Source organism: Melopsittacus undulatus, chromosome 10 (assembly GCF_012275295.1).
Source record: "Melopsittacus undulatus isolate bMelUnd1 chromosome 10, bMelUnd1.mat.Z, whole genome shotgun sequence".
In the NCBI taxonomy this organism is placed as follows: Eukaryota; Metazoa; Chordata; class Aves; order Psittaciformes; family Psittaculidae; genus Melopsittacus; species Melopsittacus undulatus.
This window is the reverse complement of record NC_047536.1, coordinates 32,357,083-32,424,588: the sequence shown is the minus strand read 5'-3', so window position 1 is coordinate 32,424,588 and position 67,506 is coordinate 32,357,083. Positions and strand designations below refer to the sequence as shown.

The window sequence follows — 67,506 nt, the reverse complement described above, 5'->3', positions numbered from 1 at the left end:
AAATGATGTTTGAAAGAAGCCTCTAAAACAAAGGTAGACTTGGTCACTGAAATACAAACTGGGTTTGTTGCAGATGCAAAAGGTTTGATTTCAAAATCCTATAGGCTTGTGCTTACATGTCTTACTAAATCAGCCTCCTCCAGAAGGATGCTCACTTCTCTAGACAAGTCTGGCTGCCTCACTGGTGCATCATTGGTGACCAGCTTTAAGATCCCTGTACCTTTTGCTTGCCTTAATCCAGATCAAGGCCAGAGAAAGGAGAAGGGTAAGTCTCAAGTTATGAGTCAGGGAGCACCATTGGCTACATGAGGTGGTTTTTTGGGATGGTCATAAAAAATGTCATTTCATGCTTGCAGTGACGGTAAAGAGAAATTGATCTTAACCCAAATTCCAGCCTGAAGGAAGACAAGCAAATGATTTATTGCAGGAATGTGAAGCTATAAGAATGCATACCATGTGTGGGAGCCGTACTCAAAATGCTGTAGGTAGCAGTAGCTGCTTTTCAAGTGGACGGAAGAACTAGGGCATTGAAAATGCCAGGTGTCACACTGTTTGTTATAGCTCTCCATAGCACTGCTAAGGTCATTCCCACTCAATGGAGTTTGTTCCTGTGTGGATATGGTTTAAATTCAGAGCACAGTGCTTCACCTGCTCCTGCAGTCTGTACTAAGACACCATGGATAACAGCACTGTCAGGAACACTCAGATCTGCCAAGTGTTTTGCCAAGGTGGTTGCTGACAACTGGCAAGAAGTTGCTTTTAAATGGTTGAATGTTGGCATGTTTTGCTAATATATATCTTGGAATGGAGGTTTAAAATAGCTCATAAACTACCTGCTCATGATGAATGAAGGGAAAAATGAATCAGAGTTGACTGTGCCAGAAACACTGGGGTTTGACTCTCTGATCTACAAGAAGATTTCATTACAGTCATTGAGTCAATCTCTGTGCCTGAAATCTGTACCATAAAACAAAAGCAGCCTTGCAGCAATGAAGGTACGGAGCTTGCTGGGTTGTTAGCAGTGGGCTAACACTGTTAAATCTTAATAACGACAGCTATTACATCTCAATGATGTTCATGAGATGCTGAGGTGCTGGCGAGTCCCCCAGTGACTGTACAGCATGCAGGATGCAGAATTGGCTGAGTGTTTGCTCTCCAGATGAACCGGGGGGGGGGGGTGTTATTCTATAGTAAATGTGATTTCAGAGGAGTATAGCGTTGTGCAAACCACACTCCTGTTATTCAGAGTATCCACTACCAGCTTGGCTGGGAAAGCAGCTTTTCCTTCATGTATTTCTGGGAAAAACAGAGTTTTACAACCTCCCTTGTAGCTCTGGTGCTGGGAATCTTCCCTTGCATGTTTGGTTTTGGCAGGGAGATGAACCCCAGGCCTGGGTGACCTGTGCTGATACCTGTTCAGCACTGATTAAAATGCTATGTGAATGTTTTCATTGGAGATTGCATCGTTCTAGACCAGCGATGAGATATAGATCAATCAGAGCTGGATAATTATAATGTGTTATAGTAGTGCCTGAGGCTGCAAGCTGTATTGCAGAAGTCTTGAACGTACCTATAGAGCAGCTTCCAATGTCAGGAGAATGAAGAAGCAGAAGAAAGGAACAAAGAAATCTCAGGCTAACTAGTTCAGGTCTTAATGCGACTGAAAACTAACGTGATGGCAAAACATGGTGTGTCTGTCCTTTAATCCTCATGCTGCATTTCATCAAGATGAAATGATCCATCCAAGATACCAATGTTACCTGCAGGAGAAGAGTTCTTTATTCCCTCTGTACCTTTACAGATCTTGAAGCAGATCTTCCATGTGTTCATCATCATTCCTTTATGTAACTTGAGTTCACAACAAAGCCGGACAACTCAGCAGTGTGCAGGGGAACAGCAGCAGTGTGAAAGCACAGAGTGGACTGCTCCAGCTTTACAAGGTAGTTTTACATTTTTGTGTTAAAAAGGTGAAGGATTTTGCTTCCCATTTCTTCAGGATTTCATAGAGAAGCAGCCAAGTGTAATGAAAGATAATGTCACTGGTGGTGCAAACCAGCCAAGCCAGCCAAGAGGAAGAAGTCATCACTGGAAAGACCAACAACTTACAGGCAGTGTATGCACACATGAGTGTGTGGCTGCATATTCACTCCTGTGGTGATATTCTGGCCATCTCTGGGATGGTTATTTAAGTTTTCTCTGACTCTTCCCACTTATTTTGCTTTCAGTGAGTCTTTCTTTAGGAACAAAACAATTGTGTTTTCTTTCTCTTTGGTAGCTATGGTCCCTGGTCGGGTCAGTTGAACTGTCTTAGATGTAGATGAGCTCTTAGGCAGAAGCTCTTCCCTGTGAGGGTGCTGAGGCGCTGGCACAGGGTGCCCAGAGAAGCTGTGGCTGCCCCATCCCTGGCAGTGCTCAAGGCCAGGTTGGACACAGGGGCTTGGAGCAGCTGCTCCAGTGGAAGGGGTCCCTGCCCATGGCAGGGGTTGGAGCTGGATGAGCTTTAAGGTCCCTTCAACCCAAACCAGGTTGTGATATTTACGATCCTTTCCTCCAGCATTTGGCTGCATGAGCCCAGTGCTGGGCTGGCAGAGGCAGATCTGGATCCTCTGTGCTCACCCTCCCTGGATTTACTCCTGGGAAACAACCCCATCACTTCAGTTTGGACACCCCAGAGCACATGGGGCTGTGCCTGTGCTCGTGTACTTCTGAGGGGGTTTTGCACTTGAGTGCTCAAAGTCACTTCCCGTTCTGCTTCATACTTCATAGCCCACAGGAGACTTGTAATAATAACCAGGATGCACCGCCTTATTGCTTAAATACCCTCATGGATACACTCCAGCTTGATCTACAGTTCAAACAAATCCAATAAGGCAGAGGAGGGTTTAAAGACATTTTAAATAAATTACCTTCTGGATGGATGTTTATTACGTTTCATGAAGCCATTTACTAAAACGTAACATTTGTTTCAAAAGGTGCCTGAAATTTTCCTCTTGTGGACTAAGAAATTACTTTTATAATTGAAAGGAGAAATACGGACATTCCTCATTGCTTGGGGCACAGTCCTTGTCCATTTTTAACAGGAAAGGCAGAAATGAATTGACTGTCTGCAGCATTTTGTTTTCCCTCACATCAGTGCGGTGTGATGGGATGCTCTATCGCGTGACATTGAGTGGGAGGGTTGCATGGGAGGAATGAGGATCTTTGGTTCCCGAGAGTTTTGCTTTGTCAAGAAGTCAGCCCTAAGCTAGAGAAGTCATAAGCAAAGGGAACATATTTCACTCTATGTGGTCTGGATTTCTGCTTAAGACATGGAGGATCCACTGGGAGCATCATGCCCTGCACAAAGGTCTCCTGCAGCTGGAAAACAAGGAGATTGCCACATGTTGTGGGTTTTCACTGCTGAAGGCACGAAAGCAGCAGTGTAGACAGCAGACTAAAGATACAGCTTTGAACAGAGCAGGGCTGGAGACCAAATAAAATGATCCATAAAATAAATGATTCGATACTTTAATGATTGATGGTTAAGGACAACAGAAGCTCCTGCTCTTCTCATCTAGAAGCAGCACCAAAACGCTTTTGGAGAGGCAGTGATTTTAGTTGTGTTTCAGAAGATTTTCCAGGCATGAATGATTCCAAATATTCAATGTTTATTTTGTTGCTCTTTCCAAGCAAACTTCCCTCTGGTAGAAATCAATGCAATAGAGTTGAATGCTGAAAAACTTTGAGTGTTTTGTGGATTTTCCTGGTGCTCAGCTGAGCTATTTCACTGCAGGATGTTAACTGGGAGCTGCAGGGGGAATGGAGGGGACTGATTTTTGCTCATAAAGTTTAAGGACACTTTAATGTAGTGGGTGATACCCAAGTATCCTGTTCCCACAAAATCATATCTCTCTTACAAAAACAGATGCCAGGGAGGAAATACATCATGGAAAAGAGAGGAAGGGAAATGTTACTTCTAGGGCACAGTAAAACTGCTTTGGTTTCCAGCAACAAATTCTTTGGGATGAGAGCTGTCTCCTTTGCTCTATACCTACAACTCCTAGTGCATTGAAGCCTGCCTGCAGACTGTAGGAGAGAAGGACTCAGGGGCCCTCCTGCAGAGGAGATGCAAAGGTCAGTACAAGTTTGATGGGATTTCACCAGTTTAGACCACAACCAGACAGCCCGCACTGGTAAGCAGGCTGTATGCTAAAGGCACAGCTGCCATTTCAAGCACATCCAGCCCAAGCCTTAAATTTGGATGTTTATTTCTTAGGATCAATAAATGACAAAATAAAATAAGATACCATACAGTACAAAGGCTATATCAAGAAGTAACCATTTCATTACAGTTTGATCAGTAAATACAGTATCAATAACAGCATGTTACATTGAAAGAGTGGTTCCCATTGCTACACAAAAGGATTTTACACCCTCTTCCTTCCCTTTGTCACAGAAAATACTACAAAGGAGACGCTGACTCACTTGCAACATTCATCTTTTTTTCCCCATTGCACAACAGGCCACAGAAAATAAAGCACATCAACGTTTTGTATGTTAGAAAATAAAAGGTGCACTTCAAAAAGTATTCGCCATTTAAATACAATATGTGCAGGACTATCAGGTGGCACGGCTGGGGAAGGACTCTGGATCACAAAGCCAGGACACAGCATCATGAGATTTTCGATTAGCAATTCCTGTTGTACTAACCAGATCCAGACTGAGAACAGGAGAACTGGTTGGGCTGTAATGTTAAGAACCAGCCCGAGCTCAAGCAGATACACCTTTGTTTAAACAGCTACCAAACAACATAGCCAGGAAGGTATCAGACTGACACTCAAGGTGTTGTACAGGTAAGCTCTAGCGCTCTCATGCCATGTGGATGTCTGTCCAGGGGCATCATAGGGATGGCAGCCACATGATGATGAGTTCAAACCTGCAACGCAAGCTGCAACAGCACACCTTGGGGTTTATTTCACTAAATGTTTGATGCTATAAGTGCAAAGGTCCTGCTATTACCATGTTTAAAGCCTGTGTCCTGCTAACCCTCCTTTGGCTTTTCCATTTCGTTTTCTCCTTTACAGGCGCAGTCATTGGAGCGAGGTCTCATGCACTTTACAAGATAGACAAGCTCAGCAGAGCATTCAAACACTGATGTGTGCTGGGCCTTCGGTGAGAAAGTCCTGTCTGGGGGAGGTTTCCAAATCACATCATGACTTTGTAAACCTGATTTCACACCCTGCCAAATGGATGGCCCTAGCAAGAATACTGTGAAGAGAAACAAAGCCTCAATATAGCATTTGAAAGAGGTCGTTCAGTAGACTCTCTTCAGATGGGGATTTCTCAGGATCCATCTGGCAACACTTCACATCTGTGGGTTCAACAGATACTTCATAAAGTGGGAACAAACATTTCAAAACACTCACAGGAAATTTGCATAGATTAACATCGTGCTGCTCCAACATTCACCTCTGCCCCAGACAAGACAGGAATGCAAAGGATGGGAGTATGCATTTTGTCTAATGGCAAAAGCCACTTATACTCACTTAGGTTTAAAACTAAACCTTGTTGGGTTCGCAGTTCAACTGCTGTTAAAAGACATGGAAAGAGCTATTTTTCTAGCATATACTGGGCAGTTTGTGCTATTTCCTTCTCTATGGTATCAGGCTTTCCTTTACAAAACCATGGTGTCCTGCAGTGAGTCATCCTCACTTCTTTGAGCTCAAGGGAGCTAAATATCTCTATTGAACACAGCAAAACTAGGTGATGAAAGAAGAGAGGATGAAATCAGCTGTCACTTACACTTCTCAGCTCAAGGTAGTCAGATTTGGCCAGTGAAAGAGGTAGCTTTGAGCCTCAATCTCAGATTAAGGCCATAGATGTCGGTCTGCTCCCATGTTAGATTGCAGGAACGGAGCTGTAGAAGCCCACAAACTGCTTAGATAAATCCCCCCAAATAGTCATCTCTTCAGGACTTGAGTGGCCCATAAACACTGTGGAAAGAGTTTATGATAAGTTCGTTTTTACTCCAACTTGTTCCCATTTTCATGTCAAACCAGAAATAAACCCATCAGTTTCTCTGAGCTGTGATCAAACATTCTGTACTCTGCCTGTGTATCCCAGTAATGAAAACCTGATACAAGCATCTTATGTGAAACAACAAGTTCTTGAACAGTGTTTTCTAAGAGAACCCAACACATTTCAGCAGGTTGGTTGGTGTTGAAGGAGTATATTAATAATGTCTAACCTTTCAAAAGCAACTGAGACACGCAGGATGTTAAATCCCAAGAGAAGTCAAAGCAACAGTTACAGCTTCTGTGGGAGGTTTCCAAAACCACCTCCCAGCTGCTGGCTCATTTTAGAGGTGAAGTTAAAATACGTGGGTCCTCTCCAGAAACACTGGAAGTGCCAATGTTAAGTGTGTGACATTAAGACTCCTCTTCCTTTGCTCATTGTACAAGGCAGGATGCATCAGTATTCTAGAGCTTTCTCCAGCCTGCCTAAGCTATTTCTAACAGTCAGACAGATGACATTTACTGATATCTCAGGTTTCCTTCCAAAAAGACCAGTCTCCTTTTTTGCTTTTTTCTTTCTTTATTCTTTTGTGTATGCCATTACCTGTTTTTCTTGCCAAAGAGGAGTCAATTGTGCACAAGCAACTAAAGTGCTTTGTCAGCTGTATTCTCTGCCCCCTGTTTGGTACAACCAGGGCAAGAAATGAGAAGGCATGACAGAGGAGAGCTTGCAGTTTGGTTGAATCAGAAGAAACTGAAACTAAAGCCTCACTGACTTCTATTTTGAGCCCTTTCTTTTGGAGTGATTCTGTACTAAGGGTTAAAATAACCTCTAGTCCTTGGTGTGGTTGGGGGTCACGGCTGATGGTAGCCAGGTCTATGATGCTAAGCCTTGACAATTGCCAGGTTATATATCCCTCAGAAGCATATGACTTTCTCTAACGACACACAGCAAATGCCCCACAGTTGTTTTCTCTATGTCCTAAGCTCAATAGGACTTAAATCAGTAGTCCAGGGAGTTGGGCTCCATGATCCTTATAAGTCCTTTTCAACCTGAGATATTCCATGATAGCACATCTATAGCAGGAGAATTCATAGGTACCCAGTGGATCAGCAAGTGGTCTCCATCACTGTGTGAGTTCATTGGGCCTAGATCCACATCTCCATCACTGAGACTTCTGCTAAGTCCTAAGGGTGCTTGTTAGCTGAAGAGTGACATGGGACCAGAAAGCAGAATTGAGCCAAGTGACTCTTCTCATTTGTCATCATAAGGAGGCAAGCACTGCTCTCCTAATAAAGTGTGGTGTGAAAGGGGACACAAAGTCACCACCAATGAAATCACAGCCGAGGTTGCAGAGGATGATGGATTGGTTCCAGGTTCATGCAGGTCACCATCTGGTGATGTGACAGCAGGGAAAGCCCTTTAGCTTGTCCCAGAAGCCTGTGATTTCCTTTGCCAAAGACTCTGGGGCAGTTGGTTCATCACACAGTGGGCTGTTAAAAGTGGAACCATATGGGGGAAAAGCTCATGCTACCTATCCTGACCAACTGAGAAATGTCAAGGAGAATTTCCAGGTCCTGTTTCTGTTCCCTTTGCCTGTTAAAAAAGAAAGTTATTTTAGAGCTAAGACTCCCCAGTTTAGACCTTCTTGAGTCCTCCATTTGCAATATCTGAAGATTCTTTTGTGCAGATCAGGGTGACAACAGGTCTGGTAGCAAAAAGAAATAATAGGCAGGACAAGAGGCCCTGCTGCTTACAGCTGATGTGACCTCTGAGCCATCAGCTTATTGAACATGGTAAGGAAACAAGTAAAATTGGAATAAGAATGGGAAAAATCTGAAGGTCCACAGAGCTTGACACTGTTTTATCTCTTAATGCAGGCCAGCTAACTGTTCTCCCAGGTTTAAAATAGGATTTGGCTATATGGAAAAAGGAAGATTTTCCATTTCTGTTCATGTTCAGTGCTCCAGCTGGGCACAGTTTCTGCATTCTTGACTTTGCCAGAGACTTTCTTATTTACTGATGTTGCAGTACCAATACCAGCGAGAGAAGGGATTCACTGTGCCAGGCACTATAGATGCCCTAAAGTGAAAGGTGACCCTCATTCCCCTAGGCCACAGCCACCCCAACCTAGGTAAGGCATCATATGTTGTTATTTCATTCCAAGGAGCCAGATTGGCTCTTTTGAGCACCTAGGTCATATTACTCACAAAGTAGATATATTCCTAAAGTAACCACCTGGCTCCCTGAGTTTTCACTCCTTGGCCATTGAACATCCCATAGAACATCATGTCCATTCTCCAAAAAACATCCCTTTCTGTCCAAAACTGCTTTCTCCTCATCAGACTCTCTGCTCGGTGCCACCAAGAGACGGGATCTCAAACCCTTGGATGTGAACATGGCATCTCTGCATTGAGACAAGGATGAATGCAGTATGATTTTTGCCTAAGTATAACATATTTTGGCTTCCCAGTTAACACTGCATCTTGATTTATGCCAGACTGAAGTTACAAAACGTGTAGACATTACTCACAAGAGGCAAGGCCAATGCTTTAAAATAACCTCAAAGTTACTGGCAGAACGAAGCCTATTTTTCCAACAAAAATGACTTTGCTAAACACATTTGTGTTACGTGAATTTGGAGACCATGCATGAAAGTCACAGAGGCCTCTCTCAAGTTTTGACTCCACGATGAAATGCGTTTCCCTTCATCCTTTGGCTTCAGTATGTAGTTTCCCTTGTGACCTGGCTGGAAAACGTGTGGTTGCTGGAGATGCTGTTGGATTTCCTGGTGAAGGCCAGTCGTTTCTTCTTCTTCCTCCATGGCAGGCACAGCAGCGTGAGCGTAGACAGGAAGATCTGTCGGAAGTTTGCAGACACCAGGTTGTAGAGGATGGGGTTGATCGCAGAACTGATGTAGAAGAGGACGTTTGTCAGCATGTAGAAGTAGTGGTAGAAGTTGAAAAGGGAGCTGGAAGAACAGATGAAAGAGAAAAATCTAAGTCGAGTGTGAAGAACTCAAGTCAAAGTCACAAGGGTGAGAAAAGCACGAGCTGTTTTTTCAGCTAATCCTCCTTGGCTGGGGACATGAACTTACCAATGGTGCATGAGCCACTAGGAAAACGTCTATGTTTTCCACTTGGACTGGCCAAACGTAGGTCAAATGTCTCTAAGAGAGTCTTAACCCAATAACTAGCAGTTAGAAACTTATTTATGCGCTGGGTCCGGATGTGGCATTTACCTTGTGCATTCCTTTTGGAATCAAAGATAGATTCTGGACACTGAGAAGTCAGATGGAAATCTGTTTCTGTGTCATGCATATACATTGGCTTGACTTTTCTGGCTGCAGTTTTAGTGTACAGAGCCTACAGAAGAGCAAAGATCCAGTAACAGATGCAGCTGTATCCTCCCAGCAGTGAGAGCTCATTCAATGGGCCTCTGGGTTGAGATCTGCATGCAATCTGGGATAGCATTTTCTATTCCAGGGGCAAGCTGATGATAGCGTGAGTTTGAAACATACCCTGACCATTGCAATATAATGTTTTCTACTAGAATTGGTTGAAAATGCATTGCTATTTTTCTTTCCTTTTGGAAATACCTCTCCTTGGGCCAACTGAGATCAACAGCTCAGGGCTGAAACAGTTATTAATAACATGGGTCTCATTTGCAGGAAGATGCTGCCCAGGATCATTCACCTCAGTGGAAATTGCAGACCTCTTTGTTAGCTTGAGCGCTGCCTAACAAAAGATAAATAGATGTGTGCTGGAGTATATCACCAGTCCCTCCACACCCCTTCAGCACTGCCAAGTACTGCATGACCCATCCAGTTCTTCCAAGCAGTTTTTCTATGAAGATGGGAAGAATTAATATAGAAAATGTCTATCATCTTCATGGGCAGGATGCATTTATAAATGAACACATCAAGATGCTGCAAGCTCTTGATTAGGTCCGTACTGATACTTCACCATTCCTAATATGCCTGTAAATTCAGTGTTTTCCTAGGATCGCTCATGGCTTTTAAAAGGAGAAACAAGTAATATGGGAATGCAACCACAATGCATAAATCCACACTAACTGCAGACAGACTTCTCTACCCCTGTTGCTCAAAGCAAAGGCAGTCATCACATAATTGATTGCTGCTTTAAGTGCTTTTCCTATAGGAAAGCAACCAAGAAAAAGCAGTTTGTCCCAGTGTGTGCCTAGAGCTCTGTTTTCATGATTGAAGATAGGTTTGTGGTTTTTACTACGGATGGATGTACAATTCCATTCAATAGACTGCTGTATTGTAAATGACTCTTTTCTATGTTTGCAGTTAATGAAATTTTAATGTCTCAGAGTTCCTCTGCCTGTTGGTATTGTGGATTCTTTTCTTTTCCCATCCCCTATCTGTTCCCCGTTCACTGCAGGGAATAGTCCTGGTCCCAGGGGGAACAGGGATGCAACACCATGGGAGAACAGTGCGTCTCATGCTGTCTCAGGCTACCTGGGTATGTATCCCCAGACAGCATTAGCTCTTAATTGCATAGTTAAAGTGAATAATCAGTTCTGTGGTTGCTTTGCTGAGGAACCTGGCCTGACACAGCAGAAAGGCTGCACGGAGCTGCTTGTGTGCCCTTGCACACCTGTGAGCCGTGCACGTGCATTCAGCATAAGCATGCAGTTATCCCTATATTCTCTGAGAATCTGCACATTTTCTGATCAGTGCAACTGCTAGTAGTTAATTTCGATCCACTCCCTGCAAGACCCAGTGAATAATGTGCCCCACACTCAGTGGGTTGTGCAGGTTTTTCCCCACCTATGTAGTAATCTCTCCTGTCACTAAGGATATGTGGCATCATGGAGCTAAATCATGCGTTGACAGGAGCTGCTCCATTTCAGGACTGATGATCAATACCTCTGCCATAGAGACAGCAATCCACTTTGAATGTATAAAGCCCCCCTGTCTAAATGTCATTTCACTGAGGCCTGTCAGAGGTGGCTATCCATTGCTGTTGTTAACAGTGGCGAGGCTGTGATCGCAGCCACAGTAGAAGGAGGGGCTGACGATGCATTTTGGTTTGAACTAATGCTTCCATCACCCACATATGGGGATTTAGATGTTAAAACTCTTAATTTGTCTGGTAAAAATGGTAAGAAACCCAAAAGAATAAACCAAACCACAATTAGGTTGTTGAGGCTTTAACCCCTCATGTAGAGAATGCTTGCAAATCCCCATCTCCATCCCCAAGTCTGCTGGTACCGTGGCAGCCCCATCCCCAAACCACATCCCAGCATGGTGGGAGCTTGTCCCCTGTGTTGGTACTCACTCTGTCCAGTGACTGGAGGGGACATAGCAAAACATCAGACGCCGAATGTGATAAGGGAGCCAACAGACCACAAAGGCAATCACCACAGCACCTGCAAGGTATGAAAAAACCCATTACTTTGTCGTTAGCAGTTCTTTGTCGGGGTGAAAAAGAGACCTGTATGTGTGGTGCTTATTGCTGTAAACTGTTTTATCTAAACCCCCCCCACTGCAAAGAATTAATAACCCTGAGGGACAACCAGCCTGCAAATGTCTGTATAAACAAGCATAACAGAGATAGCAGAAAATAACAATAAGCACGGGGGAAATGACATTATGATAGAAGAAGTTACAGGTAAAGGATTGCTGATGCCTAGTTCAGACTTTGGATTATGAAACTGTATTTGCATCTGTCCTTGTGTTTCATGCCCTTGTGGTACTGGGTATTTTGCCCATACTACTTGAGAGATGTTAGTGTATGTTTTTCATCCAGGTAGACAGGGAGCCAGGGACACTGTAATCCCATTAGTTTGTTATGTGGAGCCACTGGTCCCAGCCCCTATGGTGCTAGGGATCATTAAACAGCCTCAGGAGCTGCTTTCTGGTGTCAGGGCTCATCCTTTTGTTCCACGTTTGTGCAATTCCTGAGACACTGATTACAAGATGTTTGGCTCTAGACGTTGCCATAATAAAAATGATAAATTAAAGGGTAACCAGAGAAAGATTATATGGTTTTTTTCCTTTCCGATTCTAGCCAAGGGACATCAAATGATGGAAAATAAAATGCAACAGCTCTGAAGGATAAAAGTGCTGTTGGATAGAGCACGTTTGTCAATCTAGATTAAAGACGAGACAGATCAGGCAATCAAGGGAAAGATTTGTTTCCTTTTGTAATATGCATTTCAACCTCTGCATGAGATGACAGGATTCTGGCAGAATCCTAGCAGGAAATAAAGAAATCTCAGTTAAAACATAACACAATAAAAGATAAGAAGAAAATCAAGGCTAAATGGAATAATTATGCTAATTCTTTATCCCAATTTTGCTGTACAGAGAGTAAGGGACACATCACTCTTGTCCTTTATGTGACCTGTAAGGGGCTAGGAAGCAGCAGAGCTCTCTTTCAGAGCTATGCACCACAAGTGCAATGCAGATTTGGCACGTGGAGGCAAAGGCTGCTTTTCCTTCTGCCTTGGGATTGAAAATACTTATGTGGATATGTCTCAGACCCAGACACTGTCATCCCACAGGGACTATGCCATAGCTCATAGAGGAGACATGCGGAAAGATGTGTTTCCCTTTAAAAACACAGTCCAGGAGGAGCAAGTCTGGCTGTGGTTGCATCTCCCCATCACCATAACTCAGACAAGAGGCATGGGGGGGCTTCAGCAGTGGAGTGGGGAAGGAAGGGTCTGTGCCCTGTTTCTGTGGGTGTCATCATTAACAGAGCCACTGCCTAATTTGTACAGAAATAAGTAATTCCTGGTGTCCAGCTCTGTACTTACAGCCTTATTTCAACTCTATGTGCTGTATCTCATAACTAACAAAGGAGATGGTTATATTCTTTTAGCATCAGCCTGCATGATACATGAGCATCTTCCAGGAATGCTGCAAAAGCCATTTATTCAATAAAGTTTCAGGCAACTGAAGGGACATGCTTTGGAAGGAAGGATAGAGGGTCTGGTTTTATTCTCTTTTCCAAGTGAATTCATTATTTCAATCTGAATATTTCTGGCTGCTATATGGTCACTGTGATCACAGATGCAATTCATCACCAGACAGCCTGCAGCTTTTCAGATGCTGTCAGGAGAATCACGCTGACCTGCATCTGCTCCTGCCCTGAGGAATGTTGATGGGACATTGATGGGGACAGCCCCTAGATGACACATTATGCGGGAGTAGTGGGGATGTCCACTGGGAAGCTCAGAGGGAGTGCTGGATGCCTGCCTTGCTCTTCCATGTTTCTGAGCACCTGCTTTTGAGCACCTCCAGGAATTAAGTTCTTTGTTGGATGCTCCTTTGCTTTGCCCAGGATGGAGCAGTCCATCCATGACCCCCCAGCAGAGCCCTGCCAGGGGCCATAGGATACTGTCCAGCTTCTTCCCCTCCAACAGGAACGGTCCAGCATCACATCTCCAGTCCATCTGCTTTCCCAGAACCTGTACAGGATTAGCTGGATTTTCAGGCTGTGAAAGCAGCTTCCCAAAGGGCTCCCAACACAGGTTCATTTGCGCACATCATAATTTTTGCAGAAACCTACATCCACTAGCACTTCCCAGCTGCTTCCCCTGCATGTAGCTCTTTAGGAACAGCAGGATTTGGATGCTTTCTACAGCCAATTTTAAGTCTCACACATCTGCCTGTTAAATTTACCAAAGCATTAAGTGAAAATGGTTTTCTCCTGGTAGAGGATCTCTGTTTCTGTGGCTCAGACAATGCTGTGCTAAATAATATGGAGGCAAGGATCTATAGCAGAAACAACACATATTGGGAGAAATATCCGCTTAACCTCAGCAAACAAATAGTCAATTAAGTAATCTGTGGTAATTCTGTAATATCACATGCAATCACTCTGCAATTAAAACTCTATTAAACACATTGCTAAGTGCATCAGAGACACTTAGGGTCTGATTTGGCAATCCCAGCTGGGTAGCACGCTGTGCGGTTCTGTGCCACCAGCCTCTGCTGCACGGATTAGGAGACCCTGACCTGTATTTGTCACCCTTAATCTGTATGTTTCAGTTTTATCATACAACAGATCAAGAAGATTTAAGGTGGCAATCCTGTCTTGGTTTTTTCCCCTCCCCAGGGATGGATATGAAACACGGGAATGTGTTAGCTTTAGTCTAATATGAGCTGCATCTTCATTCCCCTTCTAAATCAAACTCCCACTGTAACTGCATATTAAAACCTGAATTATTGCATCCTCTGGCCTTCTAGTTTGTCCTATAATGGCCTTATTCTCTGCCCATTTGAACCATATCCCAAGGAAGATGGGGAGAGGAGGAAGGAGGAGCAGTTGCGGATGAGCTCTTGTTTGTTTATTGCTCAGGAAGTCCTGCAGAAGGAAACATATATTTTGTGTGACATCCTTTTCATTGTGCAAAAGAAGATTTAAACTGTGCCAGTCTTGATTTTCAGACTAAACTGGATGTGGAAGCAATTCTGGAAGCTAAATTGTATTAGATTGCACCGAGTATTTCATTTTACCTTATGTGTATCCTGTAGCTGAGGCTGGGAGACAGCCCTTCTCCAGGGCCAGCATCTCAAAAAGCTCATGTTGGGTTAACATGAGCACAGAGCAATATATCATGTGTAAAAATACCATGCTAAGTGCTCGGAGGCTGGTTTGACTGAGCATAGGAGCCACGCTTGGGAGGGACTTTCAGCCGTGGTCTCTCTTCTGGGGCTGTCTGAGGCTTGGTGTGACTCAAAGCATCGGGACAGTGATGGGTAATGTGCCACTGATGCTGACTCATGCAGGACCCCAGGGATCTGCTGCAGTACAAAGCACTTGGCTGGTGTTTTCCTCCTCACTTTAGCTCTTCTATCCCCTCCAGGGTCATGCTGAGTCACAACTCCATGGTTTAGGGTGGCCCTTAGCAAAGACATCCCTCATCTCTCTCCTCCTTTCTGTCCAGGAGAGGAAGAAGAGAGATGCTGCTCCCTCTTTAAACCACTTCTGCTGCTGACGGAGCATTCAGAGAGGCTCAGATCTATGATAGTTTCATTGAAACTATTTTGGCCAATTTGCTTATTTTTCTGTGCATTTCGAGGGCAGCTATAACACATGCAGCTGGGGAAGAGCGTGTTGTAGTCTCTGAGCAGAAGCAGGAGCTGTTTGGGTACACACGGACCCATCTGAACAACGTCTCTCAGCCTTTTCTGCATTTCAGCTCATCCGCAGCTGTGTGTCTCCAATGCTGCCCAAGGAATGCACGCTCCAGCTGGTACTGCTAACATATATGACAGTGTTATGGGGTTCATATCAGGGATTTGCATTAATGTCAATTTTGGGAGAAACCGTTCTTGTGTATTCAAAGCTCCTGGGTTTAATATGCTTATTTAGTTGATGCTATTACAAGAGAATCTCTTCCAAAGTGGAGCAAGAGTCACTGTGCCATTTGATATGAGAGATGGCCAAAGCTGGGCCAAGTGTAGATGTAGTTGGCACTGCCAAGTTAAACCTTGAGGCGCTGTTTATGTTAACATGATGCACTACCTGACAGGTCATAGGCACTGTTTATTCCAGCAGGCCCCAAAGTAGGGATTATGGGAGCTGCAAGGGTGGGTATGAGCCTAGTAAAATTAAAACTGCTTATGCTGCTATTTGGGTCACAAGGCTGCAGAAAGGATTTCCATAAAAGTCGATAGTAACCAGATTGAGGAGCTATATGCACCAGTAGTACTCAGGAGAGCAAAGAAAGAGAAACTGGGAATAACAATGGGCCTGGGGAGCCCTTGGCTCCTTCAGACACCCCCGAGAACACAGAGCATTTGCTGGATATAATCCCTCTTTCCTCTTGCACGTATTACTGAGCAATGTAAACGTCAGATTTGACTCCTCATTTTCCATTCCCAGCAGCCAGAGATCTGCTTTTTATCTTTCTGTTTCATTTTCCTTCTTTCTATTCCTACTGCTGCAGGATTGTCTCTTTCTTGGATGAAGAGGTAGAAGATGCTAACTCTCCTGAAAGGAGCCATGTTCCCCTAAACACTTTGTTAATGGCAGTGAGACAGCACGGTGAATAGACAAACCTTCTAGCATGCAAAACCAGCATATTTTACTCAGACTATACTCTCCAGCCTTGATTTTCAATGGCTTTAGCTGACAGCTTTGAAAGTGGATGTGAATTCCTGCTGCTGCAGGTGATTACAGCATCCACTGGTTTCATCCCTAAGGAGCAAGGCAGAAAATGAAGGTTAAAGTCCCCCCCAAGAAGAGGGTCTGGCTAGCAGTGCATCACTGCTGACCCACTGCAGACTGGGGTCTCATCCTCTGTTTCCTTCTAAAGCAATTATTTATTTTGGAAATTAAACAAAAAGTTGCTTGATTCCATTTAAACTTTATTCCTGCCATTTCTCCAGGGGATATGCAGGTGTTTGGAGGAGAAGGAAGAAGAAAGAAAGAAAGAAAATTTCCTTTTTGAAGGATAGATAAGTGCTCCTGTATTCTCCTCACCACCTTCAAGGCTATTTCTACTTGGTAAGATCAGGTATAATCTGAACTAGCATCGTCTGCAGCTCCTTCTTCTCTTCTCTCCAGTTCTGGGTTTCAAGCATCCTTTGGTCCTCCAAGTTTTCCTCCAAGAAGGAAGTGTTCCAGAGGGACCGTGGAGCTCTATTCACTGCATGCTTCTGCAATGACTAAGGCCCTGGCCAGACTTTCTGTTTAAAAACACATCAGTTAGCTTTCTAAATGCTCACATTGACAGGGTTTTACACCTGGAAAATCCACTTGTAGGGCAGGACAAGCCTTAGAGTTGTCTTCAGAGATGCAGCCATAGGAGCCTGAATCCCAGCTGAATCCACTGAAGCCAGAACTGCAGTGCCAGGGAAAGGACATGGCTTAGGAGAGGAGAACAAAGTACCCCTATCCTGAGAGGTACAGCCATCACCCCTTCCTGCTCCTCAGAGGGTGTTTATAGAGCGCTCTGATACTGCTTTCTTGATGTCACTTGGCAGGCTCTAAAGTAAACCTACATGTACAAACATCTCAGGGAAATATATACAACTGTTCTATAGCTAATTTGTCCTCCCAGATTTCAATGTGACACTTGAGCTGTTAAACCCAACTTCCACTCACCCTTAATATCACAGCGCTTTTGCTGAACTCCACTTGGAGCTGCTCAAGCTTTTTATCAGGGATACAAACTGCCGTGAATTTAGTTCCTTTCTTCCAAAAGAAATGGTTCATGGACAAATCTGATTTCCTTAGTATACAGGAATTATGAACTATATCTGCCTAAGGAGCACATTTGCAGGCTGGTGCTCTTCTGTGTATTGTGACTGCCAAGTATTAGCTATTTGTTATTCCTGGTTGCGAGATGATTACACTAAATCTCATAGCAATATTCTCCTGAAACAGATAGCTCAGGCTGGGAGCATCAGAGAGGGGAAATGAATGAACTCTTCAGAACATTCCTGCAGAAAGGGAATTATTAATGCACAAGTTAATGAAATGCAGGCTGCATGGATGCTTCATTAATACTTGGCCTTTGTCTAGTGTTACTTGAAGAAATACAGACCCCCAGAAACCATCATTTACAAATTCTTGGATTTTCAGTGAAAGAATACAGTCTGACTTCAGCTCCTAAGAAGCACCTTAAGGAGACATCACCCAGCCAGCTGTGGGACACCAAAGGATATTCTTGTAATTGGTTAAATCTTTCTAAGTCCTTTATAATTGCTTTCACTAAGCAGCTTCTCTAATGGAGCAAACGGTACCTGGAACTGATTGCATTTTAATAGGCTTAGTCAATGCCCACCCAGGGACATGCAAACTCTCCTCTTGATGCCCATCAGTTTGTCTCAATGTTGTCAGAGCTGAGCTGTGCCATCCAGTAACTGCTTCCTTCCATCCACAGCCAGAACAGATCTGACAGGCGGTCAGGGAGGTATTGAGGGCTGCTCAGTGAAAAACGGGCTGCAGGCTGGTGTATTGATGGGACATTTAATCCTTGTCACAAAACGGTCCCCTTTTGAGAAGACATTTTGCCCAAACTGTGCTTTCAGCCTGAACCAAGCTCAAATATCACCTGATTTTTCAGTGCTGTTTGGAAATGTGAGACAGATAGGGAAGATTTATGTTGTCTTTCTATGTCTGGATACAGCATGTGATAGTGTGCACAGCATACATGAGGTTTTACCTACTGAAGGCTGCTTATTTGAAGGGTACGTGTGTGCACAGCTCTGTTTAAGATTTATTTAGGATGTTATCAACTCATCAGGCAATCAGAAAATACTCATCCTTCCATGAAGCAACACACATGGCCCAAGCAATCAGCTCTCATCACTGCAGTATAGCCAAGGAGTAATAACAGAGATTGGAGGTGGTTTGCAATTGGAAACATGGAATATTGGATGGATGAAGGAAGGAACAAAATCTCGTGGTGAGAGGTATGTAGCAGCAGCGCTGATGGAGACTTTCCCTGTTACCCTCACTAAAGAGCTGGGAAGCTGCCAGTACATTGAGCTGCCTGAATTTGGATCCTCACACCTGGTGAATGCTGACAGCAGAGAGGGAATTACAATCAGGAATCACATGGTTACTGAATTAACGGGTGGCTCCTTGGCAGCCGAGCTGATGCTTTCCTTGATCCCAATCTCCCTAATTATTTTGTACATGACCAAAGTCAGACAGAGCCAAGAAATACATAAACGCCACCAAATGATGTGCATATTTTGAATGAAGCTGTTGACCTGAACGTTTTAGCTCCTACTTCAATGTCAATAAAATACACCATCTCAGCATGGAGGGAAGAAGGAAGGTGTTGGCTGCTCTGATCTCATCCAACAGCTCTGCACACCATGAACTGCAGAAAAGGTCTTTTTTGGGCACTAGTTCTGAAACATTTCAACCTTTAAAAAGTGTATCAAGCTCTTTGTACTTCAAGCCAAAGTTCACTTTTGGAAATGGAAAATAACTTGATCCCTATGGAGCTCAGATTTTGTGCCAACAGTTCTATTAGTGTAGACAAGTGCCATTTTTCTTTCCCCATCCTCTTCTATATATGAGCCTACGTGGTTTTGGCTGCCATGGGCCCCAGGTTAAATCCTTTGTGTCCATGTGCATTTTGCTACTTTTCAGACAGCTCACAGGTCTGATTTATTGAAAGAAAAAAGAGCTATAAGGAATAGGTGACAAAAGGAAATGTGAGCCAAGCACATCCAGTAATCAAGTGCATCTGCAAAATGAGATGCAGCAGGATTTCACTCATGCTTGGTAGATAAAAAAAGCCTTTCTGCATCGTGTGGTGAATCACAGACAAAACTGATGATGAATTTCTTATTTTCTGGGTCTTCCTCAGTGCAGAGAAGGAGGAAGCAGCCACTCTTTCATTGCTTTCCCAGCAGGGAAGGGAGTTCAGCCCTGTTGCTGAAGTGACACTGCAGAGATGCTTTAACATCTGTGCATCACTGCCATAGGACCCCAGGGTGCCACATCTGACCCATTTCTGCACCATTTCAGGCTAGATACTGAAACCCCCACACTTTTGCTAACTTTTCTCAGCTTTTGCAGTACATAAAAAAGCAAAAGTTTGCCTGGGAAAGGAGAAGAAGTAAATTAAACTTCTTGGACCTGTTGGTGAGTGATGCTCTTCCACCACCACTGAGCAATGCCAGAGAATGGCAGGTGTAAATTCAGGTCTCGCACTTATTATTCATGAAAAGCTCTCTCTTCTTGATGTTTAAAGAGTATACAGTACTAAAAGGAGAGAGAAACGTGTGAGATGTTTGTAGCACAAGTGAGAAAAGGCAACTTCTCACTTAATGGCAGCAGGAGGAAGCATTAGGAAACAGAAAAAGTAAGCAGGGAACCAAGTGACTTGCACAGCCCCATCCTTGCAGGCTCAGCACTGAAGCAAGGCTCACACTTTCTCCCCCTATTGATAAAGGATGTGGAAGCAGTAAATATCCCAGTCCAACAAGATACTTATGGGGAATTCCATGTCCTCTGGTGTTTGTAGTTCTTTTTCTCAGTGGGCATTTCCCAGCATGGTATTAGGAGCTGTGATGCACATGAAGTAGGAATAATGAGCTGCATAGGACATATCCCGTGTGAATAACAGCTGGAAAAATCTTGTGGAGATTCTTGGTGCCTTCTTGAGGGATTTATTTCCTTGCTGGAAGAGTGGCCTTGGCCAAAGCTCTTCAGCTACCAAGAGCTTTGCCATTAAAAGCACCAGTCAGAAAGCTCCCTGCTAACTACTCCTCACCATCTTATGTGACTCTCACAGCTCAAAGTTTGTTAATAACAAACAATCACAGTTTGTCAGTTATTTTTGGGTACTACTTTTGAACAACTTTTGCTGTATTGTCTGTTTAAGCTACCAGACACTTTGGTCTTTTCCTCAGCTTATTTCATTAAGCCATCCACTATTTTGCAGTACAGCTCCGTTCCTCGGTGCAGGATCTTTTATTTAACCTTTGTCTGGACCAAAGCTCTGCAGTAAAAGAATAAAGAGGTAACAGGCAAGGCTCAAGTTGCTGTTGACTAAATCATTAAAATGCTGGGCTAGTTTTGCTTTTTCAGAGTCTCTGTGATCAGGTCTGTTCTTCAGCTCTACATATCAACAGACAAAGGCAAACAAAAAGGTTTCTTTGTGATTACCTTAAATGTGTCTATTTGGAAGGCTAAAAAAACCCTAGATTGAATCTCTTTCTGTTCACAGTTCTGTCTAGCTTCTCCATGAAGTTATGAATACCCATGACCTAAGCAGGTCACTAATGGCCACTTATGTTCCCAGTTATAAATGTTGTTTGAGACACCACATGTGCAAATATGAACCCGCTATTGTATGTGAAATAGAGGTAAAGCTATTTTCCACAACAAAGCTTGGGAATTTGGCTGAAAGATGTTTCAATAGTCAGCCCTCAAAAGGCTGCAAGATTTAGTTAAAATCATATAAGAAGCAGCTTTTTTCTTCATATAAATAAATAAGGGTTTTGATAAATCTTAAACACAGCCATACTGATTTGGCTTGGGGCAAAAAATGTCTTTGTGGGTATTGTGGCTGCAAATACTCTGCAAAACACTGGGTGCCCAATAGCTGGTGGGAGAAGGTAAAGTGCAGCTCTTCAAACAAAGTAAGTTTGGGTCTAAAACTACACCAGTCCCCTGGTCACACTCAAAGCCTAAACCCAGCCCCAGCTGGAAGAGGTTCAGGGTAGAGCTGGCCAGGAATAGAAGAAGGAACAGGAAAACTTGATGTTATCAGGTTGTTTCTGCTTCACAGAACATGAAATATGTTTAAATGTTGGGTTTTTTCCTGACCAACTAAGTAATACTTAAACCTCTTCCTTTTGCTCTATGATTTTTTTAATGTCCTTTAAAGGGAGGTTAGAACTCAGAAAAGTGACACTAGGAGAAAAAGAAAATAGTGGAAAATAGAGGATAAAATTCCCTAGAAAACTCTTGGTGACTTAGAAAGAAAAAGATGGAGAAGGAAAGAGAGCAAGGGGACAAATTATATTTCCAAAGTTTGGGGCTATGATACAAGAACGAGACAGTGTTGGAAAATGTCAAAGCATTTGGGGGCAATTTGGGTTTCCAAAACCAGCTAATTTTCATTTAAGATAGGTTTAGGATGAAAGTGCTTATCAATTTCAATCTATTACTCTTCAAATTGTATTAACTTTGACACTTGTAGCCAGTTCCATGCCAAAATATGCCAGTACTTACGTAGGACCCTCACGCCATGCTTCAAGGCTTGCACGCGGTTGGGCTCCATGGACATGCTGAGCATCGTCTGCTGCCCACCGATGGTGCAGACCTGGTTTTCCTGGGCAGCCTGCTTGAACATAACCATGAGCTGGTTGGCGATGATGGTGTTGAGCACAGAAATGACGACCATTGGGAACACAAAGGAGATGAAAGTGTTGACCTGTAGAGGAGAGATGTGGCACGCTTAAGGCATGAGCAGGATCAATGGAGCAGGAGATTGGGTTTTATTCCTCAAAGCAACAGAGAAACAGCCTGCAGTGGAAATCTTTTCTCTCTTCTTACTCTGCTGGGTTTGACTTTTGAAGGCTTATTGCACAGAGAGAAAACTCGAACGCCACTCATACATGTCCATAAACATGGCTTGAAACTCAAAAACCCCTAATTCATTCTCATTCATTTATATTGCTTCCCTCTTTCAGTGCAGTTCATTGCCAGAAATGTCTAAACTGAAACATGCCATTGATCTTTTCATCTTAGGAACAGCAAGATGCTTCTTAACATTCATTGTGCTTATGGTGACTCCTAAATAACAGCATGTTACTGTATTTTTTCTTTATTACCAGCACTCCTTGGGATCTTTTTTACTTCCTGTTTTTTTTCAATGGTCTCTCCTTCCCTTGTGTATTTAATGACAGCATTTTGTTATCTCATAACCAAATTACCCAATAAACCTTGTGCCTTACAGGATTAAAATTGACCAAAATAAACAAGTGGAAGTTGTAATGTTATTAGTACAAATTATTTGATTACTACAGTTTTGATAAAATTAAATGGAGGATCAAATTAAACACTGATTGAATCGAGTGCAAGTCGCTGTTCATTTCAAACAAGACTTTGTGAGTCAGGCCTTATGGGCTGTCTAGAAGCCCTGCTGGAGCTGAGCTTAACAAACGGCAGGCCAGGGAAACAGAGGCATGTGTGGGATTTGCCTGTATGTCTGTGGTGAGGCGGCCATGGTGGGATGGTGAGCTGCTGTGGTGGGATGGTGAGCTGTCTCTATACAGTTTTTGTGCTCAGAACTCCATGTGTTTAGCAAAAGTACCAGCTGGGTTTCGTCTCTCGCAACCCACATGGTGAGAAGAACATCATCTCTCGTTTATGCTGGTGATAATAATAGAGCTCCTTTTTGGACCGAGGAAGTTCCTAGATACACCTCACTATTACACACTGTTAATGGCTTCTTTTGTTATATATAGAGCTTTTTTCCTAAGCTTTTAAGATATCTCAGAGAGGAGTTATCTTTTGGAGTCACCTTGACAGGCTAAGAAAGACCATTAAGCAGTAAGGATCAGGTTCTCAGCTGGTACAAAATGACATGGTTTAACCAAGAAAGTAATTTGTGCTTGTAAAGGACCTATTTCATCTATTCAAGATGTAGTTGGGCTGAGCTGGCACACACTGGGGTGGGAATGATTTGCTCAGACTTACCAGGTCAGACTAAGAAAGGAACCCTGTAGGTCCCCATTCCTATTTCTATGGGTTTAGCACCTGAATTTCCTTCTTTCCTACTGCAGAATGATGTTTGCACATCAGTAAAAGGAAAGCTTCACTCTGCCACTTGTGCTTCAGAGTTTATTTGCTTTCATTCAAAACCTTTGCCTTAGCTATAAATTAGCCTTGCCTAATGTCATCACACAGAACTCAAAAAGTCTTTTCTGATCTTTCTTTAAAGCCTTGATTCATTCCATAATTCTATTGTGAAGTCTTTAAAGAACTTGGCCAATTGTCTAGAATAGCACTGACTTTCCTTTTTATAGATTGTTATGGTAAGAGTGAAAGCTCTGTGCTGTAATAATGATTTTTTTCCCCATGGCTTGATTTGTACCAAAACTTTCATATAGTTAAGGGAAAAATCAGTGTTTTCCCCAGAAGCAGAAGGTTTTAATCTGTGGAAGGAATTATCTGCAAACACAAACTCTTGAGGACCAGAAAGGCTGGAAAAGCTGATCCCCCTCCTGCAAACCCTCTGTACTCAGTGCTTCTTCTAGGAAGCTGCTTGCTGGGTTGTGTGAGTTTGGACCCCAGTACTGAAACTCGTTACATCAGTGGGACTAAAGCATCAGTGGGTAACTGTGGGAGCTTGTGGGTCCTTATATACCTTTACAGATCACATTGGCCCTGGGAAGAAGGATTTAGACAGTGTCCAGGTTCATTTTTGACCTGAAAGTCTCAGGTGTTATGTTGGCTCATCATTGAAAGGACAGTTTGTGCAGTGCTGGATCTAAACTCATTCTGTGCTCAAGGTTGCTTGGATGCACAAAAAGTTGCCTGATTCTATCATCTTTGCTATCACCAAGCATGGTTCAATCTCCTCTCCATTAAAATTCATGTGTTTGCATCAGTGTAAACCCATCAGATCCGAGGTTCCTGCTCAGCACCATGATGGGCAGGGGCATGCAGAATGAGCACAGTGAAGAAGCACAAAGCTGTGCATAGAAAGGCTTAGCATTGACTGCTCTCAAGTGTAAAAAACCCCAGCACCTCAAACCCTGTAACTCTGTGCTAAATCCTCCTAAGAAAAGAGTAAATCCAATAATGCAATGTCTGCACTGGCAGGAGAGAATGAAACACTAACCCACTTCCATGCTGCTGTCACTCCAGTAATCAGTTCAATCCTTAAAGTCTGGTAGCATCTGTAGGATAAGATTAGTCCTCAGGACCAAATAGTGTTCTGTCTCATACAAAACAACCACCTTCCCTTCCAGCACCACCTGAACAATAACACTCAGAGACCTGAATCACTCTCCTCTTAGAATCATAGAATAGTTAGGGTTGGAAAGGACCTCAAGATCATCCAGTTCCAACCCCCCTGCCATGGGCAGGGACACCTCACACTAAACCATATCACCCAAGGCTTCATCCAACCTGGCCTTGAACACTGCCAGGGATGGAGCATTCACAACCTCCTTGGGCAACCCATTCCAGTGCCTCACCACAGTAAAGAATTTCTTCCTTATATCCAGTCTAAACCTCTGCTGTTTAAGTTTCAACCCGTTACCCCTTGTCCTATCACTACAGTCGCTAATGAATAGTCCCTCACCAGCATCCCTGTATCCTTTGAAACAGAAACATGGGAGAGACATGGGGGGGTGAACCAGAAACATCAAGTGATACAAAAGCGGAAGCCAGTTCTTGGCTTTGTGACTCTTCCTATATCTATGGTACAGAAAACTGTTCCCCAGCTCTGCTGACCTTCACATTGATGTGATTTGCTTTTGCCAAGTTGTCCTTCAAATTATCTGGTTGCTGTGGTTTCCCTGGGTTACCACTAAAAGCAGACATCCACTTATAACAGTGATGGAGAAGACGAGCTTATAACTTCACTCAGGGATTCCCTAAGGAGGCTTCAATGAGTCCTCTAAACCAGAAGTTTGATGAAGGTTTATTCTTTTGTGCTCCAAGGCAGCTTCTGTAGGAATAGAAACTTAAGGACCACTACAAGGAGATGGTTTTTCCATCCCTCCTACAAGCCCAAGCTTTTGTTATATATGTATCTAAGGAAAGGAGTGGAAATACTACATCTGTTACAGGCATTTACAGCAAAACTCGATTCCCTCAGCTGATTGTTCCCTTGCTCCATCGGCACGTGGCCTTGAAAGGGTATGGAACAGTTAATGAGTTTTTGAGCAGGTTTTACAAGGTCTTGGAGCACTTGAGTGGTTGAAAGTAAAAGATTAGGCTAAAGGTTTTTCCCTGGAGTTACAGCAGCAAGTTAAACACATCCACTGCAAGTATTTATAATGACAAACAGCCGCGAATCAGAACTACTCATAATATTTTCTTTGCAAGGGTTTTGCTGAGGAAATGTTCCATTACTGAGACCGTAAAATATTCCTGAATATGTGTCTTGTGTGCTCCCTCAGGCTTTTTCTTTCCTAAATAAGTAAATAAAGTCCCACAAAGCCAATGAAGAGTGAAATGCTGGTCGCAGCAGCAGCGCGGCATGGAGCATCCCATGGAGCAGCAGCTGGGATCCCCTGCCAGCAGGATTGGATGTGGGGAGCAACTAATATTTAGGGATAATTTTGGCCCTGGGTTATGACAGTGGTTTTGTGGCAGAGAATAGAGATGTTCCTTTGTTGCCTGATTAATGAGGTGACAGAGGAGCCAAGTTCTTGCTGTCAGTGCCATGTCTCTGGAGACACAGCCCCTTTCAGCAGTGAACTGGGATGATCAGAGCAGTTTTTCCCCCTTCCTCTTCAGGGGTGCGAGAAGCACAATTAAAATGGAGAGAAATATGGATGATTGTGAGAGGGTAAAACCTCACCAGGATGATTAAGCTTCTCTCATACTTCATTTCCCTGCTGCACACCTGCTTTCTGGCTGGGAACTGCTATGAACTGGCTGTCAGCCTTTCTGCTTTCCACTGAGGAGGAATCTCAGTGCAGAGCCCTCCTCTGGTCCAGCCACCCCCTGAGCACAAGCCTTGGGAAATGGTTGAGAAACCCAAAAAGGACCTGAAAACTATCTCAGGAGGAAATTTGCCTTTGCTGGTTTCCTGGAAGTGATGCTGGATAGGACGGAGGATGCAGAGCATCGTTTGAGTTGCGGCTCTGAGCAAATCCCACATAGCTGGGTTTTAACAAGCTACCACGTTCTGGTTCACCTCATTTCCAATGGAAATGAAAAGTAAATTATCCTCCCCCTGATTGTGGAGGCAGTATTGTTAGCATATGCCAATCAGAAAAGCACATTCTGCTACATCAACATTCGGCTGCCAAAAACTCTTATTTGACTAAAAGTACTTTACAAAATTACCAGCTATTTCATTCATTGGCCGGAATTAGCAGGTTTTTAACCACCCAATGGATAATTCCAGACTTTAATAAGCACAGTACCACATTCCTGGATACATCAATCTATGCAAGACAAAGCAGGAAGGGGAAAGGCACGCAGTGTTGACATGCCAAAAGGAGCATTTGGTCATAGCACTGGTGTTTAATGTTCACAGGATGTATCTGATGAAAAATCCAAAGGGTTTTTTTTCCCCCTCAGTAAATGAATCACCATCTAATTAAACCTCGTCTCTGCATAGCTTGCCAGGTTTCCATGCCAAGTATCTCACAGTTATCAGGTAAATGCCATTCCTTAGATACAACAGGGCAGGGGAGATCTGCATTTGTAAGTGATGGAAGCAAATAACTGCCTCTGTAGCCAGTGCCTGTTAAGGGAAGAATGTGGAAGCTAAAAACTGTAGCCTAGGGAAGGAATTTGACTCTTTTGGAATATTTTTAGAGGAATTTTATTAATTTCAGAGAGTGTTAGCACTGGATTTTAGTTGAAAATCTTTCCAATGTTTCATTTCTCTGGTCATTCATTTAATAAATAGTGCAGATTCAAGGAGGGACCTTAAAAGAGTGTGGATGTGAGAGAATAAACTAAGGAATAAGAAAGTCCTTATCTTGGATAAGTGCAGCCTGCTATGGGAACACAAATCCTGGATAAACGGGAACAGTGCCCAGTGCTGAAACCTGTGTAAATCCGGAGCTCTAACAGTGCAATCGAGCAGGAGCTCCATCTTTACACACTGCCAGTTTTAAGTCAGGCATGTTTGCCTGTCACGTTTTATTTCTGGTGGCTGCTATCTCAAGCAACCCTGACAGTGTGATAGGATGTGACACAGCCGTCACCCTCGGATGGAGGCTGACAGTGATGTGGATGGGTTGTATTAGGTGCCCGTGCCCAGAAGGCCTTCATCAGTTGTGTGAAATAACCCTCCCCGTGCCTCAAAACCAGGAACAGAATCATATATCTGATATAGATCCAGGTGGTGGGACATTATATCTCATCTTTAGCTTAATGGGTAATTAAATGGTAATCAAAGATGCCTAACCCCAACAAATATTGTATTGGGTCTGTGTGACAGTGGGGGAGATACAGGGGTGGCTCCTGTGAGAAGCTGCTAGAAGCTGAGGCTCTGTGCAGTCAGCCCTCTTCTCAATGTATGGGCTGGTCCTGACTCTTCCCATCCCACACCAATCCACGTGTGAAATCCTGGAGAACAATGGAGTATCTGTAAAACACTTTGAAACACAAATTGGCCACCAGAGACACCCACTCCAGCAGTAGCAGAATGTGAACATGTGAATTGCTCTCATCCCAGAGAGCTCCCCTGTTCATCTCTGGGAGCTGTTAAGCAGAGAGGTTGAGAAGCACCTTTGTTCTGCCCCTTTTCAGAGGTGTTAAATACCAAACCCAGACATTTCAAGTAAAGGTTACCAGGATGTGAAACATTCCTCACAGGCACAGGTATCTGATGTCAAAACGTTTTGATCACCTACGAATTACAGAGGCAAACCCTGAAGCTAGGACACAGCTGCACAGGGACAGGGGGATGGATGGCAGGCACAAGCAGCTAAACCTCTGGGAGCTGGGGCAGTGATGTGGTGTGGGCATGATCTAAATACAGAGATGAGCAGGACATCAAACGTGTCATTCAAGGGACAAGAAAAGCCTCAGATGCAGGCGCATCCTGTTCAATCTGATGAAATAACACAGCAAGTTCTGCTGATCTCACAGCCAGAATCGACCTTAGGGCTTAAGCTGGGCAAACCTGTGCATTTCAGACCTCTGCAGGAGTTCCAGGTTTCCTGTTGTTTTGGATGGGGTCTGGGAGTAGGGGACTGCAGGTACTGTTGAGGAGAAATAGAGCAGACAGGTATGAAGATAAACTATCAGATGAAGATGACGGATGCTCCCAAGTGACAGAGAGAGGTCCTGTCCTCATGATACTCCTGCCCTGCAGCCATTAATATCAATGAGACTGGTAATTAATTGCATGGCAAGCATCTGTTGCTGACACATCCATTTGCTGGCCTTTTTCACTTAATGAAACCCCCTCAAAAGACAACTAAGGGGACAATGCAAAAGGCTTGTGCATGAGCTCTGGCTTCTTGCTTCTATTTAGATGTTTCAGGGTTTGTATTGGTAGATATGTCAGAAGAAAATACAGGTTACTGCAGGGCTTACAGTGACAGCACCGTTTGTGGTCTGTGCTGCACTTTGAGATCTACAAGGTACAAGTACCTGCAACCTACTGCAGAACAGGACTTGTTCAGTACAACATGGTGATGCGGGGGAAGCACGCATTCTAGTGGTCCTCCCTCTCTCTGTGCTGGCTGGAAGCCCCCGGTGCTGTCTCCAACTGGGTAACACCAGGCATGAACTCTTCCAAAGGGCTTAATTTAGCTCTAGCACTGAGATCAAGGGGATCTGCTTAAACTCTCTTTTCATTAGCATTTTGTGTTTGCTTCAGAGCAGTGATGTTTTCCTGGTAACAACCCTTTTCTCTTTAGATCCATGGCTGTCATGAGAGAACAACCAGTTAGTGTGGATTTGAGATATTAAGAATAACCAACATGTAACATTCTCAAGCCTGTGTGTGGTCCCAGACTGAGGAACTATAACGGGAATGCAGAGCAGCTAATGATCTCGAGAAGTTCAGTTAATCACATACTCTGCAGGAGTTAATCAGATTCAGAACAGATGGAAATAAACTGCATACTGACAAAAAAAATCCATCATATCTCTATGGCAAAAACATTCCACCAGCTTTCCCATTCATAAATCTCCCTCCATGCAGAAAGCTTTTGTTCATAAAAAACAACATCTGATGCAGAACAACTTAAATGGGTCCCTTGCTCATGATGGGTTGGCAAAGATGGATAATGGTGGCATTCCTGAGCTTGAATGGATACCCAAAGAGATCATTTAACCCCATTTCTATGCATAATTACAACCCTGTGGCCTAAAGTGTTTTCAGATTTATCATAAGTAACAGCAAAAAGGTATGAATCATTCATAAGTGCTTGATACAAAGCTTATTACTGCTAATAGCACACAAGGGTAATACCTGAGTAACTCCTTAGGGACCCCAGAGCTCTTCACTTCCTTGCTAAATGCCAGAGAACTTTCTTCATTGCAACTATTTATGAAAGAATATTTCCTCCTTTCCTGATCTTTGGACACCAGTCTCAGACCTGAATGGTTCTTCTTATTCAAGCTTCCAAAGGGAGATAAAAGTAGTGAAACTGAGGAAATACTGGAAATAATGGACCGGAGAATGGGCCAAAAGGAAGGTTTTGAGGTTTACCACTGTGTGCTGCTGAATGCCTTGTTGTACATGATGTACATGATCACTTGATAAAACTGAAGGATAAAAGAATGTTTTTTGAGAAAGATTAAGAATAAAGCAGTCATCCTCACTAGGATTATGCTTGATGAAGATGTAGGATTCGGGGGTCTTGTACATCTCACTTCAGTTAATCTAGAGCATCCTGCCACTGATTTAAGAGGGATATGAGGAAGCTAAAATGGAAAGGGTGTTGCCCAGGATGGTTGCTGCCTCTCTGTATCTGGTGAAAGGAGGAAGAAGTGACAGCACCAGCGATGATCTTCCATCCTATCAGCATCAAATCATAAGCTTCAAATCTTCCCCTCTTCCTCCTTCAGGAAACCTTCGTTCCTAGTTTCCTCTGATTTGGTACCTTGAGCTACAAGTTAAATGAATTAAATTTACCCAATTTTGCTTGCAAACAATAATAAAGTCAATTTGCTCACTGTCAGTTCACTGACCTCAGCTTTGCTCCTCAGCTCTAGTTATCCATAGCCCTATTTAGAGCAATATTTTTGGTTGAACAAAACCTCAGTGAATAATGGCCTCAATTTTCCCTTTGAACATGCAGGTCTATGTTACTATATCTCCCTCACCCTCCCCAGCAGCTATATTCTACTGAAGGGGAAATAATACTTCATCTTCAAATGACAGGTGGGAAATATGCTTTAAATTATTCACCAGTGCAGTTGGATTTCAGGTCTCACTGTGGGTATTTTGGTTCTTCCTTCTTTTCACCAAAGGGATATCCCCATCACCTATCACAATATATTTAGTTTTCTCCAGTTTTGTCTAGCTGCTTGTCAGCCCTCTAAATATTTAATGAAGATTCATACAGTGCCTGATGCTCCTGGCATCTCAGTAATCCTAATCCAGGTTTTGCAGTGATTTTGGTCCTGTCCTCTTGCCTTTTTCCCCCATTGGCCATCTCACAAACTATGGGGGCTCAATCCAAAGAAAGTGCTTCCATGGATGGTGTTTCCCCTGGCGCAGCTGCTGCTCTCTGTTGAGGGTAGGTAATGATGCCCTTGTCAAAACTAAGAAAATGGTACTCTTTCCTATGCTGTCAGCTGTGAATGCAAATGCACAGCACACCCAAGGCTCCTGCTGTGCACGTTTTGCAGCTTGAGATGGGCACAGGGGTGGCAGCCACCACAGCCTTAGAGAGAGCACAGAGCACACGTGTGTGTTAGGAGTGTATCCCCATGTAAATAAATCACAGCAGCTGATTTTGTGAGCTGATGCCTGGCTCCTTGCTTCTCTTGTCATTTCATACTTCTTTGGTTCATGCTTGGGATAGTTGTTGCAATGAAGGAGATTTTTACTTGGATATTGTTGCACAGATGATGTCAAATAAAGAATCAAACCATAGTGACAGTCAATTATCCCCCAACTTTTCTTATTCTGGTAATACTGAGTCATTTCATCCCTGCTAATTGAAATAGATGGCTTTTGCCTACATGGGTATGAAGTCATTTACAGGGAGCAAGCCAGCGTGGGGATTTCTAGTCAGTGTTTAGGAGATGTCGTGGTTTAAAACGAAGCAAAACCCATAAGCATGGGAGTATAATAAGCAAAGATTTCTAACTGTAAAGAGATGCAAACAGTTAAAGCAAGTGGTGCTTGCTTGCTTTCTTCCCACACTCTTGGTAGATGGATCTTGACAGAGAGGAATGCGAGTCTGATCTGTTCACGTGGTGCCTATCAAACTTCAGTTTTACACCCAGCATATGCAATGCTGCAGGCAAACAGAAGCTGGGTGCTGGGCTCCAAGCTGGGTCCAGGCGTGTGGGGTCCAAGTCCTATAGCAGGGCTGGAGCATGGGTGTGTAGAAAAGCAGTGACCCCCCTCTCCTGCTCTTTGTGGGGATGGATGACAGGAAAGCACACACTCATTGGAGCAAGAGTGCAGGGTAAGTAATAAACCAGCTCCATCCCCCAGGATGATACTGGAGATTTAAAGTAAAGACTTTGCTATAAACCAAGCCAGCCACTAAACCTTCAGCCTGATGCATGAGGCACACACACCACAGAGGAATTCAGAGCAGAATTAGTTTAAAAAAGGAAAAAAGCAACAAATAGAAAGAACAAATTATTCTTCTATTGAAACCCACATTGGATCTCATTCTGGTTTTGCACGTTCTGCAGGTGAGGTGGAGGCAGATAAGAGTAAGAGGTGATAGTAGTGCCTGAAAGACGAGTGGGATCATGGCAAAGAACGATTTATCTGTTGAATTATGTTTGAGGATGAAATCTTCTGAAGCTATGTGCAATATTTCACAGATGCTGAAAAGTCACATTATTATAGCTGGTAAAATAACAGCTTGTCTGCTTAAAATAATTAGTAGTTGACAATTAGGTTGAATTTTAAACCCATGAGGAGCTTTGGTTAGCGCTAATAAACGTTGATTAAGGTAGCAATTAAAGTCTAACAATCTCTCTGGGGGTCTGAACTTTAAAGCTGAAGTTTTGAACACTCCTCAATTTATAGGGATAATGCTCAGCTTCCTCCCCACCCAAGCTGCATTATTAAGCTGTGGCCATGCAGATCTGCCTTCATAGTTTCCAGTAGCCAGGGGCAGCAATCAGCACCAACCTTGGTCTAACATCTGATTGACATGAGAACCTTGGTACAGCAGGGACATTAAGCAATGTGAGGTTTTAGCTTAATGTTAATGCTGTAAGACCATCTTGAGATCCCTATTTCCAGACATCTCTATCTCTCCTTTGAGATGCTCTGTTTGGAAATGTAGCTGACCCCACGTAAATAAGCAAAGTCAAGTAGCCCTGACTGCGTTCATCTATCCCAAATCCCCCTCCTGCTGCTCTGAGGAACCCGACTATGCATCATTTAATCAGAGTGATTGGATGAGCCACCAAAAAGAAGTGTTGACCAGGTAGTGCCTTGAGGAAGACCAGAATTACCTCCCTCTGTTGTGCTTGAGCAATGCGACCAAGGCAAATCAACCACACTTTTGCTTACAGACTTGTTTTAGTGATTTATCATCATGGAACTACTCACAATGGTCTCAGGTTCTTTATGATCTTATCAAACATGAGAAATTTCAGTCACTTCCCTGCAGTTTTCTATTTTCAAAGGAGGAAAATGCATTTGTATTTCATGGAGCACCTCAGTGATGTTGGCCATATCAGTTTGTTTTTTCACTCTTGCTGTAGGCAACACATAAATCTAACACAAAACCAGATTTGTCTTTCTTCCTTTATCACACGCTTGCTGTGTGTCCTGCATTAATTACATTTCATTCCCAGTTCATAAGCTGAATGCCAGTGGGAAAAAAATAGGAATAAAGTAAAGTATGAATTGGGAGTGACTTGGTCCTCTTGTGCTCCCGGAATGAATGGGAGTGCATCAGCTCTGCCCTTGTCAGGCAGCTTTAATCACCAGATGTATCATTGTGTTGCTATATTACAGTCTGTTTTTCCAGGTCTGTTCCTGATGCCTTTCCTAGCCCAGCCTATGTGATCTGAGTGTGGCTGCTGTTTTCTGCACAGCACTGCATGTTCCTTAGTACATTCACTAAGTCCATCCATTGTGAAGGGTATTTACAGCATCAGGGAGATGGAGAGGTAAGGATGTGAAGAGATGGAGGAGGGAAGGGAACAAATCTGTCCAGAAGGTGAGAAAGAAAAGCCCATTCACTCTCAGTGGATGTGTGTATCACTTCTTTTTCCTTTCTATACAAATGACTCAGATAAACGTGGAAAGAGACAACAGTGAAAGCACCATAGCCAGAGATGCTCAGAGCTGGTTCTTTTTCCAAAGGAGGCTTGAGAACTAGGCACAATGATGCATTTACTTCTGAGTGAGCAATTCCATGCCTTAAGCTTTGAGATAGGTTGCTCACAGTGTAAGAAGGACACAAGGATTGGCGCATCTGGGAGCTGGAGCCACAGTGGGCCATCAGAGACCATCAGTGAGCACTGACTTGGCTGCCACACTGCTCATGGGGCTTACAGGGGAAACTGCAACTGCCGCAAGAGGTGGATATAGTCATCTTGGACATCTCCATCCACAGCCAATACTGCCTTCCACAAACAGGGGTACTAAAGCTGGCTATGGGTGCTGTGATGGGCATTCATGGTTGCTGTGGAGACATCAGCTTGGTCTTTAACCACTGTTGTATAGGAAACCATGAGCTCTCAAAGAGAAAGAGGAGTGATAATTCATGCAGACTTCCAGACTACTTAAAAAGACCTATTTAATATTTTTACAGTAATACTATGCACTCTGCTGCTCTTACTGCAGAATTACAGGTGTCAGCCTGAGGAGGTGTGTGCGTGGGGACATGATGTTGGAGAAAAGCCATTTTGCCAGTGAGATGAGACAAACAGAGGGGGTGCAGAGAGACCTGGCACCTCCAAGGAGCTCGGAGGATCCATTGGTTTCAGGCTGCTGACCTGTTGCTGCACAAAACCACGAAGGTAAGTCAACAGGTCAATATGCATATAATAGGGACCGTATGGTCCAATCACATATTGGCTTGAGTGATGAGCAGAGTGAGAAACCCTAAATCTAGCTTAGATAAAGGGAGAAGCAGATATGAGAGCAATACCTCCCTGGTGACCATGTCTCTGTTGGTTAATTAAAACCCACTACATTGAATAGGTCAAGTCCAAATGAGCTGCATGTCCAAAGCCTAACTGGTCAGCTGGAAGGTCACTGTAACCCCAAACCTGCATGGTCTTGCATAAAATGATTCCAAGGCAAAACCTATTGAAAGGTCATGGCTTTCTCGTGCAAACCACAACAAAGACAAGTACTGATTGCATTTCCATTCCTCAAAATGTATTTTCTTTGGGTTTTTTTAAGTGCAAAATGAACATGTGGAGCCTAATGCTATGGGATAAGGCTGTTAATGAGACTAGTAGGCCAAATGTCAGATTTGTTTCTGGTGTAGCTGCTGAGGAGTTCATTACTGAATACAGTATTTATGTAACCTACTTTGCTTTAAGGCATAATCCACCACCAAATGCCTGCTATAAGGAAGGTATTTTGTTTGAGGGGTGGCCTCTTTTCTGTAATATATTTCTTTGGACCTTACCCCAGTGCATCTGGCTGCAGCCAGCATTTGAAATTGGCTAAAAATCTGATGGATGAGGCAAGTCTGAGGTTAATTAATTCCTCAGATTCCGTATGGAGCCGTGGCTGCCTGCAAAGACAGAAATTGCTATTCCTTATATTAAGATTCTGATTGAAAGTTTAGAAAAATCTCTATTTCCCCTGGCAGTCCATACTCCTGTATGGAGGAATGGCTGGAAACATTGACCTGGAAGCTGGAGCAGGAATCAGATTCCAGCACCCTGCCTTCTGCAATGCAAGAATCAGGAGCTAAACCTCTGCAGGTAAGCAGGAACTCATGGTCCTGTTCAAGGATCTGAGTGTGGCTGCTGCTAACATCACCCTTTGCTCAGAGGGGCATTGCAGCTGACGTTGCTGGCGCTTGCTTACATTGCCCTTTGCTATGCATTAACTGAAAGGGTTTTCTAAGCACAAGAATTTCAGTACAAGAAATGCTGCTTTTCATCCCTAAAGCAAGCACTGCTTTTATCCCTAAGGCCGGCTTCTCAAACACAAGGCTCAGGCTCAGGTAGAAACCGCTCCTCTCCAACAGCTATGGAGGCAGCGTCCTTGCAGCAGAGGAGGTTGATTTACCAAGATGAAATAATCACAGTGTCATGAATGCAACCAGGGTTTCCCTGTTCATTAACGAACTGCTTAATTAAGGGGCTATTTTTTTATTAAAATTAATTCTTATCTCTGTAACATACATGACTTAAACAGGGGATGCACAGAAGTGTTTATCACTGATGCCCTAAGATGCTAATTTGCCAATGTTATGACTTGTAATCAAGATTAATTTTCTCTGACTTATCCTCCAAAGGAAAGACTTTACACCAGTTTTGACATTTAAATTACCTTAGATTTGCAAGTCCAATATTGTCATAAATATTCATAGCCAAGATTTGACTATTTAGTCTTTAATTTTTTTAATTTTTAATTCACCACTCAAAACTGGTTTCAGAACAAGCACAGAGAAATGAAGCACCTTTTATTTGGAGCAGGGAGAACATCTGGCTTTGCTACCCCAGCAGTGAACTGACACATTCTGTTTCTGTTTGATGCTGCTGCTGAACAAAATTGGATGGTAAAATCATCCTTTGAACCTTATGCCTATTTGCAAGGAGACACTTTTATGTAGAAGTTATTGGGCAGCTCTGCCATTGTTTTAACATGTGCCATATCCATTACTGCATGAAACAAGGAAAGGTCAGTATAAACCACAAAAGCAACTCCCCAGGTAGCTGCTGGCACAAACCTCTGCCGCATGCCATAGCCAGCATCTCTGTGTCTGGTCTCTCCTTTCAGGTAATCAGAGCATTTATTCTTTCACAGTTACACGAACAAAAGGTTATTGGCTTGTGCTGAATGCCATCCTGGTGAGCAGAAACAGGTTGGATTGGGTGAGCTGCCTGCTGCATTTGTGGAAAAGCACCTTTTTCATGCTTCCTGGTTTTAACCTTGTGAGCTCTTCCATATGCACAGACCCTTCCCTTCCCATTATTAGCCTAAGCACAGTGCCCATAAACATCCCAGTTAAAGCCGGTAGGCTGCAGGCTAAGGGAGCATCCCTGTACCCTCCAGCTGGAATGGCAAGGTGTGCTCCTGCAGCTCTTCTCAGCCACCCCATTCATTCAGCCTCTTTGGCACCATTTCAGTGACAAAAGAGAAAGCTGAGCTGCTTCACGTGGGGGCTGGCAGCTTCCCAAGGGTGATGTGCCAAATCCCATTCATCTTCCCCCTGCAGAGGTTCAGCTGCTGGTGGAAACCCAGGTGAGAAGCAGGAGAGATGAGATGCTCCAGCCCCTGCCCTTGCTGGTGTGGATCTCTCTGGTGGCCGATTTCTGGTCTCTGTTTTAAAGATACTACATTTTTCCTCAGGATTTAGTGAGAACATGGGTTGATGTGGGGTGGGAGAAGCAGGACAGGATCAACCCATACACTGGAGAAAGGGCTGGCTCTGCTCAGAGCCTCACAGCCAAAAGCTGATGGATACAGCCAGGCCAGTATCTGCACACATCAGTCCAATCAGGGCAAATTGGCTTCCTAATGAGACATTCTTCTCCTTTGCAGAAACCAATGGCTTCTCCAGCTTTTTATATCTGATCCCTTTCAAATGCAATTAACCTCTCCAGTCTTTTTTCAACAGTAGGGAAGGGACAGACAACCAGCAGTGTTACTATTCACATCCCAAAAACTTTTCTATTTGAAAAAGGCTAATAAACCACCAACATTCACACTGACCCTTCCTACTCCTAAACCAAGTCATGTATTTTAAGCATAAGCACCTACTCCTGAGACGAGCTACTATCAATGTTTCAACTAATAGAGAATTGATTTTCTGATACCTGAGATGTCTGCTCCTGTCTGATATCAAAGACAGACCTGCTTGCCCAGGAGCTCACCAAGATCTTTTGTTTCCTTGATTATTTTCCAGTTCAGTTCATTATTTTAATAGAAGATACAAAACGATGCCTTACAATGGATGACAGACGCAATTCTGATGTTATTTACTTCTTCCAGTTGAAAGGAATCTGCTTGGATCAAAGCCTCAAAGTGTTAGAGGGGTGACCTATTCAGTTGGGAAGAAAGTGTGGCCATAGAAAATGAATGCTTCAAGCTTTGAAGATGTGAGGAGGGGCATAAAAGGTCTGAGAAGCAAAGCTCAGGTCTGTCTCTGCCATAGAAAGCTGAAAAATGCAATTATTTGGTGGGGTTCCCTATGGTCAACACCTAGGACTACATCTATATTATATATGTGTATATATGTGTGTGCATATATTGCCAGGACAATAAACTGAATTCCTTCCAGATTCGTTTCCCATGAAGGACCAGTCATGAGAAGGATGAGCATCTAAACTGCTGAAGGTGAAGCTCTTCAGCTCTGAACTGTTTTGAGAGACTCCACTTGAACCACAGTGATTAGAGAAGACACATAGAAAGTCCTGTTCTCCCAAATAACTCCATGCAATGTAGGAAGAGCTGCTCCCGTGTCACTCACTCTGGTAGGAAAAAAAATATGACAAGATCTTAAAACTTCTTGATTTCTGCTTCAGTAAAACCTGAGAGTTTTTAAGTGACAAGTTCTCATAAATAATTCCATCTAATGGAAGATACTTCAGTAATTGCGATATTTTAATTTCAGCCCTTTAAGTGCAGAGAATTCTCATTAGCTCTCAGTATTCGGGTACTGCAATGAATTTTCATGGAGAGAGAATAGCATACATAGCACTGAAGTGGCGGAACTATGTTGGATTCATTCAGTGTTTTATGGACAAAGAGATTCATTAAGTAGAATTTTCCACTTCCTTCAGGATACAAGTTTGTTTTTATTATTCCTGTCCTACAAGTAAATAAACTGAGGCAGAAAATGAATAGATCTGATCTAAATCTCTTCTTCGCAAGCATTGTCATCATTATTTCCTCTGTTTTCTAGCAAGGCTTATTTTTAAATGAAGCTTTCAAGAGGCCCTGGGAAGCCTGATTTTCCATACCTCAGTCTAACTCCTGCTTTGACTAAAGGCAATAAAAACATCCACAGGGGAGCTGAAATGCCAGGCTGGCAGATTGAGTACTCAGATATTGCAAATGAATTAAGTAAGATATAGATTTCAGGAAGGAATCATGCTTTTTTGCATTAGTGCAGGGGGGATTTGGCTGGATAGTGATGTTCGTGGCTGTTTAAAGGAATTTGTGTCTCTTGGAGAAGTGACTCTTCTAATTTCCATACGTTTCTAACTCGGAAACCAAATCATGGAAATTAAAACATCCATGTCCTCAGTTATTCCACTGACACTCCAAGTGATGAAGGAGGAGGAGCAATTATTAAAGCAGGTTGTCAAGAAGAAAAATGAGTGCTTGTTTTGCACTGAATTATGATCACTCTCATGAAGCAATGGGTCATAATCTCCATCCCTGGAAGTATTCAAGGCCCGGTTGGATGGGGTTTGGAGCAACCTGCTCTAGTGGAAATTGTCCCTGCCCATGGCAGCGTGTTGGAACTGGATGAGCTTTAAGGTCCCTTCCAATCCAACCCAGTCTGGGATTCTATTCTATGATTCTATGATTTATTCATATAGCAACTTTCTATCCCCAGCCCCAATCACACTGCAATCCCCCCTTGAGGGTACCCAGCTTGGTTTTGAAAACACCTCTCTTCTCATTACCTACAGCTCATATTCATTTTACCTTCTATTTCCAGCACTGCTTCATTTGGAAAAGCACAACTACAACAACAGGGTTTCCCAACTTTGATCACTTCATCAGGTTTAGAGCTTATACAAGAGCTCAGAAGTGTAGGTCACTCCTCACACACCCCAAACCCATGGGCATCCAGGTACATCCAGGTTTCTATAGCTGCAGTTGATACAAGCAGCTGAGGCTGTTGGCTCTGCAAAAGCTCTGTCAGGGTTATTGTGAAACCACCTTCTCTGAGCTTTTTCTCCTTTTGCATGAAGAAATGGGGTTTTCTATAGATGCATGCATGTGACACCAGGACCCACTTTAATCGTGAAGGTAGAGTTCAAACCCAATTAGAATGTGTCGAAAGGTCTCACAGGTAAGGACCTGTATGGGGCTTGCCAAAAAGGCAGCCCGATGTTCTGCTCTGCTGCACAGCTGTCAGTGAAGCAGGGATCCGATAGATGAAACAAAGGGATGTGTCTGATCTTTAATGATACAGTCAGTCTCACAACCTGAGAACAAAAATGAAGAGCCTGAACCAGACAGAAAGAGGGAGAGGCACCAGTCAGTTGCGTGGTATTTGATTGTATTTAGAGCCCATTAGGAACCTTATGAAATACTCTTACTCCTCAATGTCCCTGGCATATACCTGGCACAGACAAGGGAAAACATTTGATCTTTAGCAGTGAAGGAGTAAGAGAAAACTAAAGGAAAAAGACAGATACTTTAAACAAAACGAATCAAGAGAGAATGCCAAGAACTAACTTTTAAGGAACAATTCATGTGTATTTTCACTTATTTGTTATGCATCAAATAAAAGGCTTAAAAGAAGTGGCACCTGGTTTGGGGTTTGATGAAACCCGGCTCCTGTTTTGACTCATCTGAGTGCAAGCTGTATGAAAAATATAACCAGAATGATCTGTTTGGAGGATTCAAAAGCTTTGTGCACTTAAGGATATATTACACGCTCTTGTGAGGTAAGGAAAAGTACAGGAAAAGCAGACGCAAGGATACAAGTTAAAATAACAACTGAGAAATGACTTTGTCCCGTAAGGAGTTTCTAATAATCAAAGCATGATTAAGCAAAAGAGTAAACCTTGTGCCCTTTGAAGCCTGCTCTACGAACCCTCACTGCAAAAGCTGTGTCTTTAAGGACCCCTCTTACAGAATGAAGCCTCTAAAATCTTCTATAGAATGAAGCTTTCTATGACCACTCTAAGCCTCTAAAGCAAGTGGTAACATGCTATGTTCTTCCTTCTGAGGGTCCCTGGTTCAAGCTTCAGCAACTCACATAGGTCACCCAGGTGAATGCTGATGCAAAAGGATGGGGAGTTACAAGCCTGGAGGTCCAAGGTTCTGCCCTTGCTTAAGCATACAGCAGCTCGAGACAGCTCATCTTCTGAGAATGGTGAATTTGATGAAAACAGTTATTTTTGGAAGGACACCAAAAGCTACTTGAGGATTCATGTTACAATTCAACAAACAGTATTGACAAAGAAAAGGGGCAAATGTTGAGCTGTTTCAGTGTTTTCAGACACTTGTGCTCCCTCTGGAAACACCAACACATTTCATTTCAAAATATTCATATTTAAGATTCAAAATATTAAACAAAAAAAACCTTCCGAACTTCTGTTTTATTTCACAATTGTCCTCGGCTAAAAACTGAAGAAGAAAATGGTTTATAAGCCAACAACGAAGCAAGGCAATTCACCTCAGCTCGAACTAGTTGTTTCATTTGCAAACCAAGTGCTGTAGGTCAACCCCAAATTAATTGCTTTGTTTATCTGATCCCTGACAGATTTCTTCACTCATTTGTCTTGGTTTGACCCAAACCTACTTTTTTCCTTTGAAAATGAATTATTTCACTACAAAAACACAAACTCCATCGTCCTCCCAAGTGCAGGAGGAACATTTCCAGTGGAAAGAGAGGGTGAAGGAGAAAGAGCGGCTCCAGCCCATGAGCACTGGAAGCAGCAGAGTAGCTCTTGCTATGAGCAGAGGCATCTCCAGTCTTCAACATCAGTTTTCCTATGACCAGCACTGAAGAATGAATAAGAACAGCAGGGAGGATCAGCTTCTGCTGCTGCTACAGCTCAGAGAGACCACACTAGCATCTGGGGAAAGGCAGAGCAGAGCTGTATCACCCTTCTCTGTGCCCCAGGGCTACCTCTGTCTTCTATAGCAATGGGCAATTTCATTTGAATTGGGCAGAAACCTCTCCAGAAGCACATCTATGCAAGTGACAGCTGACTCCTTGGTAATAATGGCTTTGGAGACAATTATGATAGGCAATTGTTTAATAAGAACTGGCATTTCTCATGAAAATAATTATATTGATGAAGCACGAGGACATCCTCGAGTCTCTGGCTTCTCAGCCAAGCCCATCTTGGTGATTGACAGTCCTCACTACCATACCCTGACTAACCAGCTCTGGACTGTTCATTCTTATGGCAAGCACTGTTTGATGTACCATCAAAATGTAATCCATGAAATCAGTTTGGCATTCCCATAAACACAGACAGAGTGCCCACTTCAGGCAGAAACCTCACCATCGGACTTCAGAACCTCATTGGACTCTGTAGGTGAACATTAGAAGTCTTCATGGCCCTGTACATTCACTCCACTGAATGGGGGCATTTTCCAGCAGCAGATTAAGCTTCTCCTACTGGGCACAAAGTGTTTTGGATGTTGCCTTGCAAGATTTAATGGATTGCTTGAATTCGCTGTGCACTCAAGCTCCTTTACTCCTGCAAGGGAGTAGGTTTTGGTGCAGCTCAGAAGTGATGGAATGTAAACTAACTGCGAATTGCTGGTGTTGGCGAGATGCTGCCAGTCCCTCTCCCTAGGTGGAAGATGGAGCTGGATCCAACAGGAGAAAATCAATGGATATGAGCATGGTGTTAACACACAAAGGCTCACACAGCAACTGGGAATTGCTGGGATAAAGGGTTTATCTAGATGTCTTCATGCTTTATAATGTCTTTCCCCTCCTTTTGGCCACTGTTTGATCACTGTTTGTTGAAAGAGGAGGTTATTTTGGAAAGAATGAGAAAAAATAAGTATCTGGAAACATTTCCATTTCCCTCTTGCTTAATTTGCTTTAAGGTTTTATCAAAGACACAGAATGGTTGACAATAACATTATTTCTCTGTGCTGGGAGAGGTAAAGCCGATTGTTACACACAGAGGGAAGGGAGCTGACTCTCTCATAAATAAGTCAATGTGTTAGTCCTGCTAGACTGGAAGCGGAGTGACAGCTCTTCCAGATGCTGATGCTCTACTTCTCTGTGACCCTCCGTAAACTGCAGCTTGCTAAAAATACCCTACAAAAGCACACGTGCTTCAGGGCTACAGAAGCACTCGGGGCAGGGAAGCTTTTAAATGGTCAGGCTCCAGCTCCCCACTTCAAAACCCAGCTGTGCTGAGTATTGCACCTCTGCTCCCATTTAACATGCTTGGATCTCCATTGACCATCTCTGCTGTGGTTTCATGCTGAGGGAGGGCGAAGGATGCTGTGATTCTGTGATGGGGTCTGAGGCTGCTGAGGCTCTGAGGGTGGTGTGGATGTGGGCTTGCTGCAAGCCAGCCATTCTGGGAGCAAATAATGGTTTTGAGGGGCTGCTGAATCACATTATTTATGGTGAAAACTATTTCAGATAATGTTGCTAATAGGGATGTTTGCATACGCACTCAGTCTTGCTCTCTTCCCTCTCCTTCACACACCAAAGGGGCAGGCACATGGCAGTGACAAAACATAATCAAAATGAAAGGCAACAGGAGATGGAAGCCCATTTAATGCTAAAGGAGAGCTTTGTTTCGGGATGCAAGTTCCCTCATTCCTCAAAATGCAGCACATGTGTAGGCAGCAGCCAGCAAGAACATGTACCCATCCCTCCCTGAGACCCAGCATAGGAAGCAAATTAAGTGTCCTCAAGACATAGACTCTTTCTCCCTTTCTTTTGCAGTCTGATGCCTATGTAAGGGGGTGATTAATGCTTTCCTTTACCCATGCAGAAAAGAAGTTATCAATCAGCTACTCTGTCCCTATCTGCTTGTTTAAAATGCAAACTAACATAACTGAAACAATAATGTTTTAATTAGATGGAAGTAGAAAAGCTACTGGAGAATGATATTGTTGCCACTAAAACACTAAAGGGAAAGTTAAGCAGCAGAGTTTCCACAACACTCTTTGCACAGCTCTGTCTCTTTTCACTTAGAAGTGATAGAAACCAGGGACAACCAGGGTGGGAACTGACTTTCCTTAAGTTCAACAGACATCCTTCTGGGATAGGAACCATCTCACACTCCAACCCTTCCTGACGCGGTACCTGTCTTGTATTAAAACAGAAGGATAAAAAACCCTGCAGCTCCAAACTGGAAGATGCCCACAAAGTGATAAACAGGGGGACAGCACATAAACTATGATGGTGATGAAAAGAGGAGCTGGGTCATATTGTCAGCGTGGTTTGTGTCCTTGGCCAGGGAATGGGGAGGAAGAGAAAGCAGCATCGGGTACCCATAGCTTGGAGAGGATCATCCTCATCACTATGTGGGGGTTAAGCAATGAGGTTATAGGATTCATAAAAATAATAAATAAATAAAAATGAAAATTAAAATTAAATTAAAAAACTAAAGGAAAAACTGGAAATGACCCATGAAACTTTTCACAAGAATAAGGATGTACTCTAACTGCAAAAGGTAATGAAATACTGCTACTAGTGTGGTCCAGGGATCAATCCCTTTGGAGCTGGTTCCCCCAGGGTCTCTGCAGCTGTAGTTCCAACTTTCAGAGTGGCACAGCCTGGATCACACTGGTGTATGGAGGCTGTTGAGATGGGGCCTGTTTGCCAACACAAAATGTGTCACAGTGAATCATCTGCTTACTGGTTTTGAAGTGAAAACTGATCCTGAATGATGGTAAAAAGCACAAAAGTTCTGCTCTGAAAAAGGAAATTCACTGAGTCCTTTTTGAGCCAGAAAAAAGGGAAAGGTTATGTAATTCATTTACTTTGAATAATAAGCATATCAAAGTTATCTAAACAGCGCTAATAACAGGGAAATCTCTGTTTGTTTAATCTGTCTGGTTTTGCTCTGGGATACATGCTGGTGCTCCAGGCCAGCTTGTCTCATTTACCTCAAACCTATTTAAACCCAAAACTTTACCCAAGAGCTGGGAGAAGATGGCAGGGCAGCAGCCTTGCTCCATGTCTACATTACTGCCTTAACCACATGCTCCTAAAAGCCATCCTATATTTGTTGAATGCTACACAGCTCAATATGAGCAGAAGGAGAAGCCAGAAGCATTTTATAAGTCTTGGAACAAGCTGGTTTCTTAGGGGTGACCAGTGCTCATTTAGTTGTTGATTTGCCCCATTCCCAGCCCAATCTGCTTGGCTGGAGTCAGATTTCTGATAAGTTGCTGCTAGAATTCCATATTGAAAAGAGCCATGCTTATTTTCAGCTGAATTTCCCTCTCCCTGGATAATAACTCTGCTTTCCTCAGCATTCTTTCCAGTTCATTCTTTGTGACTGGACACAAAAGCCCCGTTTTCTATGAGATCACTTATCTCCAGCAAAGCTTCAATGGAATATTGAATGAAGGGATGAAAACTCTATCAAAACAACCCCTGTCCCAGCTTGGAGAGTCATTTTTCATGGCTTCTTCCTTGGTGTTTGCTGATAGTAAGTTTCATCAGCTTCATTACCAGAAGGTAATAGGTGATTCTCTCCCCATCAGCCTCATGAGACACTGGACACTCTCCTTCACCATCAATGAAGAGGTTTTTGATGCCCAATCTCCATCCCTGTGGGATTCCTAGGAATCTCCCTGTCTATTAACCATACATCCGTGATTTATGACAATAGATATGTTGGTGTAACACATGTGCACAAGAAAAGCAGCTTAGCAAGCTGATACAGGGTTGATACTGGAATTACTGTGCTCAGCCAGCTCCAAGGAAGGAAACCATCTTCACACTGCTGCAACACCAACCCTGTGTTTGGGACTGGTGTGTGTTTATAAGTGGAGGCAACCAAGCAGAAAGACTCATTCTCCACCTGAGTGGTTTCCCTGCTGCCAAGACACTGACCTGAAAAGCCCAACACACAGGTTAACTCTTGGCAGAAGAGCATCACAGCTAAAGGGATGTTGGGTCTGAAGAGGAGTAGCCAGTAGATCAATGCAATGGCTCCATGCGGCACAAGCAGGTTTTGCAGATGTGCTTGTGTGAGATTTGTAGGACTATTCCCTCTATTGTGGAAATAGAGGGAAACTAGATGATGTTAAGGTCCTTTCCAATCCTAACTGTTCCATGATTCTATGATTCTGTTAAGGTTTTCCTTTCATGTAAGCACTAGAGTATGGACCAGCATCTAGAGAAGAAAGAAACCCATTGCTAAAAAGTAATTAATGCCCAGGTTTTAATGCATGATTCAATTTTATATCAAGTATTTTATATCAATATCATGACCACCATTCAGAATAATCTCTACAGCTGGATCGATACACATGGCTTGAAACCCAAGCTACTCTCTGTTGTCATGAGGGTGGCTCAGGAAAGGCAATAGTGCAAATCCACATGGAAAATCAGGGATTGCACCCTGCCAAACACATCCCCTGCAAAAGCCATCTGACACAGCCACACTGGTCCAGCCCTGTGAAACAGGGAATAGGCAAAGTCATGCAAACAACCCAAACCAACTCCTGCTGGAACATCACCGGAGATGTTTGTGTTCTTTCTGTCTGAATTTGAAGGAACAGCTCTGATTTATAGCACCAAGGGATAGCAGCCCCTGTCTGCTCTGTAAAGAGCTGAATGCAGCTCTGAGACAGGAGCACAGGCTAAGCAGATGCGAGGTAGTCGGTCTGTTTGCAGGCATACAGCTTCTGTGCAGAGCTACAGCTGCAGTTGTAGAGCCCGAGTCAATAGTTGCTTTAATAGAAAGCCAGTTTTATTTCGCAGGCACAAAGGCCTCTTCTATCACTGTGCAGCAAGAGGTACAGAAAACTGTCATTCCTTGCCCTGTTTCTGCCCTTGTCCCTCTGCTTCCACTTACAACAGGCTGCCAGTGGATTTTTATTGCTTTGGGGTTTTTGTTTTAATTGAAGCTGAGTAAACGACTTTTTTTTTTCCTGAATAGCTGATGAGTTTAACAAAGTTTTCCATTATTTCATGGGGAAGGAACCAGCAACCTTCAGAGCAGAAAACAGAAACATCATCTGAACTTGCTCTGTGCAAGAGCAAGGGGACATAACCTCACAATGAGGGGGGCAGCCCCTGAGAGATGTTAATAGCAACTTCTGCCTAGGCAGTATTTAAAGGATGCAATTTAGCACAGCACTACATGATATGAGAAAACCTCTTTAGAGTATGCCCTGCCATCTTCCTCTTCCCCAAACACACTTGTTTCAACACAAGCCAGCTTTATTTCTGGCTGTAGCATCACTATTTGTGTGGTAGTTTTCCTGGAACATCTCCATTGATAAAAGAGAGAGAAGATGGAAAAGAAAAGCATTAATGAAAGTGGAAGACCTTCTGCATCACCCCCCTGGGATACTGCCATTCCCTGCTGATTACATCTCTAACTCTTAGAGGAACTCAGGCTAAGCAGGGAGTGATGGGGTGGGAGACCTCATTTGCTGGAAGAGACAGAGCTGGCAAGCAGCAATACAATTGGCATCTCATTCTCAAAATAGATAGCTCCTGCCATTGCTTCATCTTCCTTCTCTTTTCCTAAAGGACCCCTAGCATTAATATCACTAGTGAGCTAGATGCCTGTTCTTTCTGATAAAGGAGCAGAGTAGCTCCCTCTGATACTGCTCAGCTATTCTATACTAAAGCCTTATGAGTGCTTGTAACCTCAAAATACTCCTCTTGCTTCTAACAACTCCTTTAGCCCCCAGCCTTCCCCTAATACAGGGCATTTAAAGAGTAGGCTGCTAAGGGATTACACTGAGTTGGAAGCTTGGTGAAACAAAGCAAGACTGTGGGAAACACTAATAGGACCTAATAGGGTTTAGGAGGAGCAGGGAAGGTGCAGGTAGATGGGGTGGGTTTGTGGCTGGGAGCTGAGTGTGGGCAGCTGGGTGCTGGGAACCACAGCCCCTTTGTATTTCATTGTCATTTCCACCTTTCTTCCCTCACCCCTTTTAAAGTCCATTTCTTTGCATGACAGTGGTTTTGTTTTCACTGCCCTGAGACAAGTCAGTGAGACCCATGTGCTCTGCCATGGTAGTGAACTGAGGGAAAATGCATCCATAATGGAGCTCTTGTTGGAAATCCTCCGAGCTTTTTGCTGCTCCCAAGCAGAGTGTGCTCAGCAATGAGCTCGAATGTCTCATGGGCTTCTGCCATTTTCTTTGACTCACAGAAAAATGGCTATTGTAGCTGCCAGTGCTCTGTCTTCAAATGAACCCCCTTCCTCACTAGACACTAAAGAGAAATGATATTTGCTTGGCTCCAGGATGTTCTTTGAAAACAAGGTCAGATCAGGCAGTCTTTCTGGCTATGCTGCCATTGTGTTGACCTGTCTCCCATTAAAGCTGTGCTGGTTGTTCCCTTCCAATAGCCCAATGCTGCTTTCAAGCAGTAGCTGCCCTTATTAAGAGGTCTTATCAGTGCATCATTCTATCTTAGGGAAAAAGGAGGAGAGGTTTCCCTTCCCCTTTGCAACAAGAGGAAATCTCTTAATGAGCAACAAGTACTCCAATGACAGAGCCAGTATCAGTACAATGCCATGAGGAATAAGTGGCAGCACTCTGGTGATTATTTAGACTCTGAGCTCTTTGACACAGTGAATCATAGAATCAATTAGGTTGGAAAAGACCCTAAAGACCATCGAGTCCAACCATTAACCTCACACTGTCAAGTCCAACATTAAACCATGCCCCTAAACACCACATCTACACATCTTTTAAGCACCTCCATGAAGCATTCTTTAATGTTCTTTATGCAAAGTGGTGCCTGGGGCTCGGTGTCCCTATATACACAGCTGTGGCTGTCTCACTGCAATAGCCAAGGAGCAGGTTAGACCCCGAGTTTTGTGTCTCTCCCTTGTGCACCTCTGAACTACACCTTGAAGGCAGCCTGCAGAGCAAATGGTGAAACAAATCTCAGCCAAAGAAACAGAGCCAATGTCCTGCAAAATGCCCTTTGCAGTTTTCAGTGTGCAGAGCTGGAGTATGAGCCTGGTCTACGGTAAGAATCAAACCAGAACTGATCCTTGCCCTGGCAACTATTGGGTTTGGCCACATTTCTCTATGTGACATTGGTCACATTTCTCCTTCATGAAAGGTGAACTCAGGCAGTGACCTGGGCAGGGTGTTCAGTGCTTTAGAGGGTAGGAGGGACAGAGAGGAGCCCAGACAAAGGATAAGACACAAAGCTATTAATAAAGTCCATAATGAGCACGAGCCCAACACATTACACCTGACAAAGCCATTACATGAGGATAAAAAGGAATAAAATAGCTCCAGATAATTGCAGAGCATGAGAATATGTTCAGTGCCATCTTAAACTTGCTGAGATTAATTTTCTCAACGCTTGTTTAAAAGGAAAGTGGGCTACAGAATTAGAACAAATAAAGCAGATGGCCTATTGCATGAGCAGAGATAATCTTCCAAGGTTCTTGCCTACCTGGATGCCAGCATTTCCCAGTGGTTTTCATGCCTCCAGCTCTTTCCTTTGGCCATGGAGCCGCAAGCAGGCTTTCAGACACTGATTTTTACAAAATGGCATTTTTAGATACAGATTTCTTGCTTCAAGTATTCTTAACACTTGCCAATGAAGCACCAAGCACAAACCAGTACATATAAACCAGGGTAATAGAAGAGACAGGCTGTTAATCTTCATAATGTGCCTCTCAGTGGGGATTTCACTTGAATGTTATTTGCATTAAATATGATACCAAGTGCTGGATATGGGGTTATAAATAAATTAAAGGCCATATTTAAGTCCAACACTGTCCCACTGTTGACTGAAGGCTCAAGTGTGAGAGCTGTTAACAGTCGACTGTACAGATTTGGGTGGCTGCCTGACTTGCTGAAGGAAATGGTAGCAGCAAGTTCCATCATTAGTGCCCTGAGAAACTCATATGGGGGACAATTAACACCCAGAGTAGGGTCTGTAGTGTCAGTCCAACCTCTGGTAGTGCTGGCTGTGTTGTGGGCACTTTGGCTTGGGCAGATGTTCAGCGAAATACCTCAAGAGCATCATTTCTTTCACTTGATATATAAACATCTTAATTATAGCACCACAGTCAGCCTTGCCCTTCTGGCAGGAAGGAAAAAGAAGTTTGCACTAAACTTCACTGAGATGAATTCATTGCATATGTTAGGCAAATAAGTGAAGCAAACTGCTATGGGCCTCAGAGTACATGAAGTAATAGATGGGTTCAGCTATGTAACAGTGAAAGGACTGAAGCTTTGGATGATGAAAACTAAAATCCTTGGAATAAACACAGGTTGTTCCAGCAGCAGGACCGTGACCCTGCAGCACAAGCCCTTTGGCACTGCTGCCAGCAGGGTTATTTTTACAGAGCCAGACAGTTTGGAAGTTGTTGAGAAATGGGGAATGGAAAACTATTGGGAAATGAGAAACTATTAAGGAATGCTGTGTTGAAGAACGTTCCCTTCGCTCCATGGTGTAGGAAGACATCACCTGATTTGGACCCTTAGCTGAAGGAAGAGAAGGTGGGGATGACTGTCTTGAGCCAAGCACAGGAGAGAAGGGTTTGGAGTTGTTCTGGTTTGCTTCCTACCTAGTAACAGCCACCAGCAATAGTTGTACCCTTGCCAGAGAACAGTGTTCTCTGGCAGCACAGACATGAAATGCCTCCACCCCAGGACACGAATTAGACCACAGATATTCAGAGGAAGGTACATGATCAATGAATCATCTCACAGCATTTCTGTCCCCTTCTGGTGCTGCCCAGCCCACCCATCCCTCTCTAACCCCTTGGCAGGTTTCAGACCCTGTTAGCTTATTTTTACCTGCTACAAAATCACAGTCCCCCATCCCTTTACTTTGTTTTCCCCTTGCTATGCTCTACTTAAGGATTTTATGCATGACAAATGTGCAGGTGTGGGGCTCTGCCTGTATCTCTTGCATTGCTGAGGACAGGAGCAACAGGGTTTGTTTCCTGGCATGGCTTGGTCCCAGCTGGAGCAGGACTGCCAGGCTGGATGTATGCCCTGGCCTGCTGCACTGTGGTATCCTTTCTGGCCAAATTCCTGCATGATTTTTTCCCCTTCCAAAGGATATTTCCATCCTGCAGCTCTTTTGCACTGGTCTGAACCTGTATTTCCCCTCCTTCCTGCAGTGCTTTATCACACTGCACACACTTGGAGTTAAGGAACAAGTATGACAGTGTCATAAGCCCATGACTGTCAGGGATGAAAAATGAAATGTGGGCTTTGGGGAGAAAAAGTCAATGCTGTGAGCTTCTCTTTTGAATGAAATGAGTATATTAAAATGTATAAATTGTGCCTATGAGGATAAAATGTAAGGTTGTTGCAGGAGGAATCAATAGTGATGCAAGCAAGGAGCTAAACTTTCCCAGTGGCTGTGTGAGTTGCATATTTATAAGATGGTTTTGAAAAAACCCATAGAATATGAGGGAAATGAAGGTTAATCTTGTATTGAACATACTTGAATAGTTATTGACTTATTAAACAACTTCTCTGAGAGAACAAGATGATACAACAGTCCTAGCAAGTACCGAGACCACATTTATTTGGTTCAGCACTGCATTGTTCTTGGTTATGTTACAATTAATAGGATGTGGCATTGCAGTGACTGTATTAATTAGCTCCTTGGATTCCTGATCCAAAAAAGAGGTCTGCTGAGCTAAATGCCATGCTGCATCATAGAGTTCATAGCTGATAGGCAGCAGGTCTTTGCTCTTCAGGCCTGGGTGAAGCTGGTAAGTTGGTAGACCCCATTCTACAGGGTTAAAGGAGGAAGAAAATCAGTCAGTTAAGGGATGAGATTGCTTCTCTTACTCTAGACACCCCAAAAAGCCTTGGGCAGCAGAGCCAAGGCAGCTGAGTTTGAGCATCCATCAGGATGCACCCACAAGGGCTGGAGAGGATCCATCAGCAGGACTGAATTGCTCAGGAAAAGAAGACAACCAACACATCCACTGCATGGCAGAAACCTGAGCAAACAGACTGCAACTTTCTCCTGAAGCCCCTCAGAAAACTGAGGTCCATGCATTGACTCTGTGAGCCTGTGTCTATCAGTTAGCCCTTTCTCTTGCAATGGAAACCATCCTGCAGGCTCCAAAAGTCAGGCAAGCAATCCAGGCAAAGGGACAGCAGTTTTCCATTGGCCACAAAGAAACTTTAAAGTGATAATTTAACATATGAGAGTTCCCAACACACATGGTGCTGGCAGGAGGAAAGGCTTGTTGGCACTTCTGAAGCTTTGCCCTGAAGTATTACCTCTCCCAGGGCCATTCAGCAAAAGGGAAGTCATGGAAAGGTTAAACCAGCTTGACCCTGAATCCCTGAAATGAAGATGCTCAGACAGCTTCCAGGATCCCCAGTCTCATGATGGGCATACCACATGCTAAGGGAGTGTTTGCTAATCTCCTTCATTTCCTCTGGAGGAGGAATAAATCTCTTGAAGCAAGGTAAACCATTCACTTCGAGTGCAAGTTGGCTGCAGCAGCAGTGGCCTTAAATTTATCCTTTATTATTCAGAGGGAGTAATATTTGGCAGGAAGGTATTTTCAAAGGGAAGGGCAAACACTGAAATCAGACTCTATACCCAGTCCTGTCTAAGTTGTATATTCTCCTTCTAGGAATTCACTTGGGAAAGGGACACCTGGAAGGTTTTATAAGGAGAGATTTACTGCAGATGGTTCAGCATGTGGGGAGATGTACAACATGGGCTTGGTGTAAATCATGGAGATTGCCTATGAGGACAGCAAGTGGCTGCTCCAGTGGAGCCAGCAACCATGGGCACTAACCCAGGGCACGTCCTCCAGCTTGGCTGTCACTCCAATGCCTCTAATTTACTGATACTAAATAGGCGTTGTGCTCTGTGTGGAGATTTATAGTTCAGAGGCACTCCCAGCTTTTTTATGAGCAATTTGAATAAAAGAGGTGCCCTTTTCCCTCCTTTGACATTGTGGAGGCTTTGTGAAACTTTACTTTTTTCCTTTGTATTTTCTTTCCCTGTTTCCACTAGGAAAATCTCACCTCTTGGATCTGTCTTCAGCTGACAATTGTTTCTAGTCCCTGAGAACTTAAAAGCTGCAAAGAAACCTCAGTGAACTTCCACTTCAAGAAAAGAAGTTCTGTTAAAAAGACCTTGTTTGTTCTATTATCTTTAGTTCCTTGAGAGAGAAAGAGCCCCCATGAAGCCGTGCCCGGCAGTGCCCTCTCTGCACTGAGTATTATTGACATGGAAAAGCCACAGGAGACCAAAAGCAAATCTCACATGCTCAAACCACCTGTGGATAACCAGCTCCTCCTGCCAGCCAGAACATATCTTCTCTGAAGGATGAGGACAAGAGCAGAGCTTCCTGGTAAGGAACAGCCCTGTCCCACAGCATCCTCTGCCCCGGCAGGAGAGGGGTGATGACAGGTTCTGGTACCCCAGGGAGGCAGGAGAAGGAAGGACCTCACAGACAGATGGACCAGATAGACACTTCGGTATCAGGATATAAAATTATCTCACTGCTATTCCCCTCCTATCCATGGAAAACTAAACATTTACTAGTTTGAATGCAGGGAAAATACCGGGAATGAACTGGCAGCTTAGAAATTTCTGCTATCCAGAACTCCATCACCACCACCTTTTCTAAACCAGCCCCAAGCATTTGTTTCCTGAATAACTCATCAGCTCAATTGATTTATCATCAGCTTTAAGGTGTGGGATATGAAACTGAAATTGGATGGAAGAAATGTCATCCATGGGAGGCAAACTGTGGGGGCTGATGTTACCTACCGGAGCATGACGAGTTAGCTGGCCCTCTCCCCTGAGACTTGTATTGAAGGGAGGAAAACTCCAAACCTTTCCATGAGATCACACCTTGACATGAAATTACAGAAGGGAACTATTGAGCAGAGCTCATGTGAGTGTGGTGATTCTGTCCCTCATCCTCCAAAGCACATCCAGCCTTGCAGGATTCACTCTTAATTCACTGCTGAAGAGCAGCTCCTTGGTGGCATCTCCCCCCGGGAAGTGATGTGGAAGCCATGCCCTGTCATGCTGGAGGAGCTCCATGCTCCATCCACTGTGGGAGAGGAACTATTGAACCCCAATTATCATGGTGCTAGACCAGCATTAATTATGATGCAGAATGCTCCTTGCTTGCATTTCAAAGACGTCTGGGACTAACAAGGACACTTTGCTGTGTTTTGTAAGGGAATTTTAAAACATCCTTTCAAATTCCATAATAAAGGCAGCAAAATCTATCTCTCAGAGAAAGGCAGCTCTTCCTGAAGCCAGGGACCAGTGTGGCCAGGTCCCTGCTCAGATGTGTCTGTACAGAGGGTGATGGGGACCAGCAGCTGAGGCTGGATGCTCTCAGATCATCACACCACACAGGTGACCTCAGGGTGCTTGTGTATCTCCAGAACTAGGGCAAAGGCTGGGAAAGCTCTGAATGTGAAGTCTGTTTTTCTCTGCCATGCCAGACTGAAAGTGCTGACCCCTGTGAGAGGAACATTTGGTATGGACATACTCAAGGATGGGCACTGGAAGCATCTCCAGTTTCACACAGCACAAGCGGCTTATACCGGAGAGCAACCAGACAGATTGGAAATGTCATAACCCAGCTTCATCTGCTTAATGAAAGGAGAAGGATGGATGTCAGCACTGGGACTGCTGGTTTTGGCATCTAATGTTAGCTGCTTTAGGGCTAGATGGCCACAATGCTCAGACTTTCCCACCATCACACTCCCCAGCCTCTCCACATCCCTTTTCTCATCCACTGCCCTGCGCCCCTCAGCAAGGGATAACTTCAGAGTAGGGAAGACACAATGGGGACACTGTGGAAGCCTCTGTCCCTTGCCCAGGTACCCACATGTCCCATGGTGGGATGCTGCCCATCGCGTGTGCCTTGGGCAGGACACAGAAGCGTTTCTAAACGTCAGGAAGCAAAAGTGCCATCTGTGAGTCTCAAGCAGATGCTGCACAGAGACGATAGCAAAAGCCTGTAAAGGAAAGGAGGGGGGGGGAAGTAGGGAGAAGATAATTAAATAGCTGTTTTAAATGATCTGGAAGAAGATTAGAGGCAGCTGCAGGTTTTGTGGGTTGTGTTTTAGTCTAAGAGGAGCCACTAGATTACCTTGGTTTCTTCTGCCTTTGCAAACTGCTGTTAAGAGGAAAACCCAAGAGCTAAATTGATCAGCCACATTTCCCAGTTCTTTTATTATCCCTCTGGCTGACATCTCGGGAAGGGGGAGGGAAAAAGAATCAAGTAAATTAAAATCAATTGAGGGGAATACAAAAAAGAGAAGAAATTATGTAAGAACTGGCAAACCACAGCAGGCCAAGTGGTTATGTAAAGCAATGAACACAAGAGCTTATTTAATTTAGATCTAGCTGCAAGACGGACCACAGTGTAAACGGGCTGGGATTAGACAGGCTAGGCTGATGCGTATGCACTGAATTAAAGCCCTGTGTGCCCTGTGTCCATTGGAAAAAGGCAGCTTTTTAGGGATGCTCACACCACCATAGATGAGCATCCCCACTGGGGTGGGGGTCTCTCTCCAGAGATCCTGTGTGTGTGTAGCCAAAATAGCTTTATCAGCCAGGGCCATGGGTGGGATTATCACTGGATGGAGCTGTAGTGACTGATTTAAAACAGTACTGTTATTAAAAGCCATAGTAGGAATTTGGCTGTGACCTAAGGAAAAGAAAGCAATTCCTCTAGTCAACATCAGTATAAACACAGGATTCCTGAACTAAAGCCATTGAATAATCCTGGATACAAGTTGCCAACAAACCTGGAGAGAATTCAGCCATTTGGCTTTATGGGATGCTATTTACATGTACTACAGAGAGATGCTTGTTGTGTTTATTTACACAGCACCACTGATCTGCCAGTGGGCAGAGCCCTGCCAACCACAGCACCAACCATGTGCATTGTGGCAGAAAGCTCATCACAGCCCTGCCAAGGTGCTCCTCACCACAGGGAAGTGTAAGGGAGCATTTGCAACATCATGCATGGAATCAATAACTTTGTGGGCCTCTCAGGCAAATGGGAATTAGATATATGTCCTTGGAAGAGTGTATAAAAAGCTTAGTTAATGGATGCTGAGAGGCCAAGCTGAACCAGCTCCAGCTCCTGCTCCTTTCTTCTCCTTCATTCCTGGGGCTCTTTGGCACATTCCTTCAAAGGCATCACAAGAAGAAACATAGGGAGAAATAAAGCAGAGGACCTCCTTGGCCAAGCAGTTATTTCATGTGCAGAGTTATTTACTCTACAAATCACCTGAACTATGAGCAGGCTTTATAAAGCATATGAAATATGTGGAGGGATAAGGAGACTGCAGCCACACATGGGTTGGCTGATGCAGAGCAGAACTGCAGCAGAAGAGCTGCCCACCCAAACCTATTTGAGGTATAGAGAAGTTCCCAATGCACTTCCCAAGAAGTTTCCCTGTCAAATGAGCAGCTTGGAGCTGATGGAGCTGTGACAGTTTATGGAGGCTCAGGGCCATGTGTTTTAATAACTGGGTTTACACCAGATGTCCATGCAAATCAAACATTAGCATGTGTGAAGCATCACCCACCCAAGCACTTGCCATAACTTAAGGGACATTTTGCAGCATGCTAGTGGGAAAAGACATTCCCCTCTGTCCTGTGAATTATGGGGTGCCAGAGAGCTGCCCATACCCATACCCAGGCTCCCCTCATCCATGTGCCAAATCCAATCCTGGGATTTTAGGTCAAGATGCTGCCTGACTGCTCTGGGACTGAAGATGCACCAGGTATTTCTTTCAACTTCCCCTCTTTCCCCAGGTCCACTAAGGAGCAATCCAGAAAAGAGGGTATGAAGGTAAGACAGAAGCAACAAAGGAAAATTGACTTGCAGAGCCATCTAGCCATTAAAATGCAGAGCTTTTGGAAAGTGGTGTTGAATGTGATGCTGCATGTGGTGGAGTGGAACGCTTGGCAGGCTGCAGGGTCAGGGGACCTGGTCCTAGAGCCAACAGCAGGGCTGGGAGGTAGGTACTGACCTGCAAGTGAACAGAGGAAGCATTTCATGCTGCCTTGGAGCTCTCTTCTCTCTTGCTGCCACAATGAGCAGCTTTAAAACCTCTTCCAGCTGAAGTGGCATGAAAACACAGATTTGCTTGTATGGGGATGGCTTGAAGAGGTGTTCAATTTGTGTGGAAAAAAAAACCCCAACCTAAAATTGGCTGCAGAGTGTTCTAGAGGATGCCTGCCAGTCAAAGTGTTAACTAGACCTAAATAATGCGGCTATAATGGACTTATTCCTGCTACCAGATCCCACGCTGATGCTGATATTCAAACCAGACATCCCCTACTGACAGAAGTAACAGGCGAGTTGGCGATGAAGAATATATAATAAACCAGACACACAGGCTGCTTTAAGCAGCTTCAAGGATAGTGATAAAGCTGGGAAATGGTACTGCTCTAAAGCATTAAGCATCAGAGGTCACACAGAGCTTGATGGCATGAGGCGAGATGTGCCATGCCCAGATGTACAGACCTCAGTGACACACAGTGACACCCTACAGAGCATCCCACCTATTGCTTATCACTATGTGCTGCTCTGAGCAATCTGTAATTGCTTCAGTATCAGTCATTACCTCTTAGAGGTGTTGTGAAGGTTAAGGGGTGCAAGTTAAGGAATATGGGCTAAAACCAAATACATGAAGTGTTGTTTGAAGAGTTACTTATTTTCTCATAGGGAAACCTGGTTGTGCACACAGTTTAGTTTCACTCAGGAATGCCCATTAAAACTTCGATATTCAAAGCAAATACATAGAAAATGTTTCAAAATCGGAAAACTTAAATGAATACACTCAAATATTCATCCCAGAAAGCTTGTTCCAGTCCAGGGAGGAGCGTTTCCCTGCGATGATCCCAGCAGAACCACAGCTCACACTGGGCTCTGAAGCTATAAATGGTTACAATTGCTCTGCTCTGGGACTGGCTTTCAATCAGCCAACAAATAAAACCTCTTAGAGAGCTAATGGCTTCCAAAAAACCAAAACAACCCCGATTTGCTTTAGACAGTTTGCCAAACAGGAAGAGGAGTGAAATACATTGAGTGATTTATTACCAGTGATTTGCCAGCTCGAGCAAGTGCATCATCGCTCTGCTTAATCTAAAGGCAGAAAATGAACGCAAAGAGATGCAAAACAGCTTGAGTCCACTGTGAGAGATCAGGACTCCACATTTCCAACCAGCGAGCCCTCTGCCTGTCCCCTCCACGCTGCCACTGCCCTTTCCTTCACAGCTCTTCCATTATTTGCCCTTTTCTAACCCCCTGCACAGCTTCCAACGTGCGAACGCCCGCTCGCACGCTGCACAGTGCTTTCCATTAACACGCTTTCAACCTGACTTGCAGCTGCTTTGCTTATTCACCCTGGAGCCTTCCCCAGTCCAGGGCCCTGCATCACATTGTGTGCTGCTTCCCTGCATGCAGAGGAATGGAGCGAAGCCATTAAACAACCTTCTTATCTTAGCAAATCTACTTCTGTAGCCGGATCCCCTGAGAAGGGACACTATGCAAAGGTTTGGCTTTCTTTCTTTGCCTCTTCCTTTTTACTTTTGGATTTATTCACAAGAGAAATAGTAATCAAGAAGTAAAATAGATGAGGAAAAGCCCACAGGTGAGCTGCATTTACTGTGCATTCCTATCTGCCTACTTGGCTAACAGGATAAGGTATAGCCTGAATAACAGCCAGACTGTAAAATATGTTAAGAATTTCTTAAACTGTAATCTCCAGGGACATGGCTAGGAAATAATCCTCTGATTTTAGCCCTACCATGGTAATAATGAACATCAGTTTAAACTGAGGGGAAGATGACTGGAAATCATGCATTTAAGCCACATTGTTCTCAAATCAGATGGCTCATATCTCCTCAGAGAGCAGATGATTTGGGTTAAGTACACTGGGCTGCCACTGGCAACATCTACAAAGCACCTACAGGAGAAATGCAGCCCCCAGCATGTAAAGATGAAAGTTTGGTATGAAGACAAAGCACAGGGGGAATCCAGGGCTTCTCTGTGGGCTGGATTTTGGGTTATGGAAGCAGTACAGAGAGAAACTTGGAGAGACATCTCTAAACATCCACAGGCTCTGGGCTTAAATCTAACCATGTGTGCTCTCAACTGCTTTTTAGTGGGAGAAACTGTTCTGATTAGTTTCCATGTAAGTTCCCTCCCTTTAATCATAGAATCCTTAAGGTTGGAAGGGACCTTAAAGACCACCTAGTAAACTGCAGGAACACCTTAAAGGCTTTGGTGCACCTGCAGCTTTAAGTTCTAACTGTCCACTGTTTAAACCCAGCTGAAATTCATGTTCCAGATAAAAGATTGAGAAGCTATCACATGCCAGCCTGGCAGCAAAGGGATTGTGGATGTTGATGTCTTGCTCTTTCTGTCTCTCTCATTCTATGTCTCTTGCATTTTTCAAGCCTAATGCTCCAATGAACAAATGCCTCAACCCCTCAGAGCACTGAAGCACAGCAAGTGTTGATGCTGAAACCCTTTCCATGCATGGGTGTGTTAGGTGGAGCAGTGTGTGGAGACCAGAAAAGCCTTTCTGAAGTCAGGAGGGATCTGCTAGTTAAACCAGCAAAAATACCAGCCTCTGGCTTTGAAGATGCACTTCCTTTTCGGATGCTTATGCTACGTCTTGTTCCCAAAACTTTCTGAAGTGTGGATCTGTCACTAGACAGAGGAAATAGGCTCAGCACAAGAAACTGGGATAAGGGGGGAGATGGTTTCATTGCCCTCGATCTTGAGGGCCACTTCCCATCTGAAGGAAAGGAGATGCAGAGAAAGGGTAGAGATTTATGGGGTTTTCTGGCTCTGAACTGCCACGTTTGGGGAAGACCCGAGCATCCCCACTCCGAGACAGCGGCCGCACGGCAGAGAGGGGCTCGGCTGCTCCGGGCTCCGGCGGGGCTGCACCGACCCTGGTCCGGATTAACCTCAGGGCAGGATTGACCCCGGTACAAGAGCTCAGCTCAGCGCTGTGGTGCCGGAGGGGGTGTGGGAGGGGGAGCAGCCGAAATCGTCCCCCTCTTCCCCCACATCCCGCCTGCCCGTACCCGGCGCCTGTCCACCCCATCGGGGCTGCCCGGGACACCCTCATTCCCGACCCGGTTCCCCTTTCCAGGCCTCCCCCTCCCGGCCCGCCCGTCTCCGCAAAGTTTGGCCACCCGAGCCCTGGAATGAGGTGACTGTCCGGCCCCTCACCTGGATGACCGTCTTCAGCGTGGAGGCGTCCACAATGGTGGTGCAGATGAGGGAGTCGGGATTCTGGTCCTTGCCGTAGATTTCCCCCATGGTAAAGATCATGGGGATGGCGAGGAGAAAGGAGGCGATCCAGATGCAGCTGATGAACTTCTTGGTGCGACTACGGGACATGATGCTCTTGGCTTTGAAAGGGTGGCAGATGGCCATGTAGCGCTCCACGCTGAGGCTGGCGATGTTGAGCGCCGTGGCGTAGGTGCAGGCGTCCCGGAGGAAGTAGTAGCCCTTGCAGACGGCCCCCCCAAAAGCCCAGGGGTGATGGACCCAGATGAAGTTGTAGAGCTCGATAGGCATGCAGAGGAGGAAGATGAGGAGGTCGGAGAAGGCGAGGCTGGCCAGGTGGTAGTGCACGGTGCTCTGCAGGTTCTGCAGCGACTTCTTGCGCACCAGCGTGTACGCCGTGATAGAGTTACCCACCGTGCCCACCAGGAAAAGAGCCAAGTAGATGACAGTCACCATCACTTTGGAGTAGATGTCGGTGTTAACGTCCAGGTCCTCCTCGTCGGGCACTTTGGGGAGCAGGTCGGAGCGGTTGGAGGCATTGGCGTAGCCGATGGGGTGCAGGTGGAGGGGGCCGCCGGTCACGGCCGGAGGAGCCGTGGCGTTCAGGTGCATCGTGGGGCTGGTCCGGTCCCAGCGGGGCTGCAGCAGCACCGGACCCGATCCGGCGCCGCGCTCCGACGTGTGCCGCTGCCCGCGGCGTGGAAACTTGGCTCGTTTTAATGCGGCGGGGAGGAGGTGCCTCCGGTCCCGGGCTGCCGCGCGTGTGCGTGTGCGAGACACACACCCCGCACCACCACCATCAGCCCCCTCCCCTTCCCCGCCTGGAGCCAGCCTCGGATGCGAGCGGCTCCGGCTCAATCCTCCCTGCAGCTCCCGGCTCACAGATGTGCCCTGGAAGCGCAGGAACCTCCCTGCACACAGCCACACACAAACACTCCCCCTACCACCGTTAAACACACACACTCACACCCGATCGCATCCCCCCCGCATCCCTCGCACAGCCGCACCGGGAGTCGCAGCGCTGCTGCTGACCGTGTTGCCCCCGCAGGCACCGGCCCCTTCCTCGCCGCCGAGGGGGCTTTTGCAGCCCCAGCTCGGTCTCCAAAGTGGAGATCGGGGTGTGCATCCCTTGCACAGGCAAACCCAGGGGCATGGTTGAGGGTTGGTAAAGGGGCTGGTGGGGGGTCCAAGCACAGACACCCCCTCCATTGGGGAGAGGAGAGACACCAGGGGTGCTCTATCACACTTGGACATCCATATATCCCCCTAGTCCCTAAATAAGCACTCACACCTGCTGCTGCTGCTAGGAGAAATGCATTTGAAGGAGGGGAATAAAACACCTACAAATATCTACCCTTGAAGGATGAGCACTTTGTGGTGGGGCTGCCCTTTCAGGCCTGGGCCGTGGAGTCAGCACCCTGTGTGGCTCTAATGGGCTGTTCGTCCACTCAATTGTCTTCCTGATAAAATCTTTACAAATGCACAGAGGAGATATAGGAAAATCCCATTCAGGGAATCACTGATTTAACTAAAGACAGCCATAATTTGCCCCATTCATCAGCACATGTTGAGTACCTGGTCCCCAGCAGACAGTAGGCTCTGTGTTGACTGAGGTCCTGCTGACTGCCTGTCTATTTGATGTAAGATGTCTAATCCTGCAGTCAATCAAATCATGTCTGTGTGCAAATAGTGAGCTTTCCACCAACAATCAGTATTCCCCCAAACTTTCCTCCTCTTAAATCCATCCGATAGGATCACCATGAAAAACTATCCAAAATCTGATTTATTTTGTCATATTATTCCTACAAGTTTGGAGATTAATGTTTTCCGGTACTCATCCCACACTGGTCTAAAGAATGACTAATAATCCCTTAACACCAGTGTTCCTTTCATTTAAAAGCTTCTGTTATGAATTTCCTATTAGCTGAGAGAAGTTTACCAGGGTTGGTGTTCCCAGCTGGTCTCACCCATTGTTCCTGTTCCTGGATGGGTTCTAGGAATGGATCAAGAATATTTATCCCGAGGAAGAAAAGTGGAAGATGAAATAAGCAATGGCTTGTACTGATGTCTGAAGGAGATACTCAGCTGGGAGGCAAAGCCCAGCATCCCTATTCCTAACCTCCAAACTGGGGAGAGCTTGTAGCTACATGTTCCAAGCACAAGCCCTGGACTAAAGCACTTTTCCCACAGTGGCAGCAAGTTATTTCCTTTGGGATCTCTATTTATAATGAAGGATTATTGTCCCTTTGTGGTCCTATAACTTAATTTGGCCTTGTAGAAAGCAATTGCTATCCCCACGAGCAAGATACCCACCTGCTGGTCTAATTTTACAGTGTGGATGTGCACATTCATATCGATAGCTGTCTCTAGACATGCTCTGTTTTGGATTCTGTTGCCTCTTATTTCTGCACAATGAAGGCAATGCACAAACACGCTGCTAACAAGGAGAGTGTTGTGCATCTCTGCTCCGTCCCAGCAGCTCTTCCCAAGTGCACCACATGCTGCCTCCTCCACTTTCCTTCTATGCCAAGCACTGGAAGGAATATCAACAGATATAGTGTAATTCTAATCACACATTGAAATGCCACGTACCTGGAAATAAAGTGGCTGTTGATTTACAATCAACATTTCAACAGGCTGGTGCAGTTTGTACTGACCAAATCTCTCCTATCCTAGAAGTGCATTGGAAGGGTACAGTCACCCAGCAAGTGGGCTGGGTGCTCCCATCTGTAAAGCCCTCCGCAGCATGTTTCTAGGAGCTAATTAATGGATTCCAGTAATTCCTTGGCAAGTCTGTCTCAGCCACACGTGGAGCATCCTCACTGTCACAGGCAGAGAGCTCTGCTCTGTTCTGTTTCTCATAGAACAGAGTTGAGCAAAGAGTTCACCTGGGATGCAGCCTCACAGAAGGATGCAGTCAGGTGCAGAAGTGTGGGTCACTGCTTGCAAAGAAGAAAGGAAAAGAATGTCCTGTCTCTCTTCATGAGGAAAGGGATCAACCTCTCCTCTTTTTAGAGAGCTTTTTACCCAGGCAGCTTCTACCTTCTGTTCTCACATCACATTTCCAGAGCTGGACACATACCACTGGTCCACCCCTTGCAAACCCTGGCTTGGGAGCAGGTAGTGGTTTATCCTGCCAAAGGACAACATCAACTCCAGTCCTGCCTCACCATGTAGCACCTCTATCTGGCACCTCTTTACCCCCCTGCTGCTAGTGTGTGGCCTGAGGATGTGTCATGTCCCTTTCCTGGTGTGGGATAATGAAATGAATGACAAAAGGATCTCTTCTTGCTTTTACTTCTTGGAAGGTTTTAATCCACATTCCCCTTCAAGCAGAAACAGAGCTGGAGATTCATCACTCTCTTCTTGTGCACCAAAGCCTCCAACCTAAATCCCTGCTGTTTGTTTCTGAACTAGCCGACCTTTCGGCTAAGCTGAGCTCGTTTTAATGTATTTTGTATGTGTGTGTCTGTGGCTTAAAAAGGAAAAGAATCATGGAAACCAAGAGACTCCTGATCTCAAATGTTACCAAAAGGCATTTACTTAAAATCTTGCAGGAAAATGTCACCCAAAGACCTCATCTATTAAAACTGCCTGGACTTTGAGCTGAGGGTCCCACAGTGCCCAAGATGCGAGGCCAACAGGTTGTTTCACTCCCTGTTATATTGACCCAAGTGCTTTTCATCTTTGCTTTTTCCAGACGCAGTGGGGAACTACTAGGAATTCTTCATATTAATCCTGTTCCCATCTGATTTCACCAGGTGGGATTTTTCTGAAGGGCACCAGAAGCAGCAGAGAGAAAGCTCTGCAAGAGGCGGATGCTAAGAGGCAGCATCAACCTTTTCCCATTGCGATCCTTACACACAGCCCCAAATACCTGTTAGAACAGGCTCCCACTGAATCAAGCATTTAGAATGTCTTTAAATGATGGTCCCTGTGGACTCACTTAGACAAGCTCTCCCTAAAAGTCAGGGGTTCCTGAGATGGGTTAGGAAGATAATATCCTGGGGTGTACAGGGCTTTTTTAAGGATGCTGTGTTTGAAAAACAAGGAAATGAGGGAGAAAAGGATGATAGAAAAAGGGGCATACATCAGCTTTGTTGATGATAGTATCGACTTTATCATTACTTACAGGCACAGAAGTACATCCCTTCCTCCACTCAACATATTGCAGAATGAAGTATTGCTAGTTTGGATGAGCAATAAAAGATTCCCAACGGTTCCATGTTATTTAATGCTTTAGGCTGAACCAATTTCAGGAGAGTGTTTTAAATAAAACCAGTTGATACATGTTTATTGCCTCTGATTTTCATAGCAGGGGAACCTGCTGAGATTGTGCATGGAGAGCACATTGGTGTGTGGGCTGGACCATACCCAGAGCAGAGCAATGCTTACAAGTCCAGAGCATTTGTGTCTCTGGGCAGGTTTCAACACAAAAATGGGCAACCCAAAAAGCAGAACACACCAAGATGTGTTTGATGACATTGGTAACAGAATTACCCTAAAGAAGGATCAATCTCTGGGAAGGGACAGCTGGGAAATGAGGTGTGCAGACACCTTTTACAGGTCCTATTTTCTGTGTGCTGCATGGTCAGTCCTTACTGGAGCAAAACTCCATTAAAGTTAATGGTGATAGACACCAATATTTGTCTCAAAGAGACCAATACATTAAGTGGACACACAGAGGACATCAACCACTTTAGATATAAAGCAGGTTTTGGGTCCCCTGAGCTGTTATTGCAACAAGCCCAAGTGATATTCCTCATGGCAATAAATGCATTTTATCTTCACCTAGGAATACAAGTGTTCAACACACAGGCAGTCACACACTGCACACAGGCTTCCCCTTCAGAAATCCTGCGTTATTCCAGGAACGCATAAGAAAGATCAGGAACAGAGGAATCCAAAACCCTAACCCTAATGCTCTCCCACAACCCCAAGCACGATGCTGGCACCCTCAGTGCCCATGCAGACGGGCAGTGCTTGTGCAGCCCTGGCTCTCCGGAGCTGCAGCAGCTCCAGCAGCGATGCTTCCAACAGCTCCGCTCAGCGGTGCCAGCTCGGAGCACAGCCCTGCCTGCTGGGACCGCTCCAGCTCCGGCTCAGCACCGTCCCTTCTCCCTGCACACCCCTGCAGCATCTCTCCGGAAGCCTCAGGGGCACAGATTATCCTCATTTTCTCACCTCTCCATCCCCCTAAATTCCATTGTTTGTCAAAATTTCAATGCAATTTTTAGAAGTAAAGGGTACAGCAGCACAGGAGCCTGGCCAAGCACCCTTTCCTGCCTTTTCCCCTCCCAAATCCTTATTAAATGCCTTGGATTTCAGGAAATACACAAAGCACCAGGCATGCTTTGTGCTCTTTCCTAGGGTGAGTCTCCTTTATCAAATGCTGGAAATGCCACAGGCTGGTAGGGCTTTCTCCTTGGCTGTATGGAACCAAACAAGATGACATTTGTTCAGACACCCCTTTCTGCCTTCATCCCTTACCCCCATAAAGGCCCTTTCCTTACACCAAGGAGATCAGGGCTTCAGGATGCAGCGCCAGGGAGATTCCCAGTGGAAATTTACCCGGGATACCCTACACTGGGTTCAAGTCTCATTGTACCCCTTCAGCAGACTTGAAAACTTGGTGCTTTGTGTCTTCCAAAGCACACTGTGACCTGCTGTAAATACATATTAGTTGTGTTCTGCAGCCTGGTTTGTTCCTGTTATTCTTCCCATTTAAGGGCTCACATCCTCCCATTTTTTCACAGCACTGGCCTGGATGTGCCTGAGCCCGGGCTGCTCTGAAGCCTGTGCTGGCATCCCTCTCACTATGTGAGGATAGGATGCTAATACTGGTCTGCAGCCTGTGAGAGTGATGGGAAGGTCCTTCCTGGTTATTCCCAGGAGGAAGAATGAGAGGCTTGAACACTGCCAGGAATGGGGCAGCCACAGCTTCTCTGGGCACCCTGTGCCAGCGCCTCAGCACCCTCACAGGGAAGAGCTTCTGCCTAAAATTCTCCTAAAATTCTTTAAATTCTCCTAAAATCCTTAAATTTCTCCTTAATTTCCTTCCTAAGAAAGGGTTATTTTCACCCCTGTGGCCAGGGACTATTGGGAACACTTCTCCATGGGCTGTCCTGGTAATATGCCTTTCCCAAGGCCCTCACGTGCAGACCTGCAGAGGCACTGGCTCACAGCCCTGTGCACGCTGGCCCAGCCTCACATCCCTGATCTGCAATCCCACACCTAAGGCTTTACTGATTTTCTTCCCTCTCTTGACCAGACTTACCCAGATGATTTCTCAGTTCAAGCATCTCAACCCAGGCAAGAAAAATAGCTTTGATCCTATTAGAATGAGAAGAGTGTCCTTGGAGAAGGATTTTCTTTGCCTTCTTCTGTTATAGCTCGGTAGTGGTTGCAACCACCCCAAAGGGAAAGAGCTGCCACGCTCAGGTAACAGCCCCAGGCTCTGATGTAAAGCAGCCCTGGAACTACTCTGAATTACATCGTAAGAAAACAGCCAAAGGAGGCAGGAGATGAAAGATACCCATAAAATACAGTCAGGGACCATTCACTTCAGCCTGTGCTAGAGAGGGAGCTCATCCAATGCTGTTCCACATGATAACGGGGTTTGTTTGTAGTTGCTTTTGGTACATAAGAGTGTTTGGTAAATCTGATCATAGCAGTCTGGGGAACTGCAGGTGCTGAAGAATTTAAACAGCCAACCAAATACAAACCCTGCTTGTGTGATATAAAGCTGTGGTTGATTTAGCAGAAAGATGTTTGCCGGGAAGGAAAGCTCCCTGGACAATGGCTTTCTCTCTATCATAAATCCTGAACTGTTCTGACTCCAAGGATAACTATTTACAACTGCTTCATTGCTAAAAATAAGTGAGTTTTGTGCCTCATATAGAAAGCAATGTCTGCTCCCGCAGCATGTTCTCCTTTTTTGCTCCTAGAGAGTTCCCCTCTCTGCTTCTTGTCCTGTCTAAGCTGAGAATAACTTCTCACAACCTAATGCCAAAGCAAGGGGTGATCCTATGGTATCCTTGCTGGAATTGGTAATCCGCTGCCGGAGCTGTGAGATGAGGGTGGAAGATGGCACGATGAAAATGGTACAAGCTCTTTCTCAGGCTCTTCTAGAATACCTTCTAAAGAAGACAATCCACCTCTTGTCTTGAAATAGTCTTTCATCAGTGCAAAAGATGGTTTAAACCACAGCTTGTTCTAGCTCAGCCTTTGCAGCATTTAAAGACTCTTCATGAGGAGCCTTATCCAACCTGTGGTTTCGCATAGTTTGATACCATGGAAAAGCACAGGGGTGGATTAGGCTTAACACCATGCACAGGCTTACTTGGGGAGAAGGGCAATGCACAAATGTGTTTCATCTCAAAATGTACTCCATTAACATTAATTAATTGCTCTGCTTCTATTTCCCCAAGCATATGGGAATACGGAGAGTTCGTGCACACTGGGAGAGGTTTTAAACTGGAGCATAGCAGAGCAATAGGGCTATAACAGAAAATCCTGAGTGGGCATCACATTGAAACACCCAACAGATGTGTCCACAAGGCATATTCCCAGCTCATGTATCTATGCAAGAGCAGAGGCTGCAGCTTTACTGTGCAGCTCACAAAGCCCATGTATGGATGTTGAAGCCAAATAAATTCTCTTTTGGTGCAGTACATGACTTTACAGCAAAACAGGAAAAGCTGCCTGCCTAACACCAGTCCAGATCTGAATGCTGGAGGGAAACGTCTAGAAGATCATTAGAAGGATGCATTCATAGGAGAAATTGATACACATCAGCAAAGCCTCATTGATGACAAGGATGTGAAATGGGAAGGAAAAATTAGATGGAATCTTTCTCCCTCGGTGGTGATAATTTCATCAAAGAAAGTCATGCTGTGCTATGTGATAAATGCGAAAGTAATAATGACAA

At 44.5% G+C, this 67,506-nt stretch overlaps 1 protein-coding gene across 1 annotated transcript; it reads right to left on the bottom strand.

Moving 5' to 3' along the window:
• Positions 1 to 8,537: 8,537 nt before the first annotated feature.
• Positions 8,538 to 60,262, bottom strand: NTSR1 (neurotensin receptor 1). Its single transcript, XM_005146781.3, has 4 exons — positions 59,517 to 60,262; positions 21,684 to 21,885; positions 11,301 to 11,391; positions 8,538 to 8,965 (listed from the first exon to the last, which is right to left on the bottom strand). The coding sequence occupies exons 1-4, from the start codon at positions 60,186 to 60,188 to the stop codon at positions 8,716 to 8,718; spliced, it is 1,215 nt and encodes a 404-aa protein (XP_005146838.2). The 5' UTR covers positions 60,189 to 60,262; the 3' UTR covers positions 8,538 to 8,715.
• Positions 60,263 to 67,506: the final 7,244 nt, after the last annotated feature.

Coding starts and splice junctions, on each gene's coding strand:
- NTSR1 (XM_005146781.3), bottom strand. CDS start 60,188: ATGCACCTGAACGCCACGGCTCCTCCGGCCGTGACCGGCGGCCCCCTC. Junction 21,886..59,516: donor CGCTGAAGACGGTCATCCAG/GTGAGGGGCCGG, acceptor TCTCCTCTACAG/GTCAACACTTTCATCTCCTT. Junction 11,392..21,683: donor GCATGGCGTGAGGGTCCTAC/GTAAGTACTGGC, acceptor CATACCTTGCAG/GTGCTGTGGTGATTGCCTTT.